Source organism: Oncorhynchus nerka, unplaced genomic scaffold (genome assembly GCF_034236695.1).
Source record: "Oncorhynchus nerka isolate Pitt River unplaced genomic scaffold, Oner_Uvic_2.0 unplaced_scaffold_934, whole genome shotgun sequence".
In the NCBI taxonomy this organism is placed as follows: Eukaryota; Metazoa; Chordata; class Actinopteri; order Salmoniformes; family Salmonidae; genus Oncorhynchus; species Oncorhynchus nerka.
The window spans coordinates 107,069-179,157 of NW_027040372.1; the positions used below are offsets into that span (position 1 = coordinate 107,069).

The following is a 72,089-nucleotide window of genomic DNA, read 5'->3' on the forward strand; positions in this document are numbered from 1 at the left end:
GATGACCTTCTGACACTACTAGTCTGTTCCCTATCAGATGACACTACTAGTCTGTTCCCTATCAGATGACACTACTAGTCTGTTCCCTATCAGATGACCTTTTGACACAGTAGTCTGTTCCCTATCAGATGACCTTCTGACACTACTAGTCTGTTCCCTATCAGATGACACTACTAGTCTGTTCCCTATCAGATGACACTACTAGTCTGTTCCCTATCAGATGACACTACTAGTCTATCAGATGACACTACTAGTCTGTTCCCTATCAGATGACACTACTAGCCTGTTCCCTATCAGATGACACTACTAGTCTGTTCCCTATCAGATGACCTTCTGACACTACTAGTCTGTTCCCTATCAGATGACACTACTAGTCTGTTCCCTATCAGATGACCTTTTGACACTACTAGTCTGTTCCCTATCAGATGACCTTCTGACACTACTAGTCTGTTCCCTATCAGATGACACTACTAGTCTGTTCCCTATCAGATGACCTTTTGACACTACTAGTCTGTTCCCTATCAGATGACCTTCTGACACTACTAGTCTGTTCCCTATCAGATGACACTACTAGTCTGTTCCCTATCAGATGACACTACTAGTCTGTTCCCTATCAGATGACACTACTAGTCTGTTCCCTATCAGATGACCTTCTGACACTACTAGTCTGTTCCCTATCAGATGACACTACTAGTCTGTTCCCTATCAGATGACACTACTAGTCTATCAGATGACACTACTAGTCTGTTCCCTATCAGATGACACTACTAGCCTGTTCCCTATCAGATGACACTACTAGTCTGTTCCCTATCAGATGACCTTCTGACACCACTAGTCTGTTCCCTATCAGATGACACTACTAGTCTGTTCCCTATCAGATGACACCACTAGTCTGTTCCCTATCAGATGACACCACTAGTCTGTTCCCTATCAGATGACACCACTAGTCTGTTCCCTATCAGATGACACTACTAGTCTGTTCCCTATCAGATGACACCACTAGTCTGTTCCCTATCAGATGACACCACTAGTCTGTTCCCTATCAGATGACACTACTAGTCTGTTCCCTATCAGATGACACCACTAGTCTGTTCCCTATCAGATGACACTACTAGTCTGTTCCCTATCAGATGACACCACTAGTCTGTTCCCTATCAGATGACACTACTAGTCTGTTCCCTATCAGATGACACTACTAGTCTGTTCCCTATCAGATGACACTACTAGTCTGTTCCCTATCAGATGACACTACTAGTCTGTTCCCTATCAGATGGCACTACTAGTCTGTTCCCTATCAGATGACACTACTAGTCTGTTCCCTATCAGATGACACTACCAGTCTGTTCCCTATCAGATGACACTACTAGTCTGTTCCCTATCAGATGACCATCCGACACTACTAGTCTGTTCCCTATCAGATGACACCACTAGTCTGTTCCCTATCAGATGACACCACTAGTCTGTTCCCTATCAGATGACACCACTAGTCTGTTCCCTATCAGATGACACTACTAGTCTGTTCCCTATCAGATGACCTTCTGACACTACTAGTCTGTTCCCTATCAGATGACACTACTAGTCTGTTCCCTATCAGATGACACTACTAGTCTGTTCCCTATCAGATGACACCACTAGTCTGTTCCCTATCAGATGACCATCCGACACTACTAGTCTGTTCCCTGTCAGATGACACCACTAGTCTGTTCCCTATCAGATGACACCACTAGTCTGTTCCCTATCAGATGACACCACTAGTCTGTTCCCTATCAGATGACACCACTAGTCTGTTCCCTATCAGATGACACTACTAGTCTGTTCCCTATCAGATGACACCACTAGTCTGTTCCCTATCAGATGACACCACTAGTCTGTTCCCTATCAGATGACACCACTAGTCTGTTCCCTATCAGATGACACTACTAGTCTGTTCCCTATCAGATGACACTACTAGTCTGTTCCCTATCAGATGACACTACTAGTCTGTTCCCTATCAGATGACACTACTAGTCTGTTCCCTATCAGATGGCACTACTAGTCTGTTCCCTATCAGATGACAACAATCTGACCCACCTTCTGACACTACTAGTCTGTTCCCTATCAGATGACACCACTAGTCTGTTCCCTATCAGATGACCTTCTGACACTACTAGTCTGTTCCCTATCAGATGACCATCCGACACTACTAGTCTGTTCCCTATCAGATGACACCACTAGTCTGTTCTCTATCAGATGACACTACTAGTCTGTTCCCTATCAGATGACACTACTAGTCTGTTCCCTATCAGATGACACTACTAGTCTGTTCCCTATCAGATGACAACAATCTGACCCACCTTCTGACACTACTAGTCTGTTCCCTATCAGATGACACCACTAGTCTGTTCCCTATCAGATGACACCACTAGTCTGTTCCCTATCAGATGACACCACTAGTCTGTTCCCTATCAGATGACACCACTAGTCTGTTCCCTATCAGATGACACTACTAGTCTGTTCCCTATCAGATGACACCACTAGTCTGTTCCCTATCAGATGACACCACTAGTCTGTTCCCTATCAGATGACACTACTAGTCTGTTCCCTATCAGATGACACCACTAGTCTGTTCCCTATCAGATGACACTACTAGTCTGTTCCCTATCAGATGACCTTCTGACACTACTAGTCTGTTCCCTATCAGATGACACTACTAGTCTGTTCCCTATCAGATGACACTACTAGTCTGTTCCCTATCAGATGGCACTACTAGTCTGTTCCCTATCAGATGACACTACCAGTCTGTTCCCTATCAGATGACACTACTATAGTCTGTTCCCTATCAGATGACCTTCTGACACTACTAGTCTGTTCCATATCAGATGACCATCCGACACTACTAGTCTGTTCCCTATCAGATGACACTACTAGTCTGTTCCCTATCAGATGACACCACTAGTCTGTTCCCTATCAGATGACACCACTAGTCTGTTACCTATCAGATGACACCACTAGTCTGTTCCCTATCAGATGACACTACTAGTCTGTTCCCTATCAGATGACACCACTAGTCTGTTCCCTGTCAGATGACACCACTAGTCTGTTCCCTATCAGATGACACCACTAGTCTGTTCCCTATCAGATGACACCACTAGTCTGTTCCCTATCAGATGACACCACTAGTCTGTTCCCTATCAGATGACACTACTAGTCTGTTCCCTATCAGATGACACCACTAGTCTGTTCCCTATCAGATGACACCACTAGTCTGTTCCCTATCAGATGACACTACTAGTCTGTTCCCTATCAGATGACACCACTAGTCTGTTCCCTATCAGATGACACTACTAGTCTGTTCCCTATCAGATGACACTACTAGTCTGTTCCCTATCAGATGACACTACTAGTCTGTTCCCTATCAGATGACACTACTAGTCTGTTCCCTATCAGATGACACTACTAGTCTGTTCCCTATCAGATGGCACTACTAGTCTGTTCCCTATCAGATGACACTACTAGTCTGTTCCCTATCAGATGACACTACCAGTCTGTTCCCTATCAGATGACACTACTAGTCTGTTCCCTATCAGATGACCTTCTGACACTACTAGTCTGTTCCCTATCAGATGACCATCCGACACTACTAGTCTGTTCCCTATCAGATGACACCACTAGTCTGTTCTCTATCAGATGACACTACTAGTCTGTTCCCTATCAGATGACACTACTAGTCTGTTCCCTATCAGATGACACTACTAGTCTGTTCCCTATCAGATGACAACAATCTGACCCACCTTCTGACACTACTAGTCTGTTCCCTATCAGATGACACCACTAGTCTGTTCCCTATCAGATGACACCACTAGTCTGTTCCCTATCAGATGACACCACTAGTCTGTTCCCTATCAGATGACACTACTAGTCTGTTCCCTATCAGATGACACCACTAGTCTGTTCCCTATCAGATGACACCACTAGTCTGTTCCCTATCAGATGACACTACTAGTCTGTTCCCTATCAGATGACACCACTAGTCTGTTCCCTATCAGATGACACTACTAGTCTGTTCCCTATCAGATGACCTTCTGACACTACTAGTCTGTTCCCTATCAGATGACACTACTAGTCTGTTCCCTATCAGATGACACTACTAGTCTGTTCCCTATCAGATGGCACTACTAGTCTGTTCCCTATCAGATGACACTACCAGTCTGTTCCCTATCAGATGACACTACTATAGTCTGTTCCCTATCAGATGACCTTCTGACACTACTAGTCTGTTCCCTATCAGATGACCATCCGACACTACTAGTCTGTTCCCTATCAGATGACACTACTAGTCTGTTCCCTATCAGATGACACTACTAGTCTGTTCCCTATCAGATGACACTACTAGTCTGTTCCCTATCAGATGACCATCCGACACTACTAGTCTGTTCCCTATCAGATGACACTACTAGTCTGTTCCCTATCAGATGACACCACTAGTCTGTTCCCTATCAGATGACCTTCTGACACTACTAGTCTGTTCCCTATCAGATGACACCACTAGTCTGTTCCCTATCAGATGACACTACTAGTCTGTTCCCTATCAGATGACACTACTAGTCTGTTCCCTATCAGATGACACTACTAGTCTGTTCCCTATCAGATGACACTACTAGTCTGTTCCCTATCAGATGACACTACTAGTCTGTTCCCTATCAGATGACACTACTAGTCTGTTCCCTATCAGATGACACTACTAGTCTGTTCCCTATCAGATGACACTACTAGTCTGTTCCCTATCAGATGACACTACTAGTCTGTTCCCTATCAGATGACCATCCGACACTACTAGTCTGTTCCCTATCAGATGACACTACTAGTCTGTTCCCTATCAGATGACACCACTAGTCTGTTCCCTATCAGATGACCTTCTGACACTACTAGTCTGTTCCCTATCAGATGACACCACTAGTCTGTTCCCTATCAGATGACACTACTAGTCTGTTCCCTATCAGATGACACTACTAGTCTGTTCCCTATCAGATGACACTACTAGTCTGTTCCCTATCAGATGACACTACTAGTCTGTTCCCTATCAGATGACACTACTAGTCTGTTCCCTATCAGATGACACTACTAGTCTGTTCCCTATCAGATGACACTACTAGTCTGTTCCCTATCAGATGACACTACTAGTCTGTTCCCTATCAGAAGACACTACTAGTCTGTTCCCTATCAGATGACACTACTAGTCTGTTCCCTATCAGATGACACTACTAGTCTGTTCCCTATCAGATGACACTACTAGTCTGTTCCCTATCAGAAGACACTACTAGTCTGTTCCCTATCAGATGACCTTCTGACACTACTAGTCTGTTCCCTATCAGATGACCATCCGACACTACAAGTCTGTTCCCTATCAGATGACACTACTAGTCTGTTCCCTATCAGATGACACTACTAGTCTGTTCCCTATCAGATGACACTACTAGTCTGTTCCCTATCAGATGACACTACTAGTCTGTTCCCTATCAGATGACACTACTAGTCTGTTCCCTATCAGATGACACTACTAGTCTGTTCCCTATCAGATGACACTACTAGTCTGTTCCCTATCAGATGACACTACTAGTCTGTTCCCTATCAGATGACACTACTAGTCTGTTCCCTATCAGATGACACTACCAGTCTGTTCCCTATCAGATGACACTACTAGTCTGTTCCCTATCAGATGACACTACTAGTCTGTTCCTATCAGATGACACTACCAGTCTGTTCCCTATCAGATGACACTACTAGTCTGTTCCCTATCAGATGACACTACTAGCCTGTTCCCTATCAGATGACACTACTAGTCTGTTCCCTATCAGATGACACTACTAGTCTGTTCCCTATCAGATGACCTTCTGACACTACTAGTCTGTTCCCTATCAGATGACACTACTAGTCTGTTCCCTATCAGATGACACTACTAGTCTGTTCCCTATCAGATGACACTACTAGCCTGTTCCCTATCAGATGACACCACTAGTCTGTTCCCTATCAGATGACACTACTAGTCTGTTCCCTATCAGATGACACTACTAGTCTGTTCCCTATCAGATGACCTTCTGACACTACTAGTCTGTTCCCTATCAGATGACACCACTAGTCTGTTCCCTATCAGATGACACTACCAGTCTGTTCCCTATCAGATGACACTACTAGTCTGTTCCCTATCAGATTACCTTCTGACACTACTAGTCTGTTCCCTATCAGATGACCATCCGACACTACTAGTCTGTTCCCTATCAGATGACACCACTAGTCTGTTCTCTATCAGATGACACTACTAGTCTGTTCCCTATCAGATGACACTACTAGTCTGTTCCCTATCAGATGACACTACTAGTCTGTTCCCTATCAGATGACAACAATCTGACCCACCTTCTGACACTACTAGTCTGTTCCCTATCAGATGACACCACTAGTCTGTTCCCTATCAGATGACACCACTAGTCTGTTCCCTATCAGATGACACCACTAGTCTGTTCCCTATCAGATGACACCACTAGTCTGTTCCCTATCAGATGACACTACTAGTCTGTTCCCTATCAGATGACACCACTAGTCTGTTCCCTATCAGATGACACCACTAGTCTGTTCCCTATCAGATGACACTACTAGTCTGTTCCCTATCAGATGACCTTCTGACACTACTAGTCTGTTCCCTATCAGATGACACTACTAGTCTGTTCCCTATCAGATGACACTACTAGTCTGTTCCCTATCAGATGACACTACTAGTCTGTTCCCTATCAGATGACACTACTAGTCTGTTCCCTATCAGATGACACTACTAGTCTGTTCCCTATCAGATGACACTACTAGTCTGTTCCCTATCAGATGACACTACTAGTCTGTTCCCTATCAGATGACACTACTAGTCTGTTCCCTATCAGAAGACACTACTAGTCTGTTCCCTATCAGATGACCTTCTGACACTACTAGTCTGTTCCCTATCAGATGACACTACTAGTCTGTTCCCTATCAGATGACACTACTAGTCTGTTCCCTATCAGATGACACTACTAGTCTGTTCCCTATCAGAAGACACTACTAGTCTGTTCCCTATCAGATGACCTTCTGACACTACTAGTCTGTTCCCTATCAGATGACCATCCGACACTACAAGTCTGTTCCCTATCAGATGACACTACTAGTCTGTTCCCTATCAGATGACACTACTAGTCTGTTCCCTATCAGATGACACTACTAGTCTGTTCCCTATCAGATGACACTACTAGTCTGTTCCCTATCAGATGACACTACTAGTCTGTTCCCTATCAGATGACACTACTAGTCTGTTCCCTATCAGATGACACTACTAGTCTGTTCCCTATCAGATGACACTACCAGTCTGTTCCCTATCAGATGACACTACTAGTCTGTTCCCTATCAGATGACACTACTAGTCTGTTCCCTATCAGATGACACTACCAGTCTGTTCCCTATCAGATGACACTACTAGTCTGTTCCCTATCAGATGACACTACTAGCCTGTTCCCTATCAGATGACACTACTAGTCTGTTCCCTATCAGATGACACTACTAGTCTGTTCCCTATCAGATGACCTTCTGACACTACTAGTCTGTTCCCTATCAGATGACACTACTAGTCTGTTCCCTATCAGATGACACTACTAGTCTGTTCCCTATCAGATGACACTACTAGCCTGTTCCCTATCAGATGACACCACTAGTCTGTTCCCTATCAGATGACACTACTAGTCTGTTCCCTATCAGATGACACTACTAGTCTGTTCCCTATCAGATGACCTTCTGACACTACTAGTCTGTTCCCTATCAGATGACACCACTAGTCTGTTCCCTATCAGATGACACTACCAGTCTGTTCCCTATCAGATGACACTACTAGTCTGTTCCCTATCAGATTACCTTCTGACACTACTAGTCTGTTCCCTATCAGATGACCATCCGACACTACTAGTCTGTTCCCTATCAGATGACACCACTAGTCTGTTCTCTATCAGATGACACTACTAGTCTGTTCCCTATCAGATGACACTACTAGTCTGTTCCCTATCAGATGACACTACTAGTCTGTTCCCTATCAGATGACAACAATCTGACCCACCTTCTGACACTACTAGTCTGTTCCCTATCAGATGACACCACTAGTCTGTTCCCTATCAGATGACACCACTAGTCTGTTCCCTATCAGATGACACCACTAGTCTGTTCCCTATCAGATGACACCACTAGTCTGTTCCCTATCAGATGACACTACTAGTCTGTTCCCTATCAGATGACACCACTAGTCTGTTCCCTATCAGATGACACCACTAGTCTGTTCCCTATCAGATGACACTACTAGTCTGTTCCCTATCAGATGACACCACTAGTCTGTTCCCTATCAGATGACACTACTAGTCTGTTCCCTATCAGATGACCTTCTGACACTACTAGTCTGTTCCCTATCAGATGACACTACTAGTCTGTTCCCTATCAGATGACACTACTAGTCTGTTCCCTATCAGATGACACTACTAGTCTGTTCCCTATCAGATGACACTACTAGTCTGTTCCCTATCAGATGACCATCCGACACTACTAGTCTGTTCCCTATCAGATGACACTACTAGTCTGTTCCCTATCAGATGACACCACTAGTCTGTTCCCTATCAGATGACCTTCTGACACTACTAGTCTGTTCCCTATCAGATGACACCACTAGTCTGTTCCCTATCAGATGACACTACTAGTCTGTTCCCTATCAGATGACACTACTAGTCTGTTCCCTATCAGATGACACTACTAGTCTGTTCCCTATCAGATGACACTACTAGTCTGTTCCCTATCAGATGACACTACTAGTCTGTTCCCTATCAGATGACACTACTAGTCTGTTCCCTATCAGATGACACTACTAGTCTGTTCCCTATCAGATGACACTACTAGTCTGTTCCCTATCAGATGACCTTCTGACACTACTAGTCTGTTCCCTATCAGATGACACTACTAGTCTGTTCCCTATCAGATGACACTACTAGTCTGTTCCCTATCAGATGACACTACTAGTCTGTTCCCTATCAGAAGACACTACTAGTCTGTTCCCTATCAGATGACCTTCTGACACTACTAGTCTGTTGCCTATCAGATGACCTTCTGACACTACTAGTCTGTTCCCTATCAGATGACCTTCTGACACTACTAGTCTGTTCCCTATCAGATGACCATCCGACACTACAAGTCTGTTCCCTATCAGATGACACTACTAGTCTGTTCCCTATCAGATGACACTACTAGTCTGTTCCCTATCAGATGACACTACTAGTCTGTTCCCTATCAGATGACACTACTAGTCTGTTCCCTATCAGATGACACTACTAGTCTGTTCCCTATCAGATGACACTACTAGTCTGTTCCCTATCAGATGACACTACTAGTCTGTTCCCTATCAGATGACACTACTAGTCTGTTCCCTATCAGATGACACTACCAGTCTGTTCCCTATCAGATGACACTACTAGTCTGTTCCCTATCAGATGACACTACTAGTCTGTTCCCTATCAGATGACACTACTAGTCTGTTCCCTATCAGATGACACTACCAGTCTGTTCCCTATCAGATGACACTACTAGTCTGTTCCCTATCAGATGACCTTCTGACACTACTAGTCTGTTCCCTATCAGATGACCATCCGACACTACTAGTCTGTTCCCTATCAGATGACACCACTAGTCTGTTCTCTATCAGATGACACTACTAGTCTGTTCCCTATCAGATGACACTACTAGTCTGTTCCCTATCAGATGGCACTACTAGTCTGTTCCCTATCAGATGACAACAATCTGACCCACCTTCTGACACTACTAGTCTGTTCCCTATCAGATGACACCACTAGTCTGTTCCCTATCAGATGACACCACTAGTCTGTTCCCTATCAGATGACACCACTAGTCTGTTCCCTATCAGATGACACCACTAGTCTGTTCCCTATCAGATGACACTACTAGTCTGTTCCCTATCAGATGACACCACTAGTCTGTTCCCTATCAGATGACACCACTAGTCTGTTCCCTATCAGATGACACTACTAGTCTGTTCCCTATCAGATGACACCACTAGTCTGTTCCCTATCAGATGACACTACTAGTCTGTTCCCTATCAGATGACACTACTAGTCTGTACCCTATCAGATGACACTACTAGTCTGTTCCCTATCAGATGACCAGCGGGAGAAGTATACATCGCTGCTGCTTTGAACGGTGAGTTTTCTCGTCGTTTTGAGTATTTCAAAGTGTTTGTAAAATGACATGCTGTTGGTTTCCTCTCCTTTCACCTTTAATGTGGACCACGCTCCCACTGACCTGCAACTTGAGCTGATCCATCTTCAGTCTGATGCGGTGATTGGAGAACTATTCAGAACAATGCCACTGACGAGGTTCTATGCATCTCTCGATGAACAAAGCTTTCCAAAGATTAGGAGTCCTGCTCAGAAGACGTTTGTACTGTTTGGGTCAACCTATGTATGTGAACAGACCTTTTCAGTGATGAAATATAACAAGTCAAGGCACAGATCATCTCTTACTGACTCTCACCTCTCAGCAATCCTGAGCAGTTTCAGAAACTATACCTGACTTCACTGCTCTAGTCAATGCCCATCAGAGACTTCCCTCCTCTAGTCAACGCCCATCAGAGACTTCCCTCCTCTAGTCAACGCCCATCAGAGACTTCCCTCCTCTAGTCAACGCCCATCAGAGACTTAACACCTCACACTGATTGAGTAGTTTAAATGTAATGTTGAGCTCTCTCTCTCTCTCGTGTATTTGTGCCGTTAACTAGAGTTCTGTCCGTGGTGCTGAATGCACAGTGTACTTTGCCTCCCATGTAGTTCATTGCATGTTTAATAATAAATACCTACCAAAAGGAGAACATGGTTTATTTCTGTGCATGTTAAAAAGTAAAATAAGTAGCATATCTGGACGTGATTTACAGTAGATATATCTGTCACAGTCACACGTATAATCAGTCATACACATGTATAACACGTATAATCCTGTAATATGATTTTTTTTTATGTATTTTTATTTAACGAGGCAAGTTAGTTAACTAGCCTAGGAACAGTGGGTTAACTAGCCTAGGAACAGTGGGTTAACTAGCCTAGGAACAGTGGGTTAACTAGCCTAGGAACAGTGGGTTAACTAGCCTAGGAACAGTGGGTTAACTAGCCTAGGAACAGTGGGTTAACTAGCCTAGGAACAGTGGGTTAACTAGCCTAGGAACAGTGGGTTAACTAGCCTAGGAACAGTGGGTTAACTAGCCTAGGAACAGTGGGTTAACTAGCCTAGGAACAGTGGGTTAACTAGCCTAGGAACAGTGGGTTAACTAGCCTAGGAACAGTGGGTTAACTAGCCTAGGAACAGTGGGTTAACTAGCCTAGGAACAGTGGGTTAACTAGCCTAGGAACAGTGGGTTAACTAGCCTAGGAACAGTGGGTTAACTAGCCTAGGAACAGTGGGTTAACCGGCCTAGGAACAGTGGGTTAACCGGCCTAGGAACAGTGGGTTAACCGGCCTAGGAACAGTGGGTTAACCGGCCTAGGAACAGTGGGTTAACCGGCCTAGGAACAGTGGGTTAACCGGCCTAGGAACAGTGGGTTAACCGGCCTAGGAACAGTGGGTTAACCGGCCTAGGAACAGTGGGTTAACCGGCCTAGGAACAGTGGGTTAACCGGCCTAGGAACAGTGGGTTAACCGCCTAGGAACAGTGGGTTAACCAGCCTAGGAACAGTGGGTTAACCGGCCTAGGAACAGTGGGTTAACCGGCCTAGGAACAGTGGGTTAACCGGTCTAGGAACAGTGGGTTAACCGGTCTAGGAACAGTGGGTTAACCGGCCTAGGAACAGTGGGTTAACCGGCCTAGGAACAGTGGGTTAACTGGCCTAGGAACAGTGGGTTAACTGGCCTAGGAACAGTGGGTTAACTGGCCTAGGAACAGTGGGTTAACTAGCCTAGGAACAGTGGGTTAACTAGCCTAGGAACAGTGGGTTAACTAGCCTAGGAACAGTGGGTTAACTAGCCTAGGAACAGTGGGTTAACTAGCCTAGGAACAGTGGGTTAACTAGCCTAGGAACAGTGGGTTAACTAGCCTAGGAACAGTGGGTTAACTAGCCTAGGAACAGTGGGTTAACTAGCCTAGGAACAGTGGGTTAACTAGCCTAGGAACAGTGGGTTAACTAGCCTAGGAACAGTGGGTTAACAGCCTAGGAACAGTGGGTTAACTAGCCTAGGAACAGTGGGTTAACTAGCCTAGGAACAGTGGGTTAACTAGCCTAGGAACAGTGGGTTAACTAGCCTAGGAACAGTGGGTTAACTAGCCTAGGAACAGTGGGTTAACTAGCCTAGGAACAGTGGGTTAACTAGCCTAGGAACAGTGGGTTAACTAGCCTAGGAACAGTGGGTTAACTAGCCTAGGAACAGTGGGTTAACTAGCCTAGGAACAGTGGGTTAACTAGCCTAGGAACAGTGGGTTAACTAGCCTAGGAACAGTGGGTTAACTAGCCTAGAACAGTGGGTTAACTAGCCTAGGAACAGTGGGTTAACTAGCCTAGGAACAGTGGGTTAACTAGCCTAGGAACAGTGGGTTAACTAGCCTAGGAACAGTGGGTTAACTAGCCTAGGAACAGTGGGTTAACCAGCCTAGGAACAGTGGGTTAACCAGCCTAGGAACAGTGGGTTAACCAGCCTAGGAACAGTGGGTTAACCAGCCTAGGAACAGTGGGTTAACCAGCCTAGGAACAGTGGGTTAACCGGTCTAGGAACAGTGGGTTAACCGCCTAGGAACAGTGGGTTAACTGCCTAGGAACAGTGGGTTAACCGGCCTAGGAACAGTGGGTTAACCGGCCTAGGAACAGTGGGTTAACTGGCCTAGGAACAGTGGGTTAACTGCCTAGGAACAGTGGGTTAACTAGCCTAGGAACAGTGGGTTAACTAGCCTAGGAACAGTGGGTTAACTAGCCTAGGAACAGTGGGTTAACTAGCCTAGGAACAGTGGGTTAACTAGCCTAGGAACAGTGGGTTAACTAGCCTAGGAACAGTGGGTTAACTAGCCTAGGAACAGTGGGTTAACTAGCCTAGGAACAGTGGGTTAACTAGCCTAGGAACAGTGGGTTAACTAGCCTAGGAACAGTGGGTTAACTAGCCTAGGAACAGTGGGTTAACTAGCCTAGGAACAGTGGGTTAACTAGCCTAGGAACAGTGGGTTAACTAGCCTAGGAACAGTGGGTTAACTAGCCTAGGAACAGTGGGTTAACTAGCCTAGGAACAGTGGGTTAACTAGCCTAGGAACAGTGGGTTAACTAGCCTAGGAACAGTGGGTTAACTAGCCTAGGAACAGTGGGTTAACTAGCCTAGGAACAGTGGGTTAACTAGCCTAGGAACAGTGGGTTAACTAGCCTAGGAACAGTGGGTTAACTAGCCTAGGAACAGTGGGTTAACTAGCCTAGGAACAGTGGGTTAACTAGCCTAGGAACAGTGGGTTAACTAGCCTAGGAACAGTGGGTTAACTAGCCTAGGAACAGTGGGTTAACTAGCCTAGGAACAGTGGGTTAACTAGCCTAGGAACAGTGGGTTAACCAGCCTAGGAACAGTGGGTTAACCAGCCTAGGAACAGTGGGTTAACCAGCCTAGGAACAGTGGGTTAACCAGCCTAGGAACAGTGGGTTAACCAGCCTAGGAACAGTGGGTTAACCAGCCTAGGAACAGTGGGTTAACCAGCCTAGGAACAGTGGGTTAACCAGCCTAGGAACAGTGGGTTAACCAGCCTAGGAACAGTGGGTTAACCAGCCTAGGAACAGTGGGTTAACCAGCCTAGGAACAGTGGGTTAACCAGCCTAGGAACAGTGGGTTAACCAGCCTAGGAACAGTGGGTTAACCAGCCTAGGAACAGTGGGTTAACCAGCCTAGGAACAGTGGGTTAACCAGCCTAGGAACAGTGGGTTAACCAGCCTAGTGAACAGTGGGTTAACCAGCCTAGGAACAGTGGGTTAACCAGCCTAGGAACAGTGGGTTAACCAGCCTGGGTTAACCAGCCTAGGAACAGTGGGTTAACCAGCCTAGGAACAGTGGGTTAACCAGCCTAGGAACAGTGGGTTAACCAGCCTAGGAACAGTGGGTTAACCAGCCTAGGAACAGTGGGTTAACCAGCCTAGGAACAGTGGGTTAACCAGCCTAGGAACAGTGGGTTAACCAGCCTAGGAACAGTGGGTTAACTAGCCTAGGAACAGTGGGTTAACCTAGGAACAGTGGGTTAACCCTAGGAACCTAGGAACAGTGGGTTAACCAGCCTAGGAACAGTGGGTTAACCAGCCTAGGAACAGTGGGTTAACCAGCCTAGGAACAGTGGGTTAACCCTAGGAACAGTGGGTTAACTAGCCTAGGAACAGTGGGTTAACCAGCCTAGGAACAGTGGGTTAACCAGCCTAGGAACAGTGGGTTAACCAGCCTAGGAACAGTGGGTTAACTAGCCTAGGAACAGTGGGTTAACCAACAGCCTAGGAACAGTGGGTTAACTAGCCTAGGAACAGTGGGTTAACTAGCCTAGGAACAGTGGGTTAACTAGCCTAGGAACAGTGGGTTAACTAGCCTAGGAACAGTGGGTTAACTAGCCTAGGAACAGTGGGTTAACTAGCCTAGGAACAGTGGGTTAACTAGCCTAGGAACAGTGGGTTAACTAGCCTAGGAACAGTGGGTTAACTAGCCTAGGAACAGTGGGTTAACTAGCCTAGGAACAGTGGGTTAACTAGCCTAGGAACAGTGGGTTAACTAGCCTAGGAACGGTGGGTTAACTAGCCTAGGAACAGTGGGTTAACTAGCCTAGGAACAGTGGGTTAACTAGCCTAGGAACAGTGGGTTAACTAGCCTAGGAACAGTGGGTTAACTAGCCTAGAACAGTGGGTTAACTAGCCTAGGAACAGTGGGTTAACTAGCCTAGGAACAGTGGGTTAACTAGCCTAGGAACAGTGGGTTAACTAGCCTAGGAACAGTGGGTTAACTAGCCTAGGAACAGTGGGTTAACTAGCCTAGGAACAGTGGGTTAACTAGCCTAGGAACAGTGGGTTAACTAGCCAGTGGGTTAACTAGCCTAGGAACAGTGGGTTAACTAGCCTAGGAACAGTGGGTTAACTAGCCTAGGAACAGTGGGTTAACTAGCCTAGGAACAGTGGGTTAACTAGCCTAGGAACAGTGGGTTAACTAGCCTAGGAACAGTGGGTTAACTAGCCTAGGAACAGTGGGTTAACTAGCCTAGGAACAGTGGGTTAACCAGCCTAGGAACAGTGGGTTAACCAGCCTAGGAACAGTGGGTTAACCAGCCTAGGAACAGTGGGTTAACCAGCCTAGGAACAGTGGGTTAACCAGCCTAGGAACAGTGGGTTAACTAGCCTAGGAACAGTGGGTTAACTAGCCTAGGAACAGTGGGTTAACTAGCCTAGGAACAGTGGGTTAACCAGCCTAGGAACAGTGGGTTAACCAGCCTAGGAACAGTGGGTTAACTAGCCTAGGAACAGTGGGTTAACCAGCCTAGGAACAGTGGGTTAACTAGCCTAGGAACAGTGGGTTAACCAGCCTAGGAACAGTGGGTTAACTAGCCTAGGAACAGTGGGTTAACTAGCCTAGGAACAGTGGGTTAACTAGCCTAGGAACAGTGGGTTAACTAGCCTAGGAACAGTGGGTTAACTAGCCTAGGAACAGTGGGTTAACTAGCCTAGGAACAGTGGGTTAACTAGAACAGTGGGTTAACTAGCCTAGGAACAGTGGGTTAACTAGCCTAGGAACAGTGGGTTAACCAGCCTAGGAACAGTGGGTTAACTAGCCTAGGAACAGTGGGTTAACTAGCCTAGGAACAGTGGGTTAACTAGCCTAGGAACAGTGGGTTAACTAGCCTAGGAACAGTGGGTTAACTAGCCTAGGAACAGTGGGTTAACCAGCCTAGGAACAGTGGGTTAACCAGCCTAGGAACGAACAGTGGGGGTTAACCAGCCTAGGAACAGTGGGTTAACCAGCCTAGGAACAGTGGGTTAACCAGCCAGGAACAGTGGGTTAACCAGCCTAGGAACAGTGGGTTAACCAGCCTAGGAACAGTGGGTTAACCAGCCTAGGAACAGTGGGTTAACCAGCCTAGGAACAGTGGGTTAACCCTAGCCTAGGGAACAGTGGGTTAACTAGCCTAGGAACAGTGGGTTAACTAGCCTAGGAACAGTGGGTTAACCAGCCTAGGAACAGTGGGTTAACCAGCCTAGGAACAGTGGGTTAACCAGCCTAGGAACAGTGGGTTAACCAGCCTAGGAACAGTGGGTTAACAGCCTAGGAACAGTGGGTTAACCAGCCTAGGAACAGTGGGTTAACCAGCCTAGGAACAGTGGGTTAACCAGCCTAGGAACAGTGGGTTAACTAGCCTAGGAACAGTGGGTTAACTAGCCTAGGAACAGTGGGTTAACTAGCCTAGGAACAGTGGGTTAACTAGCCTAGGAACAGTGGGTTAACTAGCCTAGAACAGTGGGTTAAACAGTAGCCTAGGAACAGTGGGTTAACTAGCCTAGGAACAGTGGGTTAACTAGCCTAGGAACAGTGGGTTAACTAGCCTAGGAACAGTGGGTTAACTAGCCTAGGAACAGTGGGTTAACTAGAGGAACAGTGGGTTAACTAGCCTAGGAACAGTGGGTTAACTAGCCTAGGAACAGTGGGTTAACTAGCCTAGGAACAGTGGGTTAACTAGCCTAGCCTAGGAACAGTGGGTTAACTAGCCTAGGAACAGTGGGTTAACTAGCCTAGGAACAGTGGGTTAACTAGCCTAGGAACAGTGGGTTAACTAGCCTAGGAACAGTGGGTTAACTAGCCTAGGAACAGTGGGTTAACTAGCCTAGGAACAGTGGGTTAACTAGCCTAGTGGGTTAACAGTGGAACAGTGGGTAACTAGCCTAGGAACAGTGGGTTAACTAGTGGGTTAACCAGCCTAGGAACAGTGGGTTAACTAGCCTAGGAACAGTGGGTTAACTGGGTTAACTGGCCTAGGAACAGCCTAGCCTAGGAACAGTGGGTTAACCAGCCTAGGAACAGTGGGTTAACTAGCCTAGGAACAGTGGGTTAACTAGCCTAGGAACAGTGGGTTAACTAGCCTAGGAACAGTGGGTTAACCTAGGAACAGTGGGTTAACTAGCCTAGGAACAGTGGGTTAACTAGCCTAGGAACAGTGGGTTAACTAGCCTAGGAACAGTGGGTTAACTAGCCTAGGAACAGTGGGTTAACTAGCCTAGGAACAGTGGGTTAACTAGCCTAGGAACAGTGGGTTAACTAGCCTAGGAACAGTGGGTTAACTAGCCTAGGAACAGTGGGTTAACTAGCCTAGGAACAGTGGGTTAACTAGCCTAGGAACAGTGGGTTAACTAGCCTAGGAACAGTGGGTTAACTAGCCTAGGAACAGTGGGTTAACTAGCCTAGGAACAGTGGGTTAACTAGCCTAGGAACAGTGGGTTAACTAGCCTAGGAACAGTGGGTTAACTAGCCTAGGAACAGTGGGTTAACTAGCCTAGGAACAGTGGGTTAACTAGCCTAGGAACAGTGGGTTAACTAGCCTAGGAACAGTGGGTTAACTAGCCTAGGAACAGTGGGTTAACTAGCCTAGGAACAGTGGGTTAACTAGCCTAGGAACAGTGGGTTAACTAGCCTAGGAACAGTGGGTTAACTAGCCTAGGAACAGTGGGTTAACTAGCCTAGGAACAGTGGGTTAACTAGCCTAGCCTAGAACAGTGGGTTAACTAGCCTAGGAACAGTGGGTTAACTAGCCTAGGAACAGTGGGTTAACTAGCCTAGGAACAGTGGGTTAACTGGAACAGTGGGTTAACTAGCCTAGGAACAGTGGGTTAACTAGCCTAGGAACAGTGGGTTAACTAGCCTAGGAACAGTGGGTTAACTAGCCTAGGAACAGTGGGTTAACTAGCCTAGGAACAGTGGGTTAACTAGCCTAGGAACAGTGGGTTAACTAGCCTAGGAACAGTGGGTTAACTAGCCTAGGAACAGTGGGTTAACTAGCCTAGGAACAGTGGGTTAACTAGCCTAGGAACAGTGGGTTAACTAGCCTAGGAACAGTGGGTTAACTAGCCTAGGAACAGTGGGTTAACTAGCCTAGGAACAGTGGGTTAACTAGCCTAGGAACAGTGGGTTAACTAGCCTAGGAACAGTGGGTTAACTGGCCTAGCTAGCCTAGGAACAGTGGGTTAACTAGCCTAGGAACAGTGGGTTAACTAGCCTAGGAACAGTGGGTTAACTAGCCTAGGGAACAGTGGGTTAACTAGCCTAGGAACAGTGGGTTAACTAGCCTAGGAACAGTGGGTTAACTAGCCTAGGAACAGTGGGTTAACTAGCCTAGGAACAGTGGGTTAACTAGCCTAGGAACAGTGGGTTAACTAGCCTAGAACAGTGGGTTAACTAGCCTAGGAACAGTGGGTTAACTAGCCTAGGAACAGTGGGTTAACTAGCCTAGGAACAGTGGGTTAACTAGCCTAGGAACAGTGGGTTAACTAGCCTAGGAACAGTGGGTTAACTAGCCTAGGAACAGTGGGTTAACTAGCCTAGGAACAGGGGTTAACTAGCCTAGGAACAGTGGGTTAACTAGCCTAGGAACAGTGGGTTAACTAGCCTAGGAACAGTGGGTTAACTAGCCTAGGAACAGTGGGTTAACTAGCCTAGGAACAGTGGGTTAACTAGCCTAGGAACAGTGGGTTAACTGCCTAGGAACAGTGGGTTAACTAGCCTAGGAACAGTGGGTTAACTAGCCTAGGAACAGTGGGTTAACTAGCCTAGGAACAGTGGGTTAACTAGCCTAGGAACAGTGGGTTAACTAGCCTAGGAACAGTGGGTTAACTAGCCTAGGAACAGTGGGTTAACTAGCCTAGGAACAGTGGGTTAACTAGCCTAGGAACAGTGGGTTAACTAGCCTAGGAACAGTGGGTTAACTAGCCTAGGGAACAGTGGGTTAACTAGCCTAGGAACAGTGGGTTAACTAGCCTAGGGCAGTGGGTTAACTAGCCTAGGAACAGTGGGTTAACTAGCCTAGAACAGTGGGTTAACTAGCCTAGGAACAGTGGGTTAACTAGCCTAGGAACAGTGGGTTAACTAGCCTAGGAACAGTGGGTTAACTAGCCTAGGAACAATGGGTTAACTAGCAGTGGGTTAACTAGGAACAATGGGTTAACTAGCCTAGGAACAATGGGTTAACTAGCCTAGGAACAATGGGTTAACTAGCCTAGGAACAATGGGTTAACTAGCCTAGGAACAATGGGTTAACTAGCCTAGGAACAATGGGTTAACTAGCCTAGGAACAATGGGTTAACTGCCTAGGAACAGTGGGTTAACTAGCCTAGGAACAGTGGGTTAACTAGCCTAGGAACAGTTGGTTAACTAGCCTAGGAACAATGGGTTAACTAGCCTAGGAACAGTGGGTTAACTAGCCTAGGAACAGTGGGTTAACTAGCCTAGGAACAGTGGGTTAACTAGCCTAGGAACAGTGGGTTAACTAGCCTAGGAACAGTGGGTTAACTAGCCTAGGAACAGTGGGTTAACTAGCCTAGGAACAGTGGGTTAACTAGCCTAGGAACAGTGGGTTAACTAGCCTAGGAACAGTGGGTTAACTAGCCTAGGAACAGTGGGTTAACTAGCCTAGGAACAATGGGTTAACTAGCCTAGGAACAATGTGTTAACTAGCCTAGGAACAGTGTGTTAACTAGCCTAGGAACAGTGGGTTAACTAGCCTAGGAACAGTGGGTTAACTAGCCTAGGAACAGTGGGTTAACTAGCCTAGGAACAGTGGGTTAACTAGCCTAGGAACAGTGGGTTAACTAGCCTAGGAACAATGGGTTAACTAGCCTAGGAACAATGGGTTAACTAGCCTAGGAACAGTGGGTTAACTGCCTTGTTCAGGGGCAGAACAACAGATTTTTACCTTGTCAGCTCGGGGACCCGATCTTTCGGTTACTAGTCCATTGCTCTAACCACTAGGCTACCTGCCGCGCGATTCTGGGCAAAAATATATTCTAATGTGGCCCTCCATGGAAAAGAATTACCAGGCGTGCTATAGAAGAACGCTGCATATTTCAATACTATAGAACGTTTAACTTTATACTAGAACAAGTCTAAGATTTTCAAGACTAATTTCAAGTCAAAGAACTGACAGGAAAACATATTTTCTTCAATGTTTTATTAAAAATGTCAGAAAGACAAACAAAAAAAGGGGAAAAAAGTGGAAAACCACAAACTCAACTACGGAGTTGTTTTATCAAAAGATTAAAGAAACGTATTAATGAGCATGTTGCTCACGGTCTTCAAAATATCTAGAAGATTAGTTAATGATTACTATTCCCAACAACGCTGTTCATGTAATCAGCCAGCCAATCAGCTGTGTTCTCTACCAACATGGCTACCCACCATGGTGAAACCAGGCCCAGATAGAAACTCACTGGTCAAACACGGCCGCCTGGATGTCATACCTGGGTACTACAGTCATGACAAGCCATTACAGAGTCATCAGAAAGACCCCACTAGCGCCACTGAAATCCAGTCCAAGATGGAGGCAGGGTAGTCAACTCAGACACGGTTTGTTGTAACGTCTGAGGCTGCAGGACCCTGATGCTGTCCAGTGTCAGGTAAGGAGCTGTTTGGCTGTGGAGTCGTCGTCAATGGGGGTTTCCTCAGTGGTGAGGGATTTTGTTTGGGCTCTGTGGTAGTGTGTTGGTACAGAGGGGTCAGAGGTACAACAGAGGGTCTCAGTCGGTGGTAGTACGTCTGTACCAGAAGCGGGCCCTGAAGTCATCACTACAGGTCATGAACCCTGGGTTGGTGGGGGAGTGGACGATACAGCGGACGATGTTGTTGTGACCCAGGGACAGAAGGTTCTTCCTCTCTGCAGATCGGGAGTCCCAGCAGCATAGAGAGATGGTTCTCTCATCAGGCAGCAGAACATAGTCCTCTGTGTGGTTGAACACACCCTGGGTACGATGCATCTGACGACCACTCAGACCAGCACCTGACGGGAGGAAGACGCACACGGATAAGTTAGGGGCAAGAATGATTCCACATCAGAGTAACATTGTCCTGACTCAACCCATCCCAGACCTCCTCTCTCTTTGTCCTGACTCAACCCATCCCAGACCTCCTCTCTCTTTGTCCTGACTCAACCCACCCCAGACCTTCTCTCACTTTGTCCTGACTCAACCCACCCCAGACCTCCTCTCTCGTTGTCCTGACTCAACCCATCCCAGACCTCTCGTTGTCCTGACTCAACCCATCCCAGACATCCTCTCTCTTTGTCCTGACTCAACCCATCCCAGACCTCTCTTTGTCCTGACTCAACCATCACCACCCCAGACCTCCTCTCTCTTTGTCCTGACTCAACCCACCCCCAGACCTCTCTTTGTCCTGACTCAACCCATCCCAGACCTCCTCTCTCTTTGTCCTGACTCAACCCATCCCAGACCTCTTTCTTTGTCCTGACTCAACCCTTCCCAGACCTCCTCTCTCTTTGTCCTGACTCAACCCATCCCAGACCTCCTCTCTCTCTTTGTCCTGACTCAACCCACCCCAGACCTCCTCTCTCTTTGTCCTGACTCAACCCATCCCAGACCTCCTCTCTCTTTGTCCTGACTCAACCCATCACAGACCTCCTCTCTCTTTGTCCTGACTCAACCCACCCCAGACCTTCTCTCACTTTGTCCTGACTCAACCCACCCCCAGACCTCCTCTCTTTGTCCTGACTCAACCCATCCCAGACCTCCTCTCTCTTTGTCCTGACTCAACCCACCCCAGACCTCCTCTCTCTTTGTCCTGACTCAACCCATCCCAGACCTCCTCTCTCTTTGTCCTGACTCAACCCATCCCAGACCTCTCTCTTTGTCCTGACTCAACCATCACCACCCCAGACCTCCTCTCTCTTTGTCCTGACTCAACCCACCCCCAGACCTCTCTTTGTCCTGACTCAACCCATCCCAGACCTCCTCTCTCTTTGTCCTGACTCAACCCACCCCAGACCTCCTCTCTCTTTGTCCTGACTCAACCCATCCCAGACCTCCTCTCTCTTTGTCCTGACTCAACCCATCCCAGACCTCTTTCTTTGTCCTGACTCAACCCTTCCCAGACCTCCTCTCTCTTTGTCCTGACTCAACCCATCCCAGACCTCCTCTCTCTTTGTCCTGACTCAACCCATCCCAGACCTCCTCTCTCTTTGTCCTGACTCAACCCATCACAGACCTCCTCTCTCTTTGTCCTGACTCAACCCACCCCAGACCTTCTCTCACTTTGTCCTGACTCAACCCACCCCAGACCTCCTCTCTCGTTGTCCTGACTCAACCCATCCCAGACCTCTCGTTGTCCTGACTCAACCCATCCCAGACCTCCTCTCTCTTTGTCCTGACTCAACCCATCCCAGACCCCCTCTCCCTTTGTCCTGACTCAACCCACCCCAGACCTCTCTCTTTGTCCTGACTCAACCCACCCCCAGACCTCCTCTCTTTGTCCTGACTCAACCCATCCCAGACCTCCTCTCTCTTTGTCCTGACTCAACCCACCCCAGACCTCCTCTCTCTTTGTCCTGACTCAACCCACCCCCAGACCTCCTCTCTTTGTCCTGACTCAACCCATCCCAGACCTCCTCTCTCTTTGTCCTGACTCAACCCACCCCAGACCTCCTCTCTCTTTGTCCTGACTCAACCCATCCCAGACCTCTCACTTTGTCCTGACTCAACCCATCCCAGACCTCTCTCTTTGTCCTGACTCAACCATCACCACCCCAGACCTCCTCTCTCTTTGTCCTGACTCAACCCACCCCCAGACCTCTCTTTGTCCTGACTCAACCCATCCCAGACCTCCTCTCTCTTTGTCCTGACTCAACCCACCCCAGACCTCCTCTCTCTTTGTCCTGACTCAACCCATCCCAGACCTCTCACTTTGTCCTGACTCAACCCATCCCAGACCTCCTCTCTCTTTGTCCTGACTCAACCCATCCCAGACCTCTTTCTTTGTCCTGACTCAACCCTTCCCAGACCTCCTCTCTCTTTGTCCTGACTCAACCCATCCCAGACCTCCTCTCTCTTTGTCCTGACTCAACCCATCCCAGACCTCCTCTCTCTTTGTCCTGACTCAACCCATCCCAGACCTCTCACTTTGTCCTGACTCAACCCATCCCAGACCTCTCTCTTTGTCCTGACTCAACCATCACCACCCCAGACCTCCTCTCTCTTTGTCCTGACTCAACCCACCCCAGACCTCCTCTCTCTTTGTCCTGACTCAACCCATCCCAGACCTCCTCTTTGTCCTGACTCAACCCATCCCAGACCTCTCTCTTTGTCCTGACTCAACCCATCCCAGACCTCCTCTCTCTTTGTCCTGACTCAACCCATCCCAGACCTCTCTCTTTGTCCTGACTCAACCCACCCCAGACCTCTTTGTCCTGACTCAACCCACCCCAGACCTCCTCTCTCTTTGTCCTGACTCAACTGAACCCACCCCAGACCTCCTCTCTCTTTGTCCTGACTCAACCCATCCCAGACCTCTCTCTTTGTCCTGACTCAACCCACCCCAGACCTCTTTGTCCTGACTCAACCCACCCCAGACCTCCTCTCTCTTTTGTCCTGACTCAACTGAACCCATCCCAGACCTCCTCTCTCTTTGTCCTGACTCAACCCACCCTAGACTTCTCTCTTAGTCCTGACTCAACCCACCCCAGACCTCTCTCTTAGTCCTGACTCAACCCACGCCAGACCTCTCTTTGTCCTGACTCAACCCACCCCAGACCTCCTCTCTTTGTCCGGACTCAACTGAACCCATCCCAGACCTCTCTCTTTGTCCTGACTCAACCCATTCCAGACCTCTCTTTTGTCCTGACTCAACCCACCCCAGACCTCTCTTTGTCCTGACTCAACCCACCCCAGACCCCTCTATTTGTCCTGACTCAACCCATCCCAGACCTCCTCTCTTTTGTCCTGACTCAACCCATCCCAGACCTCCTCTCTCTTTGTCCTGACTCAACCCACCCCAGACCTCTCTTTTGTCCTGACTCAACCCATCCCAGACCTCCTCTCTCTTTGTCCTGACTCAACCCATCCCAGACCTCCTCTCTTTGTTCTAACTCAACCCACCCCAGACCTCTCTTTGTCCTGACTCAACCCACCCCAGACCTCCCTTTGTCCTGACTCAACCCATCCCAGACCTCTCTTTGTCCTGACTCAACCCACCCCAGACCTCTCTTAGTCCTGACTCAACTCACCCCAGACCTCCTCTCTTTTGCCCTGACTCAACCCACCCCAGACCTCCTCTCTCTTTGTCCTGACTCAACCCACCCCAGACCTCCTCTCTCTTTGTCCTGACTCAGCCCATCCCAGACCTCCTCTCTCTTTGTTCTAACTCAACCCACCCCAGACCTCTCTTTGTCCTGACTCAACCCACCCCAGACCTCTCTTTGTCCTGACTCAACCCATCCCAGACCTCCCTTTGTCCTGACTCAACCCATCCCAGACCTCCTCTCCCTTTGTCCTGACTCAACCCATCCCAGACCTCCTCTCTCTTTGTCCTGACTCAACCCACCCCAGACCTCTCTTTGTCCTGACTCAACCCATCCCAGACCTCCCTTTGTCCTGACTCAACCCACCCCAGACCTCTCTCTTTGTCCTGACTCAACTCACCCCAGACCTCCTCTCTCTTTGTCCTGACTCAACCCACCCCAGATCTCCTCTCTCTTTGTCCTGACTCAACCCACCCCAGACCTCCTCTCCCTTTGTCCTGACTCAACCCACCCCCAGACCTCCTCTCTCTTTTTCCTGACTCAACCCATCCCAGACCTCCTCTCTCTTTGTCCTGACTCAACCCACCCCAGACCTCCTCTCTCTTTGTCCTGACTCAACCCACCCCAGACCTCCTCTCTCTTTGTCCTGACTCAAAGAAGCTAAGGCCAGCTTCTTCAGGCAGAAGTTTGCATCCTCTAGCTCCAACTCCAAAAAGTTCTGGGACACTGTGAAGTCCATGGAGAATAAGAGCACCTCCTCCCAGCTGCCCACTGCACTGAGGCTAGGTAACACGGTCTCCACCGATAAATCCACGATTATCGAAAGCTTCAATAAGCACTTCTCAACGGCTGGCCATGCCTTCCGCCTGGCTACTCCAACCTCGGCCAACAGCTCCGCCCCCCCCGCAGCTCCTCGCCCAAGCCTCTCCAGGTTCTCCTTTACCCAAATCCAGATAGCAGATGTTCTGAAAGAGCTGCAAAACCTAGACCCGTACAAATCAGCTGGGCTTGACAATCTGGACCCTCTATTTCTGAAACTATCTGCCGCCATTGTCGCAACCCCTATTACCAGCCTGTTCAACCTCTCTTTCATATCGTCTGAGATCCCCAAGGATTGGAAAGCTGCCGCAGTCATCCCCCTCTTCAAAGGGGGAGACACCTTGGACCCAAACTGCTATAGACCTATATCCATCCTGCCCTGCCTATCTAAGGTCTTCGAAAGCCAAGTCAACAAACAGGTCACTGACCATCTCGAATCCCACCGTACCTTCTCCGCTGTGCAATCTGGTTTCCGAGCCGGTCACGGGTGCACCTCAGCCACGCTCAAGGTACTAAACGATATCATTACCGCCATCGATAAAAGACAGTACTGTGCAGCCGTCTTCATCGACCTCGCCAAGGCTTTCGACTCTGTCAATCACCATATTCTTATCGGCAGACTCAATAGCCTCGGTTTCTCGGATGACTGCCTTGCCTGGTTCACCAATTACTTTGCAGACAGAGTTCAGTGTGTCAAATCGGAGGGCATGCTGTCCGGTCCTCTGGCAGTCTATGGGGGTGCCACAGGGTTCAATTCTCGGGCAGACTCTTTTCTCTGTATATATCAATGATGTTGCTCTTGCTGCGGGCAATTCCCTGATCCACCTCTACGCAGACGACACCATTCTATATACTTTCGGCCCGTCATTGGACACTGTGCTATCTAACCTCCAAACGAGCTTCAATGCCATACAGCACTCCTTCCGTGGCCTCCAACTGCTCTTAAACGCGAGTAAAACCAAATGCATGCTTTTCAACCGATCGCTGCCTGCACCCGCATGCCCGACTAGCATCACCACCCTGGATGGTTCCGACCTTGAATATGTGGACATCTATAAGTACCTAGGTGTCTGGCTAGACTGCAAACTCTCCTTCCAGACTCACATCAAACATCTCCAATCGAAAATCAAATCAAGAGTCGGCTTTCTATTCCGCAACAAAGCCTCCTTCACTCACGCCGCCAAGCTTACCCTAGTAAAACTGACTATCCTACCGATCCTCGATTTCGGCGATGTCATCTACAAAATGGCCTCCAACACTCTACTCAGCAAACTGGATGCAGTCTATCATAGTGCCATCCGTTTTGTCACCAAAGCACCTTATACCACCCACCACTGCGACTTGTATGCTCTAGTCGGCTGGCCCTCGCTACATATTCGTCGCCAGACCCACTGGCTCCAGGTCATCTACAAGTCCATGCTAGGTAAAGCTCCGCCTTATCTCAGTTCACTGGTCACGATGGCAACACCCATCCGTAGCACACGCTCCAGCAGGTGTATCTCACTGATCATCCCTAAAGCCAACACCTCATTTGGCCGCCTTTCGTTCCAGTACTCTGCTGCCTGTGACTGGAACGAACTGCAAAAATCGCTGAAGTTGGAGACTTTTATCTCCCTCACCAACTTCAAACATCAGCTATCCGAGCAGCTAACCGATCGCTGCAGCTGTACATAGTCTATTGGTAAATAGCCCACCCATTTTCACCTACCTCATTCCCATACTGTTTTTATACTGTTTTTTTATTTATTTATTTACTTTTCTGCTCTTTTGCACACCAATATCTCTACCTGTACATGACCATCTGATCATTTATCACCCCAGTGTTAATCTGCAAAATTGTATTATTCGCCTACCTCCTCATGCCTTTTGCACACATTGTATATAGACTGCCCATTTTTTTTTTTTCTACTGTGTTATTGACTTGTTAATTGTTTATTCCATGTGTAACTCTGTGTTGTCTGTTCACACTGCTATGCTTTATCTTGGCCAGGTCGCAGTTGCAAATGAGAACTTGTTCTCAACTAGCCTACCTGGTTAAATAAAGGTTAAATAAAAAAATAAAATAAAAAAGACCTCCTCTCTCTCTTTGTCCTGACTCAACTCAACCCACCCCAGACCTCCTCTCTCTTTGTCCTGACTCAACCCATCCCAGACCTCCTCTCTCTTTGTCCTGACTCAACCCATCCCAGACCTCCTCTCTCTTTGTCCTGACTCAACCCATCCCAGACCCCCTCTCCCTTTGTCCTGACTCAACCCACCCCAGACCTCCTCTCTTTGTCCTGACTCAACCCACCCCCAGACCTCCTCTCTTTGTCCTGACTCAACCCATCCCAGACCTCCTCTCTCTTTGTCCTGACTCAACCCACCCCAGACCTCCTCTCTCTTTGTCCTGACTCAACCCACCCCCAGACCTCCTCTCTTTGTCCTGACTCAACCCATCCCAGACCTCCTCTCTCTTTGTCCTGACTCAACCCATCCCAGACCTCTCACTTTGTCCTGACTCAACCCATCCCAGACCTCTCTCTTTGTCCTGACTCAACCATCACCACCCCAGACCTCCTCTCTCTTTGTCCTGACTCAACCCACCCCCAGACCTCTCTTTGTCCTGACTCAACCCATCCCAGACCTCCTCTCTCTTTGTCCTGACTCAACCCACCCCAGACCTCCTCTCTCTTTGTCCTGACTCAACCCATCCCAGACCTCCTCTCTCTTTGTCCTGACTCAACCCATCCCAGACCTCTTTCTTTGTCCTGACTCAACCCTTCCCAGACCTCCTCTCTCTTTGTCCTGACTCAACCCACCCCAGACCTCCTCTCTCTTTGTCCTGACTCAACCCATCCCAGACCTCCTCTCTCTTTGTCCTGACTCAACCCATCCCAGACCTCTTTCTTTGTCCTGACTCAACCCTTCCCAGACCTCCTCTCTCTTTGTCCTGACTCAACCCATCCCAGACCTCCTCTCTCTTTGTCCTGACTCAACCCATCCCAGACCTCCTCTCTCTTTGTCCTGACTCAACCCACCCCAGACCTTCTCTCACTTTGTCCTGACTCAACCCACCCCAGACCTCCTCTCTCGTTGTCCTGACTCAACCCATCCCAGACCTCTCGTTGTCCTGACTCAACCCATCCCAGACCTCCTCTCTCTTTGTCCTGACTCAACCCATCCCAGACCCCCTCTCCCTTTGTCCTGACTCAACCCACCCCAGACCTCCTCTCTCTTTGTCCTGACTCAACCCACCCCCAGACCTCCTCTCTTTGTCCTGACTCAACCCATCCCAGACCTCCTCTCTCTTTGTCCTGACTCAACCCACCCCAGACCTCCTCTCTCTTTGTCCTGACTCAACCCACCCCAGACCTCCTCTCTCGTTGTCCTGACTCAACCCATCCCAGACCTCTCGTTGTCCTGACTCAACCCATCCCAGACCTCCTCTCTCTTTGTCCTGACTCAACCCATCCCAGACCCCCTCTCCTTTGTCCTGACTCAACCCACCCCAGACCTCCTCTCTCTTTGTCCTGACTCAACCCACCCCCAGACCTCCTCTCTTTGTCCTGACTCAACCCATCCCAGACCTCCTCTCTCTTTGTCCTGACTCAACCCACCCCAGACCTCCTCTCTCTTTGTCCTGACTCAACCCACCCCCAGACCTCTCTTTGTCCTGACTCAACCCATCCCAGACCTCCTCTCTCTTTGTCCTGACTCAACCCACCCCAGACCTCCTCTCTCTTTGTCCTGACTCAACCCATCCCAGACCTCTCACTTTGTCCTGACTCAACCCATCCCAGACCTCCTCTCTCTTTGTCCTGACTCAACCATCACCACCCCAGACCTCCTCTCTCTTTGTCCTGACTCAACCCACCCCCAGACCTCCTCTCTTTGTCCTGACTCAACCCATCCCAGACCTCTTTCTTTGTCCTGACTCAACCCACCCCAGACCTCCTCTCTCTTTGTCCTGACTCAACCCATCCCAGACCTCCTCTCTCTCTTTGTCCTGACTCAACCCACCCCAGACCTCCTCTCTCTTTGTCCTGACTCAACCCATCCCAGACCTCCTCTTTGTCCTGACTCAACCCATCCCAGACCTCCTCTCTCTTTGTCCTGACTCAACCCATCCCAGACCTCTCTCTTTGTCCTGACTCAACCCATCCCAGACCTCTCTCTTTGTCCTGACTCAACCCATCCCAGACCTCTTTGTCCTGACTCAACCCACCCCAGACCTCCTCTCTCTTTGTCCTGACTCAACTGAACCCATCCCAGACCTCCTCTCTCTTTGTCCTGACTCAACCCATCCCAGACCTCTCTTTGTCCTGACTCAACCCACCCCAGACCTCTCTCTTTGTCCTGACTCAACCCATCCCAGACCTCCTCTCTCTTTGTCCTGACTCAACCCATCCCAGACCTCCTCTCTCTTTGTCCTGACTCAACCCACCCCAGACCTCTCTCTTTGTCCTGACTCAACCCATCCCAGACCTCCTCTCTCTTTGTCCTGACTCAACCCATCCCAGACCTCCTCTCTCTTTGTTCTAACTCAACCCACCCCAGACCTCTCTTTGTCCTGACTCAACCCACCCCAGACCTCCCTTTGTCCTGACTCAACCCATCCCAGACCTCCTCTCTTTGTCCTGACTCAACCCACCCCAGACCTCTCTCTTAGTCCTGACTCAACTCACCCCAGACCTCCTCTCTCTTTGCCCTGACTCAACCCACCCCAGACCTCCTCTCTCTTTGTCCTGACTCAGCCCATCCCAGACCTCCTCTCTCTTTGTTCTAACTCAACCCACCCCAGACCTCTCTTTGTCCTGACTCAACCCACCCCAGACCTCTTTGTCCTGACTCAACCCATCCCAGACCTCCCTTTGTCCTGACTCAACCCATCCCAGACCTCTCCCTTTGTCCTGACTCAACCCACCCCAGACCTCTCTTTGTCCTGACTCAACCCATCCCAGACCTCCCTTTGTCCTGACTCAACCCACCCCAGACCTCTCTCTTTGTCCTGACTCAACTCACCCCAGACCTCCTCTCTCTTTGTCCTGACTCAACCCACCCCAGATCTCCTCTCTCTTTGTCCTGACTCAACCCACCCCAGACCTCTCGTTGTCCTGACTCAACCCACCCCAGACCTCTCGTTGTCCTGACTCAACCCACCCCAGACCTCCTCTCCCTTTGTCCTGACTCAACCCACCCCCAGACCTCCTCTCTCTTTTTCCTGACTCAACCCATCCCAGACCTCCTCTCTCTTTGTCCTGACTCAACCCACCCCAGACCTCCTCTCTCTTTGTCCTGACTCAACCCACCCCAGACCTCCTCTCTCTTTGTCCTGACTCAAAGAAGCTAAGGCCAGCTTCTTCAGGCAGAAGTTTGCATCCTCTAGCTCCAAAAAGTTCTGGGACACTGAAGTCCATGGAGAATAAGAGCACCTCCTCCCAGCTGCCCACTGCACTGAGGCTAGGTAACACGGTCTCCACCGATAAATCCACGATTATCGAAAGCTTCAATAAGCACTTCTCAACGGCTGGCCATGCCTTCCGCCTGGCTACTCCAACCTCGGCCAACAGCTCCGCCCCCCCGCAGCTCCTCGCCCAAGCCTCTCCAGGTTCTCCTTTACCCAAATCCAGATAGCAGATGTTCTGAAAGAGCTGCAAAACCTAGACCCGTACAAATCAGCTGGGCTTGACAATCTGGACCCTCTATTTCTGAAACTATCTGCCGCCATTGTCGCAACCCCTATTACCAGCCTGTTCAACCTCTCTTTCATATCGTCTGAGATCCCCAAGGATTGAAAGCTGCCGCAGTCATCCCCTCTTCAAAGGGGGAGACACCTTGGACCCAAACTGCTATAGACCTATATCCATCCTGCCCTGCCTATCTAAGGTCTTCGAAAGCCAAGTCAACAAACAGGTCACTGACCATCTCGAATCCCACCGTACCTTCTCCCCTGTGCAATCTGGTTTCCGAGCCGGTCACGGGTGCACCTCAGCCACGCTCAAGGTACTAAACGATATCATTACCGCCATCGATAAAAGACAGTACTGTGCAGCCGTCTTCATCGACCTCGCCAAGGCTTTCGACTCTGTCAATCACCATATTCTTATCGGCAGACTCAATAGCCTCGGTTTCTCGGATGACTGCCTTGCCTGGTTCACCAATTACTTTGCAGACAGAGTTCAGTGTGTCAAATCGGAGGGCATGCTGTCCGGTCCTCTGGCAGTCTATGGGGGTGCCACAGGGTTCAATTCTCGGGCCGACTCTTTTCTCTGTATATATCAATGATGTTGCTCTTGCTGCGGGCAATTCCCTGATCCACCTCTACGCAGACGACACCATTCTATATACTTTCGCCCGTCATTGGACACTGTGCTATCTAACCTCCAAACGAGCTTCAATGCCATACAGCACTCCTTCCGTGGCCTCCAACTGCTCTTAAACGCGAGTAAAACCAAATGCATGCTTTTCAACCGATCGCTGCCTGCACCCGCATGCCCGACTAGCATCACCACCCTGGATGGTTCCGACCTTGAATATGTGGACATCTATAAGTACCTAGGTGTCTGGCTAGACTGCAAACTCTCCTTCCAGACTCACATCAAACATCTCCAATCGAAAATCAAATCAAGAGTCGGCTTTCTATTCCGCAACAAAGCCTCCTTCACTCACGCCGCCAAGCTTACCCTAGTAAAACTGACTATCCTACCGATCCTCGATTTCGGCGATGTCATCTACAAAATGGCCTCCAACACTCTACTCAGCAAACTGGATGCAGTCTATCATAGTGCCATCCGTTTTGTCACCAAAGCACCTTATACCACCCACCACTGCGACTTGTATGCTCTAGTCGGCTGGCCCTCGCTACATATTCGTCGCCAGACCCACTGGCTCCAGGTCATCTACAAGTCCATGCTAGGTAAAGCTCCGCCTTATCTCAGTTCACTGGTCACGATGGCAACACCCATCCGTAGCACACGCTCCAGCAGGTGTATCTCACTGATCATCCCTAAAGCCAACACCTCATTTGGCCGCCTTTCGTTCCAGTACTCTGCTGCCTGTGACTGGAACGAACTGCAAAAATCGCTGAAGTTGGAGACTTTTATCTCCCTCACCAACTTCAAACATCAGCTATCCGAGCAGCTAACCGATCGCTGCAGCTGTACATAGTCTATTGGTAAATAGCCCACCCATTTTCACCTACCTCATTCCCATACTGTTTTTATACTGTTTTTTTTATTTATTTATTTACTTTTCTGCTCTTTTGCACACCAATATCTCTACCTGTACATGACCATCTGATCATTTATCACCCCAGTGTTAATCTGCAAAATTGTATTATTCGCCTACCTCCTCATGCCTTTTGCACACATTGTATATAGACTGCCCATTTTTTTTTCTACTGTGTTATTGACTTGTTAATTGTTTATTCCATGTGTAACTCTGTGTTGTCTGTTCACACTGCTATGCTTTATCTTGGCCAGGTCGCAGTTGCAAATGAGAACTTGTTCTCAACTAGCCTACCTGGTTAAATAAAGGTTAAATAAAAAATAAAATAAAAAGACCTCCTCTCTCTCTTTGTCCTGACTCAACTCAACCCACCCCAGACCTCCTCTCTCTTTGTCCTGACTCAACCCATCCCAGACCTCCTCTCTCTTTGTCCTGACTCAACCCATCCCAGACCTCCTCTCTCTTTGTCCTGACTCAACCCATCCCAGACCCCCTCTCCCTTTGTCCTGACTCAACCCACCCCAGACCTCCTCTCTTTGTCCTGACTCAACCCACCCCCAGACCTCCTCTCTTTGTCCTGACTCAACCCATCCCAGACCTCCTCTCTCTTTGTCCTGACTCAACCCACCCCAGACCTCCTCTCTCTTTGTCCTGACTCAACCCATCCCAGACCTCCTCTCTCTTTGTCCTGACTCAACCCATCCCAGACCTCCTCTCTCTTTGTCCTGACTCAACCCACCCCAGACCTCCTCTCTCTTTGTCCTGACTCAACCCACCCCAGACCTCCTCTCTCTTTGTCCTAACTCAACCAACACCACCCCAGATAAATAAATAATGAAATATGTTCAATTTGGTTTAAATAAAACAAACAGTGTTGGAGAAGAAAGTAATATGTGCCTGGTAAAAAAAAGCTAACGTTTAAGTTCCTTGCTCAGAACATGAGAACATGTGAAAGTTGGTGGTTCCTTTTAACATGAGACTTCAATATTCCAAGGTAAGAGGTTTTAGGTTGAAGTTAATATAGTATTTACAGGACTATTTCCCTCTATACTATTTGTATTTCATTAACCTTTGACTATTGGATGTTCTTATAGGCACTATAGTATTGCCAGTGTAACAGTATAGCTTCCGTCCCCCTCCTCGCTCCTACCTGGGCTCGAACCAGGAACACATCGACAACAGCCACACTCGAAGCATCGTTACCCATCGCTTCACAAAAGCCGCGGCCCTTGCAGCGCAAGGGGAATAACTACTCCAAATCTAAAAGTGAGTGACGTTTGAAACAGTATTAGCGCACACCCAGCTAACTAGCTAGCCATTTCACATTGGTTACACCAGCCATTAGGCTGATAGACTTGAAGTCATAAACAGCGCTGTGCTTGTGAAGAGCTGCTGGCAAAACGCACGAAAGTGCTGTTTGAATGAATGATTACGGGCCTGCTGCTGCTCAGTCAGACTGCTCTATCAAATCAGACTTAATAACACACAGAAATACGAGCCTTTGGTCATTAATATGATTGAATCTGGAAACTATCATTTCGAAAACAAAACGTTTATTATTTCAGTGAAATACGGAACCGTTCGGTATTTTATCTAACGGATGGCATCCATAAGTCTAAATATTCCCGTGACATTGCACAACCAATGTACATCATATTTACGTGAAATTCTGGCAAATTAGTTTGCAATAAGCCAGGCAGCCCAAACTGTTGCATATACACTGACTCTGCGTGCAATGAACACAAGAGAAATGACAATTTCACCTGGTTGATATTGCCTGCTAAACTGGATTGGTAGTAACTAGTGATTATGATTGATTGTCTTTTATAAGATAAGTTTAATGCTAGCTAGCAATTTACCTTAGCTTCTACTACATTCGCGTAACAGGCAGGCTACTCGTGGAGTGCAATGGTTAGAGCGTTGGACTAGTTAACTGTGCGGTTGCAAGACTGGAACCCCTGAGCTGACAAGGTAAAAATCTGTCGTTCTGCCCCTGAACAAGGCAGTTAACCCACCGTTTCTAGGCAGTCATTGAAAATAAGAATTTGTTCTTAACTGATTTAACTTGCCTCGTTAAATAACAGATACAAATAAATATATATATATTTTTTTTAAACAGAAATCGGTGCCCAAAAATACCGATTGTTATGAAAACTTGAAATCGGCCATACCGATTAATCAGTCGACACCACCCCAGAACACCTCAGCCCCTCTCCCTGTCTATTCCCCAATAACACACTCATCTTAGGGGGAGATAGGAAAGGGTTTAAGGGGGGTTAAGGCTAGTGTCTGGGGGGTTAAGGCTAGTGTCTGGGGGGGGTTAAGGCTAGTGTCTGGGGGGGGGGTTAAGGCTAATGTCTGGGGGTTAAGGCTAGTGTCTGGGGGGGTTAAGGCTAGTGTCTGGGGGGGTTAAGGCTAGTGTCTGGGGGGATTAAGGCTAGTGTCTGGGGGTGGGAGGTTAAGGCTAGTGTCTGGGGGGGGGATTAAGGCTAGTGTCTGGGGGGGTTAAGGCTAGTGTCTGGGGGGGATTAAGGCTAGTGTCTGGGGTGGGAGGTTAAGGCTAGTGTCTGGGGGGGGGTTAAGGCTAGTGTCTGGGGGGGGGGGGTTAAGGCAAGTGTCTGTGGTAAGGGGTTCGGGTAAGAGGTTACCTGTGTATTTGACCAGGGGGCGCCCGGTGGAGATCTCCCACAGTTTGGCGACAGAGTCTTTCCCGGTGGAGAGGACGTACTTGGAGTTCTTCGAGAAGACAGCGGAGCAGACCTCCGCCCCATCATGGGCCTTATCAAACGTCATCACACAGCGGTTAGACACGCCGTCCCACAGCTTGATACTGCCGTCCTTACTGCACGTCACATAGCTGGAGACACAGAATGAGCAGAGGGTTAAGGTCATGGGTCAGGGACTGAGCCAGTCTAGTGAACCCACCTGTTGACACTGTCAGGGTTAAGGTCATGGGTCAGGGACTGAGCCAGTCTAGTGAACCCACCTGTTGACACTGTCAGGGTTAAGGTCATGTGTTGGGGACCTAAGGGCTGTGGCAGTTATATTCTGTCAGGGTTAAGGTCATGTGTTGGGGACCTAAGGGCTGTGGCAGATATATTCTGTCAGGGTTAAGGTCATGTGTTGGGGACCTAAGGGCTGTGGCAGATATATTCTGTCAGGGTTAAGGTCATGTGTTGGGGACCTAAGGGCTGTGGCAGATATATTCTGTCAGGGTTAAGGTCATGTGTTGGGGACCTAAGGGCTGTGACAGATATATTCTGTCAGGGTTAAGGTCATGTGTTAGGGACCTAAGGGCTGTGGCAGATATATTCTGTTAGGGTTAAGGTCATGTGTTGGGGACCTAAGGGCTGTGGCAGATATATTCTGTCAGGGTTAAGGTCATGTGTTGGGGACCTAAGGGCTGTGGCAGATATATTCTGTCAGGGTTAAGGTCATGTGTTGGGGACCTAAGGGCTGTGGCAGATATATTCTGTCAGCTGGTTATTGTCAAGCAGAAGACTGCCAGACCTAAGGGCTGTGGCAGATATATTCTGTCAGGGTTAAGGTCATGTGTTGGGGACCTAAGGGCTGTGGCAGATATATTCTGTCAGGGTTAAGGTCATGTGTTGGGGACCTAAGGGCTGTGGCAGATATATTCTGTCAGCTGGTTATTGTCAAGCAGAAGACTGCCAGACCTAAGGGCTGTGGCAGATATATTCTGTCAGGGTTAAGGTCATGTGTTGGGGACCTAAGGGCTGTGGCAGATATATTCTGTCAGGGTTAAGGTCATGTGTTGGGGACCTAAGGGCTGTGGCAGATATATTCTGTCAGCTGGTTATTGTCAAGCAGAAGACTGCCAGAAGAAGAACAGAATATGAGTTGGCCTGCTATGTTATCTGGCTATAGACTGTAGACTTGTTCATTTATCAGACTAGATACTGTATGTTATCTGGCTATAGACTGTAGGCTTGTTCCTTTATCAGACTAGATACTGTATGTTATCTGGCTATAGACTGTAGACTTGTTCCTTTATCAGACTAGATACTGTATGTTATCTGGCTATAGACTGTAGACTTGTTCCTTTATCAGACTAGATACTGTATGTTATCTGGCTATAGACTGTAGGATTGTTCATTTATCAGACTAGATACTGTATGTTATCTGGCTATAGACTGTAGGCTTGTTCATTTATCAGACTAGATACTGTATGTTATCAGACTAGATACTGTATGTTATCTGGCTGTAGACTTGTTCATTTATTAGACTAGATACTGTATGTTATCTGGCTATAGACTGTAGACTTGTTCATTTATCAGACTAGATACTGTATGTTATCTGGCTATAGACTGTAGGCTTGTTCATTTATCAGACTAGATACTGTATGTTATCTGGCTATAGACTGTAGACTTGTTCATTTATCAGACTAGATACTGTATGTTATCTGACTATAGACTGTATGTTATCTGACTATAGACTGTAGGCTTGTTCATTTATCAGACTAGATACTGTATGTTATCAGACTAGATACTGTATGTTATCAGACTAGATACTGTATGTTATCTGGCTGTAGACCTGTTCATTTATCAGACTAGATACTGTATGTTATCTGGCTATAGACTGTAGACTAGTTCATTTATCAGACTAGATACTGTATGTTATCTGGCTGTAGACCTGTTCATTTATCAGACTAGATACTGTATGTTATCTGACTATAGACTGTAGACTAGTTCATTTATCAGACTAGATACTGTATGTTATCTGGCTATAGACTGTAAACTTGTTCATTTATCAGACTAGATACTGTATGTTATCTGACTATAGACCTGTTCATTTATCAGACTAGATACTGTATGTTATCTGGCTGTAGACTTGTTCATTTAGCAGACAAGATATTGACATAATTTTATAGAATGAGAAAATTAAACTTAGCTGAATAAAAGAGGATATTTTTCCCCATTCCCGGGGCGAGTACTTATATGAAGTGGCTACGTTGAGCATAAAAGTGATGATTTGAAACTGGTCCTAAATGCTAGATTTAGACTTACATGGTAACTTTAGTTGTGAATAATACAAACCTTAGAAATCAAAAGATACACTACATGACCACAAGTATGTAGACTAGAGGTCGACTGATTATGATTTTTCAACGCCGATACCGATTTAAATCGGCCGATTTTATTTATTTATTTGTAATAATGACAATTACAACAATACTGAAAGAACACTTATTTTAACTTAATATAATACATCAATAAAATCTATTTAGCCTCAAATAAATAATGAAACATGTTCAATTTGGTTTAAATAATGCAAAAACAAAGTGTTGGAGAAGAAAGTAAAAGTGCAATATGTGCCATGTAAGAAAGCTAACGTTTCAGTTCCTTGCTCAGAACATGAGAACATATGAAAGCTGGTTGTTCCTTTTAACATGAGTCTTCAATATTCCCAGTTAAGAAGTTTTAAGTTGTAGTTATTATAGGAATTATAGGACTCTTTCCCTCTATACCATTTGTATTTCATTAACCTTTGACTATTGGATGTTCATATAGGCACTTTAGTATTGCCAGTGTAACAGTATAGTTTCCGTCCCTCTCCTCGCTCCTCCCTGGGCTCGAACCAGCAACAACGACAATTAGCGCGCGCTAACATGTTAGCCATTTCACTTCGGTCACACGAGCCTCATCTCGGGAGTTGATAGGTTTGAAGTCTTCTAATTAAATTACATTTTCACAGAACCGCTTGTTGCAATTTGGATGAGGCTCTGTTGTTCAGATATCGGTAAGTAAACTGGAGGCAGGGCATGAAAGGGATAACAAATCCAGTTGTTTGTATCATCCGTTGTGGGGAAGTACCTGCGTAATTGCGCACCCAATTCACTCAGGTGCTTCACTATATCACATGACATTGTCCGTAAATTGAGTTAATTTGCACACAAAAAAATCATACAATGATGGAAAGACCTGTGTGTTGTCCTTGTTAATGCAGACAGAAGGGCGCCAACTTCTTAATCATAGCCTCAATTTTGTTCCGCACATTGAATATAGTTGCAGAGAGTCCCTGTAATCCTAGATTCAGATCATTCAGGGGAGAACAAACATCACCCAGATAGGCCAGTTGTGTGAAACTTGTCATCATGCAAGAGGTCAGACAAGTGAAAATTATGGTCAGTTAAGAAAACTTTAAGCTCGTCTCTCAATTCAAAAAGACGTGCCAATACTTTTCCCCTTGATAACCAGCGCACTTCTGTATGTTGTAAAAGCGTTACATGGTCGCTGCCCTTATCATTGCATAACGCAGAAAATACACGAGAGTTCAGGGGCCTTGCTTTAACAAAGTTAACCATTTTCACTGTAGTGTCCAAAACATCTTTCAAGCTGTCAGGCATTTCCTTGGCAGCAAGAGCCTCTCGGTGGATGCTGCAGTGTACCCAAGAGCCTCTAGGTGGATGCTGTAGTGTACCCAAGAGCCTCTCGGTGGATGCTGCAGTGTACCCAAGAACCTCTAGGTGGATGCTGCAGTGTACCCAAGAACCTCTAGGTGGATGCTGTAGTGTACCCAAGAGCCTCTAGGGGGATGCTGCAGTGTACCCAAGAGCCTCTAGGGGATGCTGCAGTGTACCCAAGAGCCTCTAGGGGGATGCTGCAGTGTACCCAAGAGCCTCTAGGGGAATGCTGCAGTGTACCCAAGAGCCTCTAGGGGGATGCTGCAGTGTACCCAAGAGCCTCTAGGTGGATACTGCAGTGTACCCAAGAGCCTCTAGGTGGATACTGCAGTGTACCCAAGAGCCTCTAGGTGGATGCTGCAGTGTACCCAAGAGCCTCTTGGTGGATGCTGCAGTGACCCAAGAGCCTCTCGGTGGATGCTGCAGTGTACCCAAGAGCCTCTAGGTGGATGCTGCAGTGTACCCAAGAGCCTCTCGGTGGATGCCGCAGTGACCCAAGTGGAATCGGGAGCAACTGCTTGCACGCACGTTACCACTCCACTAGGTCTTCCTGTCATGGCTTTTGCGCCAGATACCAACACATCTTGACCACCAAAGTCCATTTGATGTCAAAGCTGTCCAATACTTCATTATTATTATTTTTTTTATATCCTTGCTTGTTGTCCTGGTGTCCAGAAGAGGATGTCTTCCTTAATTGACTCCCCATAAACGTAACAGACATATACCAGGAGCTGTACCAGGCCCGCCAGGTCTGTTGACTCATCCAGCTGTAATGCATATAATTCACTGGCTTGTATGCGAAGCAGTAATTGTTTCAAACATCTCCTGCCATGTCATGAAAGTGTTGTTTGATGAAGACATAGTCTGTATAGTTTATTTGGGCCTTTTCCCCCAGCATTGTCCCAGCATTATCCTCAGCAGCAGGAAGAATGAAGTCCTCCACAATAGTATGGGTCTTGCCTGTCCTAGCCACTCGGTAGCTCACCATATAAGATGCTTCTCACCCCTTCTTATTAATGGTATCTGTTGCTTTTATACATGTCTTACTACTCGAAAATCATACTTATTCACATTCGAAAAACTCCAGTGGCTTGTTTTTCAAGTTGTCATGTTTCGTTTCTAAATGTCTGTGCAAGAGTAACGGTTAATGTGATTGGATGAGTAACGGTTAATGTGATTGGATGAGTAACGGTTAATGTGATTGGATGAGTAACGGTTAATGTGATTGGATGAGTAACGGTTAATGTGATTGGATGAGTAACGGTTAATGTGATTGGATGAGTAACGGTTAATGTGATTGGATGAGTAACGGTTAATGTGATTGGATGTTAATTATTTAACTAGGTTACCTGTTTTTGACATTGTGTTGTTGAACACTAGATGGTTTAACTGTATTTTTGGCAGTGAAACGAAGTTACTCAGGCGAGAAAAAAACCTCACCCAGATGTATAGCCCCGTTGGGAAATATCAATGGACTTTTTGAACACGAAGAAAAATAAATAAAAAAATAAAAAAGTGAATCACATTTTTATTTGGCGTACCCAACAGCATTGCACCCAGTTTGGGAATACCTGATCTAGAGGGTTAGAGGTCAGGGGTTACCTGTTAGCATTAGGGTTGTAGTTGACTCCACTGATGGTGTCAGTATGCTGGTCTAGAGGGTTGCAGGAGACGAAGCATTGGAAGGTGTTAACGTCGTAGAGGCGGAGGGTCGGGTGCTGTGTCCCCACCAACAGGAAGTCACCTGACGGGTGGAAGGAGATGGCACGCAGCATCTCTGCTTCCTGTGGGGAGCAGACACAGAGACACACTACTGTTAGTATATCTAATCCAGGGTTGCTAACTGCTGGGCTCAAAAGGTGACAATTACATTATTTTCAGAGCAGTTGTCACAATACCAACATTTTACTAACTATGTGATAAAAAAGCCAATTCTCACCAAGTAGTAATATGATACAACAGGTTTGCCCCGCCAGGCCAGCACGCATGTTCCCGTTTTCTATAGGTTCTGTCCAAACCCCTGATATCTCTACTCAACACAACTTCCTGTTTTCTAATGGTTCTGCACCCCCCCCCCCCAATCGACATCTACACCCCCCCAGCTCCCATCACTGTCTACACAAACAGACAATCCGAGAGGAGAACGTTGTTACCTGTACCCGTCTAAAGGCCCCGCCTCTGTTGCTACCCGTCTAAAGGCCCCGCCTCTGTTGCTACCCGTCTAAAGGCCCCGCCTCTGTTGCTACCCGTCTAAAGGCCCCGCCTCTGTTGCTACCCGTCTAAAGGCCCCGCCTCGTTACCTGTACATGTTTGAAGGCTCTCTTGGCAGAGGGCTTGGAGTAGTCAAACAGTTTGAGGGTGTAGTCACGTGACCCAGACGCCAGGATCTGTTCCGTGGGGTGGAATGCCAGACACGTGACCTCATCCACGTGGTCGTACAGTGTTCTGATCACAGGGTGGTTCTCCATGTTCTGCTGGGCTGTCTCATTCATCATCACCTAGAACACACAGGAACATTAATGTTCTGATCACCTAGGTCTTATTACAGCACACCGTTCTTATTAGACAAATACGGGTAGGTCTCTATCATAGTGTTGCATGGTATACCAAAACTTCTATACCCTCCTGCGATACAAAAAACAAAGTTTCGGTGCTAGAATTTGTTACATTCAGTCTGTCAAATGTCTCGAGAGGCTCAAGTCTGTCTATCAGAGCAGCCCCTTTATAAAAGGAAGCGCAGAGCCTGCTCCACTTCCTCATTCATCATCATCTGTCTGGCTGCATTATCTCCCCACTCATGTTTCACACAAGTTAACCTACTTGAATAATGCAACATGGCAGGTAAATATGTTCAAACTGTTTGCAAAACAATGTCCATACAGGCTACAACACTTTACAATTCAAGACCATACCACTATGTCAGCCCCCTGTCTCACCTCTATGGGCATGGCACTCTTGGCCAGCATACGTTCTGTGTCCAAGACTTTGATGGAGGCGTCTGCGGAGCCCGTAGCAATGAGCTGCCCGTCCCGGCTGTAGGTGGCCACGCGACAGGGACCCTTATGAGACGTCACGTAACAAGTCTCGTACTCAGACGCCTCGGGGGACATGGACTGGACATCAGCGTCAAACTCCAGGTCGATGCCAACGCCTGGTGCCACTGTGTCAGACCGCCCGATGGCATACTGCACCGCACTGTCATCATTCTCCATGCCTGGAGAGAGGAGGTTGGATGGAGAGATACAGTTTTACAATCTTGTGCACCACAGTCATCATTCTCCTTGCCTGGGGGTGAATGGAGCAATACAGTTGATTAAAACAGTGACACAACACTACAGCCATTTAGCTAGCAAACTACACTGTCACCATTCGCTATGTCTTGGGAGGACGGGATGGATGAATCAGTGGAGCAGTATAGTTCCAAAACAACCACACTGCAGACATGTAGTTAGTATTCTCCTACGAGCTAGTCCACTACCCACTTACCTATCTTGGCCAGCTGCATGAGGTTCTCAGAGGGCGACACGACGCTCTGTGGCTTCACCTCCGTGATGAGGTTGTTGGCGATGTTGGTGTAACCGTCATACAGCAACTGGCTGATGATCAGCCGGTACAGGTGCTGTCGGTCCCGCAGCGTCGGTTTGGGACGGTACATCTCCGCTCAGGCTTCTTCAACGAACTTGGCTGAAATCGATCAAAACATGGTCATCATTATTTGCTACAAATCAAAAACGTTTTTATTATGGACTTTTAACTTCTATAACTTCAAATAGCTAGCAAAGAAAGCTTAACTATCATGCGAATACTATGGAAGCCCACTGGCTGGTTAAGTAACTAACGTTAGCATACCAACGGGACATACAATGCAAGATAGCTGCTGTAGCTAGCTACGACAAAAGCCATTCGTAACATTCACATTACAAACATAAATCGTAGACCGTACAAACTGTTAACAAGCACCTTATGTTTGCAATAATAACCAACCGAGTTTAGGGAAGTAAAATCAAATAACGTTAAATGAAAATGCATTGATTGAACTTATCTACTGCTAGCTAGCTAGCCCAACATTGTGCAAGCAACGACTGCACCAAACGGGTTAAAAACTTGGTTTAATTGGTTGCGATCATGTATAACACAACAATAATATCAAGAAAATGTATCAAACTTAAAGAAACGTTAGCTACATACATAAAACCTTTCAAATGTTGCAAAAATACCTTTGCCTTGGTTCAAGGGACGCTTGGGGTTACAAAAGCATGCGCTGCGTAACTGCGTCACTTGCATCACGTATCACATCTTTGCGTCGGTACGTAACGGGGCGTGGGTTTTGACCATAGAAATTACAATGAATAGAACGTATTAGAAGCTCTTACCCTGGCTGGTAAACAAACGGGTACACTCAAAATGGCTGCCTGGTAATGTGTTGTAATCATTTCCATGGTATGGTTTGGAATGTTCTATCAACTGATATTGGATTTACCTGGTAATGTAGAATGTTCATTCAAAGGATGCTAACTGATGGCTCATGCAATGACATTTTTGTTTTATTTAATATAAATTGTGTTAACTCAACAAATCACACAGCACAGGTTGAAGGGTGCATTTCCTGCTTTTACTTTCTGGCATGGGTACACTCAAAATGGCTGCCAGTCCACCCATTATGCCATCACTGACTTGAATGGAGATGGCCTTTCTATTCATTCTTATTTCTGTTTTTGCTGTGCTCCAAACAACTGGCAAATAAAACAGACAAACATCAGCCATTCATCAGCCATCTCCAACTGGGAAAAATAGTTTTGAACTGTCATCCAACTTGGAGTTCCAAGTCAGAAACTCTGGCATCTTTCTAGCGCTCCGACTTTCCGACCTGAAGATCACTGACGTCATGATTTGACCTCAGGATTCTTTCAGAGTTCCCAGTTGTCTTGAAAGCACCATTTGTTCCCGAGCTTCCCCAGGTAACACGAATGTCTGGCCCACATTTGGCCTGATTCCGGCATGCCAGATCTAAATCTGCTGGCCTGGGTCTGGCTGCCGGATCCGGCCCGAGTCCGAAATGAATGACGGTACAGACTAGGCCCGATCTGGCAGTCTGAACGGAGACAGAATTGGCCCAGCAATGGCCTAAATTCACTCGATTCTACCCCCAACCACTAAAAAGATTTATATTAAATGTAAGTAGTAATATTTATATTAAATGTAAATAGTAATATTTATATTACATGTAAGTAGTAATATTTGTATTAAATGTAAATAGTAATATTTGTATTAAATGTAAGTAGTAATATTTTATTAAATGTAAATAGTAATATTTATATTACATGTAAGTAGTAATATTTGTATTAAATGTAAATAGTAATATTTTGAAATATAAGTAGTAATATTTGTATTAAATGTGGTAGTAATATTGCAGCTATCAACTGAACTATGAATGAACATAAACATAAAAATACATTCTAATTTTAAAACTTTTACTTAAATAGATGGAATTGACTTTGTGTGGGTGTCATCCCTCCACAGGCAACATCTGTGTACAGTAGCATGGATGTATCCAAATAAATGTCACTAGAAAACAGCTCAGTCAAATGCAAATGCAGCTACTTAGAATAAAATCAATATGCAGAGTTGACACTACTATGTTAGCCATCGTTGACTAGCTAACTAGCAAGGGATCAGAACATTGCCAGCCTGCCTAGCAATCAAATAAATAGAATGAACAACAAGTCCACTTCTCTAGCAACCTAACCGATACAACTAACAACAAGGTATAGTGGAATGATGAAATAGTATACACATTTACTGGTAAAAATGTGTGATTGTTTTCTTTGGAAACGGTGGTATAAGTGGGATAAACCCCTCTGTTCTGTACATTATCTTGAACTAATAAACACGGTACCAAGTACAAAGTCGTCCATTATTTCCAGATAATGTACAAAGCGTCAGTGTTTATCTCTTACATGCATGTGTGTATGTAAATGCATCTACAGTTGAAGTCAGAAGTTTACATACACTTAGGTTGGAGTCATTAAATCTCGTTTTTCAACCAGTCCACAAATTTCTTGTTAATAACAAACTATAGTTTTGGCAAGTCGGTTAGGACATCTACTTTGTGCATGACACAAGTAATTTTTCCCAAAAATGTTTACAGACAGATTATTTAACTTATAATTCACTGTATCACAATTCCAGTGGGTCAGAAGTTTACGTACACTAAGTTGACTGTGCCTTCAAACAGCTTGGAAAATTCCAGAAAATTATGTCATGGCTTTAGAAGCATCTGATAGGCTAATTGACATAATTTGAGTCAATTGGAGGTGTACCTGTGAATGTTTTTCAAGGCCTACCTTCAAACTCAGGGAAAATCAAAAGACCCCAGAAAAATTTGTGGACCTCCACAAGTCTGGTTCATCCTTGGGAGCATTTTCCAAACGCCTGAAGGAACCATGTTCATCTGTACAAACAATAGTATGCAAGTATAAACACCATGGGACCACGCAGCCATCATACCGCTCAGGAAGGAGACGCGTTCTGTCTCCTAGAGATGAACGTACTTTGGTGCGGAAAGTGCAAATCAATCACAGAACAGCAGCAAAGCACCTTGTGAAGATGCTGAATGAAACCAGTACAAAGTATCTAAATCCACAGTAAAACGAGTCCTATATCGACATAACCTGAAAGGCTGCTCAGCAAGGAAGAAGCCACTGCTCCAAAACTACCATATAAAAGCCAGACTACGGTTTGCAACTGCACATGGGGACAAAGATAGTACTTTTTGGAGAAATGTCCTCTGGTCTGATGAAACAAAAATAGAACTGTTTGGCCATATTGACCATTGTTATGTTTGGAGGAAAAAGGGGGAGGCTTGCAAGCCAAAGAACACCATCCCAACCATGAAGCACGGGGGTGGCAGCATCATGTTGCGGGGGTGCTTTTTTAACCGATGTGAAATGGCTAGCTAGTTAGCGGTGGTGCGCGCTAATAGCTTTTCAATCGGTGACGTCACTTGCTCTGAGACCTTGAAGTAGTTGTTCCCCCTGTGCTCTGCAAGGGCTGCGGCTTTTGTGGAGTGATGGGTAGCAATACTTCGTGGGTGTCAGTTGTTGATGTGTGCAGAGGGTCTCTGGTTCGTGCCCAGGTAGGGGCGAGGAAAGGGACAGAAGTTATACTGTTACATTGATGCTGTTGACACGGATCACTGGTTGCTGCGGAAAAGGAGGAGGTCAAACCGAGTGTAACCGATGTGAAATGGCTAGCTAGTTAGCGGTGGTGCACGCTAATAGCGTTTCAATCGGTGACGTCACAATGCTTCCAGGGTGGCTGTTGTTTAACAACTACTTCAAGGTCTCAGAGCAAGTGACATCACCGATTGAAACACTATTAGCGCACACCACCGCTAAGTAGCTAGCCATTTCACATCGTTTACAAAAGCCCCCCCAACAGAAGCACCCCTGGTTCGAGCCCGGGTCGGTGCGAGGGAACAGAAGGTATACTGTTACACTTTTCTGCAGGAGGGACTGGTGCACTTCACAAAACAGTGGCATCATGAGGCAGGAAATTTATGTGGATATATTGAAGCAACATCTCAAGACATCAGTCAGGAAGTTAAAGCTTGGTCGCAAATGGGTCTTCCAAATGGACAATGACACCAAGCATACTTCCAAAGTTGTGGCAAAATGGCTTAAAGACAACAAAGTCAAGGTATTGGAGTGGCCATCACAAAGCCCTGACCTCAATCCTATAGAACATTTGTGGGCAGAACTAAAAAAGCGTGTGCGAGCAAGGAGGCCTACAAACCTGACTCAGTTACACCAGCTCTGTCAGGAGGAATGGGCCAAAATTCACCCAATTTATTGTGGGAAGCTTGTGGAAGCCTACCCAAAACATTTGACCCAAGTTAAACAATTTAAAGGCAATGCTACTAAATACTAATTGAGTGTATGTAAACCTCTGACCCACTGGGAATGTGATGAAAGAAATGAAAGCTGAAATAAATCATTCTCTCTACTATTATGACATTTCACATTCTTAAAATAAAGTGGTGATCCTAACTGGCCTAAAACAGGGAATTTATACTAGGATTAAATGTCAGGAATTGTGAAAAACTGAGTTTAAATGTATTTGGCTAAGGTATGTAAACTTCAGACTTCAACTGTATGTAAATAAGGTATTTCTGTTTTTAACTTGTATTTGATTTGCAAAAATGTCTAAAAACATGTTTTTGCTTTGTTATTATTGTGAATTGTGTGTAGATTGATGAGGACATTTTATTTATTTATTCCATTTTAGAATAAGGCTGTAACGTAACAAAATGTGCAAAAAGTGAAGGGGTCTGAACACTTTCGAAATGAACTGTAAATATGTGCCTGTTGTAGTGCCACCATGTGGTCAATCTGAATGTGTTTGAATATGTTGAGTCTTGACAGGGTTTGGAACACGTGTACCAAGTCTGGTTACAATACAAATACCAGTGTCTGGTTTATATGCATTTATGTACCACACCCACATGAATGTTTATTGGTCAGTTGTTTGCCATACTAATCTGGGTAAATATTGCATAGACCTTGATCCAAAGATGCCGTAGATGCCATAAATAAAGTTTAATCCGAATAGGGCAAATAGAAATAATGTGGTGACCCTAACTGACCTAACACAGGGACTTTTTGTGAAGATTAAATGTCAGGAATTGTGAAAACGGAGTTTAAATGTATTTGGCTAAGGTATGTAAACTTCCGACTTCAACTGTATACTGTACATATGAAAGTGGCCAATGATATCAAATCTGTAGGTAGGCAGCCGCCTCTCTGTGCTAGTGATGGCTGTTTAACAATCTGATGGCCTTGAGATTGAAAAACAGCTTCTATCTCTCTGTCCCAGCTTTGATGCACCTGTACAGTCTTTACCTTATGGATGGTAGCGGGGTGAACAGACAGTGGCTCGGGTGGTTATTGTCCTTGATGATCTTTATGGCCTTTGTGACATCGGGAGCTGTAGGTTTCCTGGAGGGCAGGTAGTTTGCCCCCTGGTTGTGCAGACCGCACCACCCTCTGGAGAGCCCTGCGGTGGTGAGTGGTGCAGTTGCCGCACCAGGTGATGATACTGTAAAAGTTAGTGGGGATTTTAGGAGCCAAGCAAAATGTATTCAGCCTCCTGAGGTTAAACGCTCTTGCGCTTCCTTAACCACACTGTCTGTGTGAGTGGACCATTTCAGTTTGTCTGTGATATGTACGCAGAGGAACTTGTGGGCCCCCAGTGTTGAGGATCAGCGGAGTGGAGATGTTGTTTCCTACCTACACCAGCAATTCCAAGATCCAGTTGCACAAGGTGGGGTCGAGACCCAGGGACTCAAGCTTAATGATGAGTTTGGAGGGTACTATGGTGTTGAATGCTGAGCTGTAGTCAATGAACAGCATTCTTTCATAGGTATTCCTCTTGTCCAGATGGGTTAGGGCAGTGTGATTGCGATTGCATTGTCTGTGGACCTATTGGGGTGTACAGTTTGTATTTTGACACCTGAAACCCCACCTCTTTAAGGAATACCTAGGATAGGATAAAGTAATCCCCCCCCCCTAAAAGATTTAGATGCACTACTGTTCCACTGGATGTCATAAGGTGAATGCACCAATTTGTAAGTCGCTCTGGATAAGAGCGTCTGCTAAATGACTTAAATGTAAATGTAAATGCAAATTGGAGTGGGTCTAGGGTATCAGGTAGGGTGGACATGATATGATCCTTGACTAGTCTCTCAAAGTACTTAATGATGACAGAAGTCAGTGCTACGGGTGATAGTCATTTAGTTCAGTTACCTTGGCTTTCTTGGGTACAGGAACAATGGTGGACATGTTGAAGCATATGGGGACAACAGACTGGGATAGGGATTGATTGAATATGTCCGTAAACACACCAGCCAGCTGGTCTGTGCATGCTCTGAGGACGTGGCTAGGGATGCTGTCTCAGCCAGCAGCCTTGAGAGGGTTAACAAGTTTACATTTTTACTCACATCCGCCACGAAGAAGGAGAGCCCACAGTCTTTGTTAGCGGGCCGTGTCAGTGGCAATGTATTGTCCTCAAAACGCAGAAAGAGGTTGTTACATTTGTATTGGAGCAAGATGACGATGTCCGCGACGGGGCTGGTTTTCTTTTTGTAATCCGTGATTGTCTGTAGACCCTGCCACATACAGTGCCTTGCGAAAGTATTCGGCCCCCTTGAACTTTGCGACCTTTTGCCACATTTCAGGCTTCAAACATAAAGATATAAAACTGTATTTTTTGTGAAGAATCAACAACAAGTGGGACACAATCATGAAGTGGAACGACATTTATTGGATATTTCAAACTTTTTTAACAAATCAAAAACTGAAAAATTGGGCGTGCAAAATTATTCAGCCCCCTTAAGTTAATACTTTGTAGCGCCACCTTTTGCTGCGATTACAGCTGTAAGTCGCTTGGGGTATGTCTCTATCAGTTTTGCACATCGAGAGACTGATTTTTTTCCCCATTCCTCCTTGCAAAACAGCTCGAGCTCAGTGAGGTTGGATGGAGAGCATTTGTGAACAGCAGTTTTCAGTTCTTTCCACAGATTCTCGATTGGATTTAGGTCTGGACTTTGACTTGGCCATTCTAACACCTGGATATGTTTATTTTTGAACCATTCCATTGTAGATTTTGCTTTATGTTTTGGATCATTGTCTTGTTGGAAGACAAATCTCCGTCCCAGTCTCAGGTCTTTTGCAGAATCCATCAGGTTTTCTTCCAGAATGGTCCTGTATTTGGCTCCATCCATCTTCCCATCAATTTTAACCATCTTCCCTGTCCCTGCTGAAGAAAAGCAGGCCCAAACCATGATGCTGCCACCACCATGTTTGACAGTGGGGATGGTGTGTTCAGGGTGATGTGCTGTGTTGCTTTTACGCCAAACATAACGTTTTGCATTGTTGCCAAAAAGTTCAATTTTGGTTTCATCTGACCAGAGCACCTTCTTCCACATGTTTGGTATGTCTCCCAGGTGGCCCATGGCAAACTTTAAACAACACATTTTATGGATATCTTTAAGAAATGGCTTTCTTCTTGCCACTCTTCCATAAAGGCCAGATTTGTGCAATATACGACTGATTGTTGTCCTATGGACAGAGTCTCCCACCTCAGCTGTAGATCTCTGCAGTTCATCCAGAGTGATCATGGGCCTCTTGGCTGCATCTCTGATCAGTCTTCTCCTTGTATGAGCTGAAAGTTTAGAGGGACGGCCAGGTCTTGGTAGATTTGCAGTGGTCTGATACTCCTTCCATTTCAATATTATCGCTTGCACAGTGCTCCTTGGGATGTTTAAAGCTTGGGAAATCTTTTTGTATCCAAATCCGGCTTTAAACTTCTTCACAACAGTATCTCGGACCTCTGAGACTATCACAGTGCAGGTGCATTTATACGGAGACTTGATTACACACAGGTGGATTGTATTTATCATCATTAGTCATTTAGGTCAACATTGGATCATTCAGAGATCCTCACTGAACTTCTGGAGAGAGTTTGCTGCACTGAAAGTAAAGGGGCTGAATAATTTTGCACACCCAATTTTTCAGTTTTTGATTTGTTAAAAAAGTTTGAAATATCCAATAAATGTCGTTCCACTTCATGATTGTGTTCCACTTGTTGTTGATTCTTCACAAAAAAATACAGTTTTATATCTTTATGTTTGAAGCCTGAAATGTGGCAAAAGGTCGCAAAGTTCAAGGGAGCCGAATACTTTCGCAAGGCACTGTATGTCTCATGTCTGAGCTGTTGAATTGCGACTCCACTTTGTTTCTATACGGATGTTTTGCCTGCTTGATGGCCTTACAGAGAGAATAACTGTTTGTATTCGGTCATGTTTCCAGTTGCTTTGCCATGATTAAATGTGGTGGTACGTGCTTTCAGTTTCACTGTTTGTATTCGGTCATGTTTCCAGTTGCTTTGCCATGATTAAATGTGGTGGTACGTGCTTTCAGTTTCACTGTTTGTATTCGGTCATGTTTCCAGTTGCTTTGACATGATTAAATGTGGTGGTACGTGCTTTCAGTTTCACTGTTTGTATTCGGTCATGTTTCCAGTTGCTTTGCCATGATTAAATGTGGTGGTACGTGCTTTCAGTTTCACTGTTTGTATTCGGTCATGTTTCCAGTTGCCTTGCCATGATTAAATGTGGTGGTACGTGCTTTCAGTTTCACTGTTTGTATTCGGTCATGTTTCCAGTTGCTTTGCCATGATTAAATGTGGTGGTACGTGCTTTCAGTTTCAATCCATGGTTTCTGGTTAGGGAAGGTTTTAATAGTCACAGTGGGTATAACATCTCCTATACACTTCCTTATAAACTTGCTCACCGAGTCAGCGTATACGTCAATGTAATTCTCTGAGGCTACCCGGAACATATCTCAGTCCACGTGATCAATACAATCTTGAAGCGTGGAATCCGATTGGTCAGACCAGCGTTGGCTATACCTAAGCACGGGCACTTCCTGTTTTAGTTTTTGCCTGTAGGAGGGGAGCAACAAGATGGAGTCATGGTTGGTTTAGCCAAAAGGAAGGCGGGGGACTGCCTTGTATGTATCGCAGAAGTTAGAGTAGCAATGGTCGAGTGTGTTACTCGCTCGCGTACTGCAATCAGTATGCTGATAGAATTTAGGTAGCCTTATTCTCAAATTAGCTTAGTTAAAATCCCCAGCTACAATAAATGTAGCCTCAGGATATGTGGTTTCCAGTTTGCATAAAGTCCAGTGAAGTTCCTTGATGGCCGTCTTGGTATCCGCTTGCAGGGGGACATACACAGCTGTGACGATAACCGAGGAGAGGTCTCTTGGGAGATAATACGGTCGGCATTTGATTGTGAGGAATTCTAGGTCTGAGTTCTTGAGTTCTTATATGTTTTTACAATTACACCATGAGTCATTAATCATGAAACATACACCCCTATCCTTCATCTTACCAGAGAGATGTTTATTCCTGTCGGCACGATGCACTGAAAATCTCGTTGTCTGTACTGACTCCGACAGCATGTCCCCAGCTAGCCATGTTTCCGTGAAACAGAGTATGTTACAATCCTGGATATCTCTTTGGAAAGAGACAGGAAATAGTAGCCTATTGTTGACTTGGTGATGTGAGTTCTCAATCTTCAATTAAACTTTGTCTATGTTCGGGTTCGGCAAAAATGTGGCATGCAAACTTTGGTTATGACACAGAAAAAACTTTGGCAAGTTACAGCTTCGGCGATATAATTCATAACCTACCTGTGTTACGTCTGCTTCCAACACACTCTCAAACACATAGATCCCCTGAACGCAGCTCACTCTCCAGCCCACTTTCCAGCTCACACTCTCAAACACATAGATCCCCTGAACGCAGCTCACTCTCCAGCCCACTTTCCAGCTCACACTCTCAAACACATAGATCCCCTGAACGCAGCTCACTCTCCAGCCCACTTTCCAGCTCACACTCTCAAGCACATAGATCCCAATCACCTGAATTCTAATCACCTGTTCACACACCTGCATGTCATTATCACACACTATTTAGTTCAGTTCTTTGCATTCCATCACTGTGAGGTATTGTTTGTTTTGTGACACACGTCTATTCAGAGCGCTGGTTTGCATGTAATTTGATCTTCCCGTGTATGATAGTTTTTGCCTAACTAAAGATGCCTATTCCCTATTCCCTGCCTCTATTTTAGCCTATCGGTGTTATTACAGTGTTTAGTAGTCACATGTACAGGGTTACAGGTGTTATTACAGGGTACAGTGTTTAATAGTCACATGTACAGGGTTGCAGGTGTTATTACAGGGTACAGTGTTTAATAGTCACATGTACAGGGTTGCAGGTGTTATTACAGGGTACAGTGTTTAATAGTCACGTGTACAGGGTTACAGGTGTTATTACAGGGTACAGTGTTTAATAGTCACATGTACAGGGTTACAGGTGTTATTACAGGGTACAGTGTTTAATAGTCACATGTACAGGGTTACAGGTGTTATTACAGGGTACAGTGTTTAATAGTCACATGTACAGGGTTACAGGTGTTATTACAGGGTACAGTGTTTAATAGTCACATGTACAGGGTTACAGGTGTTATTACAGGGTACAGTGTTTAATAGTCACATGTACAGGGTTACAGGTGTTATTACAGGGTACAGTGTTTAATAGTCACATGTACAGGGTTACAGGTGTTATTACAGGGTACAGTGTGTAATAGTCACATGTACAGGGTTACAGGTGTTATTACAGGGTACAGTGTTTAATAGTCACATGTACAGGGTTACAGGTGTTATTACAGGGTACAGTGTTTAATAGTCACATGTACAGGGTTACAGGTGTTATTACAGTGTTTATTAGTCACATGTACAGGGTTACAGGTGTTATTACAGTGTTTATTAGTCACATGTACAGGGTTACAGGTGTTATTACAGGGTACAGTGTTTAACAGTCACATGTACAGGGTTGCAGGTGTTATTACAGGGTACAGTGTTTAACAGTCACATGTACAGGGTTGCAGGTGTTATTACAGTGTTTAACAGTCACATGTACAGGGTTGCAGGTGTTATTACAGTGTTTCCGGGTTGGAGCGATCTGGTCGCATCCGCGCTTCGGTCTGCAGGTTGTATAACTTTTTCATTACATTTCATTATATTACAACGGTCTGATTTGTCTAATCTTAGCAATTTCTTCTTAGCTAGCTACATAGTCGTCGTTGTATCAAAGATAATTGCGTAATTATCGTCTTTCGTCGTCTCCTATCTGTCCAACACGTTCACCGTCTACCGTAGCACTGTAGTAACTATCACACTCAACTGAACGACTTGATTAGTGTAGTGTTAGCTAGCTACATAGCTAGCTACATAGTTGTCTTTGCTGTCTTCGTATCCAAGATAATTGTGTAGCTTAGAGTGTGGAGTCTTAGAGTGATAATTGCGTTATTATCGTATTTCGTCGCCCTCCTATCTGCCTAGCAGCTAGCCAGCTAGCATACGTTCACCGGCTACCGTAGCACTGTAGTAACTATCACACTCAACTGAACGACTTGATTAGTGTAGTATTAGATAGCTACATAGTTGTCTTTGCTGTCTTCGTATCCAAGATAATTGTGTAGTTTAGAGTGTGTAGTCTTAGAGTGATTATCTTAATTCACCGAGGTTAGCTAGCCAGCTATTTTGTCGTCCTTAACGTAGGAGACACTCCTAGCTAGCCAATAGCCAGCCAACGTCTACTGAATAGAACTTTCGCATTCCGGTCGCATTCCGCCGCTCCACAGGTAGTATCACTTTTTCATTTCATTTCATTACAGTCCCAACGGTGTGATTTGTTTGATCGTAGCTAGCTACATAGCTAGCTACATAGCCGTCTTTGTTTCAAAGATAATTGTGTAGTCTAGAGCGATTTTCTAGGTTAGCTAGCCAGCTATTGTCGTTCTCCTAACGCAACGTAACGTAACCAACACTGCTAGCTAGCCAGCTAGCTCCCGAAAAGCAGCATTGTAGAAACTTCACACTCAACGGTACGACTTGATTAGGGTAGTGTCAACAACGCAGCTAGCCTACCCCAGCAGTACTCTATCATTTTAATCATTTTAGTCAATTAGATTCTTGCTACGTAAGCTTAACTTTCTGAACATTCGAGACGTGTAGTCCACTTGTCATTCCAATCTCCTCTGCATTAGCGTAGCCTCTTCTCTAGCCTGTCAACTATGTGTCTGTCTATCCCTGTTCTCTCCTCTCTGCACAGACCATACAAACGCTCCACACCGCATGGCCGCAGCCACCCTAATCTGGTGGTCCCAGCGCGCACGACCCACGTGGAGTTCCAGGTCTCCGGTAGCCTCTGGAACTGCCGATCTGCGGCCAACAAGGCAGAGTTAATCTCAGCCTATGCCTCCCTCCAGTCCCTCGACTTCTTGGCCCTGACGGAAACATGGATCACCACAGACAACACCGCTACTCCTACTGCTCTCTCTTCGTCCGCCCACGTGCTCTCGCACACCCCGAGAGCTTCTGGTCAGTGGGGTGGTGGCACCGGGATCCTCATCTCTCCCAAGTGGTCATTCTCTCTTTCTCCCCTTACCCATCTGTCTATCGCCTCCTTTGAATTCCATGCTGTCACAGTTACCAGCCCTTTCAAGCTTAACATCCTTATCATTTATCGCCCTCCAGGTTCCCTCGGAGAGTTCATCAATGAGCTTGATGCCTTGATAAGCTCCTTTCCTGAGGACGGCTCACCTCTCACAGTTCTGGGCGACTTTAACCTCCCCACGTCTACCTTTGACTCATTCCTCTCTGCCTCCTTCTTTCCACTCCTCTCCTCTTTTGACCTCACCCTCTCACCTTCCCCCTACTCACAAGGCAGGCAATACGCTCGACCTCATCTTTACTAGATGCTGTTCCTCCACTAACCTCATTGCAACTCCCCTCCAAGTCTCCGACCACTACCTTGTATCCTTTTCCCTCTCGCTCTCATCCAACACTTCCCACACTGCCCCTACTCGGATGGTATCGCGCCGTCCCAACCTTCGCTCTCTCTCCCCCGCTACTCTCTCCTCTTCCATCCTATCATCTCTTCCCTCTGCTCAAACCTTCTCCAACCTATCTCCTGATTCTGCCTCCTCAACCCTCCTCTCCTCCCTTTCTGCATCCTTTGACTCTCTATGTCCCCTATCCTCCAGGCCGGCTCGGTCCTCCCCTCCCGCTCCGTGGCTCGACGACTCATTGCGAGCTCACAGAACAGGGCTCCGGGCAGCCGAGCGGAAATGGAGGAAAACTCGCCTCCCTGCGGACCTGGCATCCTTTCACTCCCTCCTCTCTACATTTTCCTCCTCTGTCTCTGCTGCTAAAGCCACTTTCTACCACTCTAAATTCCAAGCATCTGCCTCTAACCCTAGGAAGCTCTTTGCCACCTTCTCCTCCCTCTTGAATCCTCCCCCCCCCCCCTCCTCCCTCTCTGCAGATGACTTCGTCAACCATTTTGAAAAGAATGTCGACGACATCCGATCCTCGTTTGCTAAGTCAAACGACACCGCTGGTTCTGCTCACACTGCCCTACCCTGTGCTCTGACCTCTTTCTCCCCTCTCTCTCCAGATGACATCTCGCGTCTTGTGACGGCCGGCCGCCCAACAACCTGCCCGCTTGACCCTATCCCCTCCTCTCTTCTCCAGACCATCTCCGGTGACCTTCTCCCTTACCTCACCTCGCTCATCAACTCATCCCTGACCGCTGGCTACGTCCCTCCCGTCTTCAAGAGAGCGAGAGTTGCACCCCTTCTGAAAAAACCTACACTCGATCCCTCCGATGTCAACAACTACAGACCAGTATCCCTTCTTTCTTTTCTCTCCAAAACTCTTGAACGTGCCGTCCTTGGCCAGCTCTCCCGCTATCTCTCTCAGAATGACCTTCTTGATCCAAATCAGTCAGGTTTCAAGACTAGTCATTCAACTGAGACTGCTCTTCTCTGTATCACGGAGGCGCTCCGCACTGCTAAAGCTAACTCTCTCTCCTCTGCTCTCATCCTTCTAGACCTATCGGCTGCCTTCGATACTGTGAACCATCAGATCCTCCTCTCCACCCTCTCCGAGTTGGGCATCTCCGGCGCGGCCCATGCTTGGATTGCGTCCTACCTGACAGGTCGCTCCTACCAGGTGGCGTGGCGAGAATCCGTCTCCTCACCACGTGCTCTCACCACTGGCGTCCCCCAGGGCTCTGTTCTAGGCCCTCTCCTATTCTCGCTATACACCAAGTCACTTGGCTCTGTCATAACCTCACATGGTCTCTCCTATCATTGCTATGCAGACGACACACAATTAATCTTCTCCTTTCCCCCTTCTGACGACCAGGTGGCGAATCGCATCTCTGCATGTCTGGCAGACATATCAGTGTGGATGACGGATCATCACCTCAAGCTGAACCTCGGCAAGACGGAGCTGCTCTTCCTCCCGGGGAAGGACTGCCCGTTCCATGATCTCGCCATCACGGTTGACAACTCCATTGTGTCCTCGTCCCAGAGCGCTAAGAACCTTGGCGTGATCCTGGACAACACCCTGTCGTTCTCAAATAACATCAAGGCGGTGGCCCGTTCCTGTAGGTTCATACTCTACAACATCCGCAGAGTACGACCCTGCCTCACACAGGAAGCGGCGCAGGTCCTAATCCAGGCACTTGTCATCTCCCGTCTGGATTACTGCAACTCGCTGTTGGCTGGGCTCCCTGCCTGTGCCATTAAACCCTACAACTCATCCAGAACGCCGCAGCCCGTCTGGTGTTCAACCTTCCCAAGTTCTCTCACGTCACCCCGCTCCTCCGCTCTCTCCACTGGCTTCCAGTTGAAGCTCGCATCCGCTACAAGACCATGGTGCTTGCCTACGGAGCTGTGAGGGGAACGGCACCTCAGTACCTCCAGGCTCTGATCAGGCCCTACACCCAAACAAGGGCACTGCGTTCATCCACCTCTGGCCTGCTCGCCTCCCTACCACTGAGGAAGTACAGTTCCCGCTCAGCCCAGTCAAAACTGTTCGCTGCTCTGGCCCCCCAATGGTGGAACAAACTCCCTCACGACGCCAGGACAGCGGAGTCAATCACCACCTTCCGGACACACCTGAAACCCCACCTCTTTAAGGAATACCTAGGATAGGATAAAGTAATCCTTCTCCCCCTCCCTCCCCCCCTTAAAAGACCTAGATGCACTATTGTAAAGTGGCTGTTCCACTGGATGTCATAAGGTGAAAGCACCAATTTGGAAGTCGCTCTGGATAAGAGCGTCTGCTAAATGACTTAAATGTAAAATGTAAATGTCACATGTATTATTACAGGGTACAGTGTTTAATAGTCACATGTACAGGGTTACAGGTGTTATTACAGGGTACAGTGTTTAATAGTCACATGTACAGGGTTACAGGTGGTATTACAGTGTTTAATAGTCACATGTACAGGGTTACAGGTGTTATTACAGGGTACAGTGTTTAATAGTCACATGTACAGGGTTACAGGTGGTATTACAGGGTACAGTGTTTAATAGTCACATGTACAGGGTAGCAGGTGTTATTACAGGGTACAGTGTTTAATAGTCACATGTACAGGGTTGCAGGTGTTATTACAGGGTACAGTGTTTAATAGTCACATGTACAGGGTAGCAGGTGTTATTACAGGGTACAGTGTTTAATAGTCACATGTACAGGGTTGCAGGTGTTATTACAGGGTACAGTGTTTAATAGTCACATGTACAGGGTAGCAGGTGTTATTACAGGGTACAGTGTTTAATAGTCACATGTACAGGGTTGCAGGTGTTATTACAGTGTTTATTAGTCACATGTACAGGGTTGCAGGTGTTATTACAGGGTACAGTGTTTAATAGTCACATGTACAGGGTAGCAGGTGTTATTACAGGGTACAGTGTTTAATAGTCACATGTACAGGGTTGCAGGTGTTATTACAGGGTACAGTGTTTAATAGTCACATGTACAGGGTAGCAGGTGTTATTACAGGGTACAGTGTTTAATAGTCACATGTACAGGGTTGCAGGTGTTATTACAGTGTTTATTAGTCACATGTACAGGGTTGCAGGTGTTATTACAGGGTACAGTGTTTAATAGTCACATGTACAGGGTTGCAGGTGTTATTACAGTGTTTATTAGTCACATGTACAGGGTTACAGGTGTTATTACAGGGTACAGTGTTTAATAGTCACATGTACAGGGTTACAGGTGTTATTACAGGGTACAGTGTTTAATAGTCACATGTACAGGGTTGCAGGTGTTATTACAGTGTTTAAGGATTGGCCCCCTTTTTTTAACATTGTCACCTTTAATGACATTCCCAAATCTAACTGCCTCAAGCAATAATATGCATATTTTTGGTACCATTGGAAAGGAAACACTCTTAAGTTTGTGGAAATGTGAATGGAATGTAGGAGAATATAACACAATAGATCTGGGAGAAGATAATACAAACAATTAAAACTATCATCTTTGAAATGGCCATAATATATTTGTCCAGCCCAGGTGCAATTTAGATTTTGGTCACTAGATGGCAGCAGTGTATGTGCAAAGTTTTAGACCGCTCCAATGAATCATTGCATTTCTGTTCAAAATGTTGTATCAAGACTGCCAAAATGTGCCTTATTTTTTATTAATAACTTTTCATGTTCCAAACTGCACCCTCCTCAAACAATAGCATGGTATTATTTCACTGTAATAGCTACTTTAAATTGGACAGTGCATTTAGATTAACAAGAATTTAAGCTTTCTGCCAATATCAGATATGTCTATGTCCTGGGAAATGTTCGTGTTACTGACAACCTCATGCTAATTGCATTAGCCTACGTTAGCTCAAACGTCCTGCAGGGGGACACACCTATATTTTAGATGTGTGGAGTCTGATTACTACATTATTGACTAATGATCTATACCGTATAGAATCACTACGGCTATATTATATGCTAATCGCATGCCTCGCCTACACTCTAGTCTAGTGGTTAGAGTGTAGAGGCGGCATGTAGCCTAGCGGTTAGAGTGTAGGGACGGCAGGTAGCCTTGTGGTTAGAGTGTAGGGACGGCAGGTAGCGTAGTGGTTAGAGTGTAGGGGCGGCATGTAGCCTAGTGGTTAGAGTGTAGGGGCGGCAGGTAGCCTAGTGGTTGGAGTGTAGAGGAGGCAGGGTAGCCTAGTGGTTAGAGGGGAGAGGCGGCAGGTAGCCTACTGGTTAGAGGGGAGAGGCGGCAGGTAGCCTAGTGGTTCGAGTGTTGGGGCGGCAGGTAGCCTAGTGGTTAGAGTGTAGAGTCGGCAGGTAGCCTAGTGGTTAGAGTGTAGGGGCGGCAGGTAGCCTAGTGGTTAGAGTGTAGAGTCGGCAGGTAGCCTAGTGGTTAGAGGGGAGAGGCGGCAGGTAGCCTAGTGGTTAGAGGGGAGAGGCGGCAGGTAGCCTAGTGGTTAGAGGGGAGAGGCGGCAGGTAGCCTAGTGGTTAGAGTGTTGGGGCGGCAGGTAGCCTAGTGGTTAGAGTGTAGAGTCGGCAGGTAGCCTAGTAGTTAGAGCAGGCCTTGCAGTCGAATGCCGAGCAGTTGCCATACCAGGCGGTGATGCATCCGGTCAGGATGCTCTCGATGTTGCAGCTGTAGAACCTTTTCAGGATCTCAGGACCCATGCCAAATCTTTTCAATCTCCTGAGGGGGAATAGATTTTTGTCAGAGTGCACATCCAGGTAATCAGTCTGGCCCCGTGGCCTTGTGAATGTTGACCTGTTTAAAGGTCTTACTCACATTGTCTACAGAGAGCGTCTTCACACAGTTGTCCGGAACTTCTAACCAGCATCTACCCCCATAAGACTGCTGAACAGTTAATGAAACCGGACTATTTACATTGACCTCCCAGATGTTTGTACACTGCTGCTACTCGCTGTTAATTATCTATGCATAGTCACTTCACCCCTACCTATATGTACAGATTACCTTAACTAACCTGTTAATTATCTATGCATAGTCACTTCACCCCTACCTATATGTACAGATTACCTTAACTAACCTGTTAATTATCTATGCATAGTCACTTCACCCCTACCTATATGTACAGATTACCTTAACTAACCTGTTAATTATCTATGCATAGTCACTTCACCCCTACCTATATGTACAGATTACCTTAACTAACCTGTTAATTATCTATGCATAGTCACTTCACCCCTACCTATATGTACAGATTACCTTAACTAACCTGTTAATTATCTATGCATAGTCACTTCACCCCTACCTATATGTACAGATTACCTTAACTAACCTGTTAATTATCTATGCATAGTCACTTCACCCCTACCTATATGTACAGATTACCTTAACTAACCTGTTAATTATCTATGCATAGTCACTTCACCCCTACCTATATGTACAGATTACCTTAACTAACCTGTTAATTATCTATGCATAGTCACTTCACCCCTACCTATATGTACAGATTACCTTAACTAACCTGTTAATTATCTATGCATAGTCACTTCACCCCTACCTATATGTACAGATTACCTTAACTAACCTGTTAATTATCTATGCATAGTCACTTCACCCCTACCTATATGTACAGATTACCTTAACTAACCTGTTAATTATCTATGCATAGTCACTTCACCCTACCTATATGTACAGATTACCTTAACTAACCTGTTAATTATCTATGCATAGTCACTTCACCCCTACCTATATGTACAGATTACCTTAACTAACCTGTTAATTATCTATGCATAGTCACTTCACCCCTACCTATATGTACAGATTACCTTAACTAACCTGTTAATTATCTATGCATAGTCACTTCACCCCTACCTATATGTACAGATTACCTTAACTAACCTGTTAATTATCTATGCATAGTCACTTCACCCCTACCTATATGTACAGATTACCTTAACTAACCTGTTAATTATCTATGCATAGTCACTTCACCCCTACCTATATGTACAGATTACCTTAACTAACCTGTTAATTATCTATGCATAGTCACTTCACCCCTACCTATATGTACAGATTACCTTAACTAACCTGTTAATTATCTATGCATAGTCACTTCACCCCTACCTATATGTACAGATTACCTTAACTAACCTGTTAATTATCTATGCATAGTCACTTCACCCCTACCTATATGTACAGATTACCTTAACTAACCTGTTAATTATCTATGCATAGTCACTTCACCCCTACCTATATGTACAGATTACCTTAACTAACCTGTTAATTATCTATGCATAGTCACTTCACCCCTACCTATATGTACAGATTACCTTAACTAACCTGTTAATTATCTATGCATAGTCACTTCACCCTACCTATATGTACAGATTACCTTAACTAACCTGTTAATTATCTATGCATAGTCACTTCACCCCTACCTATATGTACAGATTACCTTAACTAACCTGTTAATTATCTATGCATAGTCACTTCACCCCTACCTATATGTACAGATTACCTTAACTAACCTGTATCCTCTCACGTTGACTCGGTATCGGTACACCCTGTATACAGCCTTGTTATTTTATTGTGCTACTTTTTATTACATTTTTTACTTTAGTTTATTTAGTAAATATTTAATATAAAAACTCTATTTCTTGAACTGCATTGTTGGTTGAGGGCTTGTAAGTAAGCATATCACTGTAAGGTCTACATCTGTTGTATTCGGGGCGCATCTGACAAATAAACTTAATTTGATTATGCCTGGCGAAAACCAAACTGCGCAATGTCCACAATGTCATAACGCAGGAGGTGTGTTGGAAAGATTTTGATGTCAATTTTAATATGATAGTTGGGACTTGAATTCACACCGGATTCAAATATTATTTAGAGTTTTTTTTAAAGAGTTAATTCAAACAGGATTTAAAGACCCTTTTAAGTGTTGCTTTTAAAGTTAGATCTTTCTGATAGCTTGTTGTTGCACCATGTGCAGCTTGCAACACCCACACATCTGAGCTCTCACTTCCTGCATGTGGCTTCCCACACGATTTACAGCAGAATCTCTGCCAACTGCCATTGCATAGAACACAGTCTAATACACAGCACATCGAGGCAGTTTGACGTAATTTACCTATCTATCACTGTAGCCACTGAAAGAAAGCGTTTCCAACTAACGGCTCTGCTTGTAAGAGATACAGGATAATCTTTGGAAAAGTAAGAAAATAAATACTATTTAATATATGAAGTGTGCCAAAATAGGTTGTATATTTGTTCATATAATTTGATGTGCCACTTGACTAGAAAGTGTTGTTCCTAACTACAGTACTGCATTATAATTGCAGTGGTTGTAAAGAAAATACAGTATAATCTTTGAAAAAATGCGAATAAATGCTGTGTAATATATGAAGTTCGCTTGAAATCCATGTGTTCATGATTCCATCTTCTGCCCAAACTCCAGAGCGGACGGAGATTGTTGGTTACCATGCCAACACTAACCGTGGTTCCTCGGAGCAGCAGGCTGTTGTCGTGGAGACCAGAATCTAACAAGAGGGAGAATAATATGAAAAGTAACTGTCCTGTATGTCTCTCTCTGTCTTTCTCCATCTCTCTGTCTTTCTCCATCTCTCTCTCTCTCCTCATCTCTCTCTGTCTTTCTCCATCTCTCTCTGTCTTTCTCCATCTCTCTGTGTCTCTCTGTGTCTCTTTCTCTCCATCTCTCTCTGTCTTTCTCCATCTCTCTGTGTCTCTCTGTGTCTCTCTCTCTCTCCATCTCTCTCTGTCTTTCTCCATCTATCTCTGTCTTTCTCCATCACTCTGTGTCTCTCCTCATCTCTGTCTTTCTCCATCTCTCTGTGTCTCTCTGTGTCTCTCTATGTCTCTCCCCATCTCTCTGTGTCTCTCCCCATCTCTCTGTGTCTCAATTCAATTCAATTCAAGGGGCTTTATTGGCATGGGAAACATGTGTTAACATTGCCAAAGCAAGTGAGGTAGATAATATACAAAAAATAAATAAACAATCAAAATGAACAGTAAACATTACACATACAGAAGTTTCAAAACAATAAAGACATTACACATGTCATATTATATATATATATACAGTGTTTTAACAATGTATAAATGGTTAAAGGACACAAGATAAACTAAATAAGCATAAATATGGGTTGTATTTACAATGGTGTTTGTTCTTCACTGGTTGCCCTTTTCTCGTGGCAACAGGTCACAAATCTTGCTGCTGTGATGGCACACTGTGGAATTTCACCCAGTAGATATGGGAGTTTATCAAAATTTGATTTTTTTTCGAATTCCTTGTGGAACTGTGTAATCTGAGGGAAATATGTCTCTCTAATATGGTCATACATTGGGCAGGAGGTTAGGAAGTGCAGCTCAGTTTCCACCTCATTTTGTGGGCAGTGAGCACATAGCCTGTCTTCTCTTGAGAGTCATGTTTGCCTACGGCAGCCTTTCTCAATAGCAAGGCTATGCTCACTGCGTCTGTACATAGTCAAAGCTTTCCTTAAGTTTGGGTCAGTCACAGTGGTCAGGTATTCTGCCGCTGTGTACTCTCTGTTTAGGGCCAAAAAGCATTCTAGGTTGCTCTGTTTTTTTGTTCATTCTTTCCAATGTGTCAAGTAATTATCTTTTTGTTTTCTCATGATTTGGTTGGGTCTAATTGTGCTGCTGTCCTGGGGTTCTGTGGGGTGTGTTTGTGTTTGTGAACAGAGCCCCAGGACCAGCTTGCTTAGGGGACTCTTCTCCAGGTTCATCTCTCTGTAGGTGATGGCTTTGTTATGGAAGGTTTGTAATGTAAATGTAATGTAAATGTTTGGGAATCGCTTGCTTTTAGGTGGTTGTAGAATTTAACGGGTCTTTTCTGGATTTTGATAATTAGTGGGTATCGGCCTAATTCTGCTCTGCATGCATTATTTGGTTTCTACGTTGTACACTGAGGATATTTTTGCAGAATTCTGCATGCAGTCTCAATTTGGTGTTTGTCCCATTTTGTGAAGTCTTGGTTGGTGAGCGGACCCCAGACCTCACAACCATAAAGGGCAATGGGCTCTATGACTGATTCAAGTATTTTTAGCCAAATCCTAATTGGTATGTTGAAATTTATGTTACTTTTGATGGCATAGAATGCCCTTCTTGCCTTGTCTCTCAGATCGTTCACAGCTTTGTGGAAGTTACCTGTGGCGCTGATGTTTAGGCCAAGGTATGTATCATTTTTTGTGTGCTCTAGGGCAACAGTGTCTAGATGGAATTTGTATTTGTGGTCCTGGTTATTGGACCTTTTTTGGAACACCATTATTTTGGTCTTACTGAGATTTACTATCAGGGCCCAGGTCTGGCAGAATCTGTGCAGAAGATCTAGGTGCTGCTGTAGGCCCTCCTTGGTTGGTGACAGAAGCACCAGATCATCAGCAAACAGTGGACATTTGACTTCGGATTCTAGTAGGGTGAGGCCGGATGCTGCAGACTTTTCTAGTGCCCGAGCCAATTCGTTGATCTATATATGTTGAAGAGGGTGGGGCTTAAGCTGCATCCCTGTCTCACCCCACAACCCTGTGTGAAGAAATGTGTGTGTTTTTTGCCAATTTTAACCACACACTTGTTGTGTGTGTACATGTATTTTATAATGTCGTATGTTTTACCCCCAACACTACTTTCCATCAATTTGTATAGCAGACCCTCATGCCAAATTGAGTCGAAGGCTTTTTTGAAATCAACAAAGCATGAGAAGACGTTGCCTTTGTTTTGGTTTGTTTGGTTGTCAATTAGGGTGTGCAGGGTGAATACATGGTCTGTTGTACGGTAATTTGGTAAAAAGCCAATTTGACATTTGCTCAGTACATTGTTTTCATTGAGGAAATGTACGAGTCTGCTGTTAATGATAATGCAGAAGATTTTCCCAAGCTTACTGTTGATGCATATTCCACGGTAGGTATTGGGGTCAAATTTGTCTACACTTTTGTGGATTGGGGCGATCAGTCCTTGGTTCCAAATATTGGGGAAGATGCCAGAGCTAAGGTTGACGTTAAAAAGTTTTAGTATAGCCAATTGGAATTTGTTGTCTGTATATTTGATAATTTTATTGAGGATACCATCAACACCACAGGCCTTTTTGGGTTGGAGGGTTTTTTATTTTGTCCTGTAACTCATTCAAGGTAATTGGAGAATCCAGTGGGTTCTGGTAGTCTTTAATAGTTGATTCTAAGATCTGTGTTTGACCATGTATATGTTTTTGCTCTTTATTATTTGTTATAGAGCCAAAAATATTGGAGAAGTGGTTTACCCATACATCTCCATTTTGGATGTCTGGATGTCTGGATGTCTCGCTCCATCTCTCTGTCTCTCTCTCCATCTCTGTGTCTCTCCCCATCTCTCTGTGTCTCTCCCCATCTCTCTGTGTCTCTCTCCATCTCTCTGTCTCTCTCTCCATCTCTGTGTCTCTCCCCATCTCTCTGTCTCTCTCTCCATCTCTGTGTCTCTCCCCATCTCTCTGTCTCTCCCCATCTCTGTCTCTCCCCATCTCTCTGTGTCTCTCTCCATCTCTCTGTGTCACTCTCCATCTATCTGTGTCTCTCTCTATCTCTCTCTCTTCTAAAAAGATAACAATGAGTCATCCAATGGTCAATTTGTTTATATATTTTTTTATTTCACCTTTATTTAACCAGGTAGGCTAGTTGAGAACAAGTTCTCATTTGCAACTGTGACCTGGCCAAGATAAAGCATAGCAGTGTGAACAGACAACACAGAGTTACACATGGAGTAAACAATTAACAAGTCAATAACACAGTAGAAAAAAAGGGAGTCTATATACATTGTGTGCAAAAGGCATGAGGAGGTAGGCGAATAATTACAATTTTGCAGATTAACACTGGAGTGATAAATGATCAGATGGTCATGTACAGGTAGAGATATTGGTGTGCAAAAGAGCAGAAAAGTAAATAAATAAAAACAGTATGGGGATGAGGTAGGTAAAAATGGGTGGGCTATTTACCGATAGACTATGGACAGCTGTATCGATCGGTTAGCTGCTCAGATAGCAGATGTTTGAAGTTGGTGAGGGAGATAAAAGTCTCCAACTTCAGCGATTTTTGCAATTCGTTCCAGTCACAGGCAGCAGAGAACTGGAACGAAAGGCCAAATGAGGTGTTGGCTTTAGGGATGATCAGTGAGATACACCTGCTGGAGCGCGTGCTACGGGTGGGTGTTGCCATCGTGACCAGTGAACTGAGATAAGGCGGAGCTTTACCTAGCATGGACTTGTAGATGACCTGGAGCCAGTGGGTCTGGCGACGAATATGTAGCGAGGGCCAGCCGACTAGAGCATACAGGTTGCAGTGGTGGGTGGTATAAGGTGCTTTAGTGACAAAACGGATGGCACTGTGATAAACTGCATCCAGTTTGCTGAGTAGAGTGTTGGAAGCTATTTTGTAGATGACATCGCCGAAGTTGAGGATCGGTAGGATAGTCAGTTTTACTAGGGTAAGTTTGGCTCAAGGTACTAAACGAGTGAAGGAGGCTTTGTTGCAGAATAGAAAGCCGACTCTAGATTTTATTTTGGATTGGAGATGTTGATATGAGTATGGAAGGAGAGTTTACAGTCTAGCCAGACACCTAGGTACTTATAGATGTCCACATATTCAAGGTCGGAACCATCCAGGGTGGTGATGCTAGTCGGGCGTGCAGGCAGCGAACGGTTGAAAAGCATGCATTGGGTTTTACTAGCGTTTAAGAGCAGTTGGAGGCTACGGAAGCTCGTTTGGAGGTTAGATAGCACAGTGTCCAAGGACGGGCCGGAAGTATACAGAATGGTGTCGTCTGCGTGGTGGTGGATCAGGGAATCGCCCGCAGCAAGAGCAACATCATTGCAGAGAAAAGAGTCGGCCCGAGAATTTAACCCTGTGGCACCCCCATAGAGACTGCCAGAGGACCGGACAGCATGCCCTCCGATTTGACACACTGAACTCTGTCTGCAAAGTAGTTGGTGAACCAGGCAAGTCAGTCATCAGAAAAACCGAGGCTACTGAGTCTGCCGATAAGAATATGGTGATTGACAGAGTCGAAAGCCTTGGCAAGATCGATGAAGACGGCTGCACAGTACTGTCTTTTATCGATGGCGGTTATGATATCGTTTAGTACCTTGAGCGTGGCTGAGGTGCACCCGTGACCGGCTCGGAAACCAGATTGCACAGCGGAGAAGGTACGGTGGGATTCGAGATGGTCAGTGACCTGTTTGTTGACTTGGCTTTCGAAGACCTTAGATAGGCAGGGTAGGATGGATATATGTCTGTAACAGTTTGGGTCCAGGGTGTCTCCCCCTTTGAAGAGGGGGATGACTGCGTCAGCTTTCCAATCCTTGGGGATCTCAGACGATATGAAAGAGAGGTTGAACAGACTGGTAATAGGGGTTGCAACAATGGCGGCGGATAGTTTCAGAAATAGAGGATCTAGATTGTCAAGCCCAGCTGATTTGTACGGGTCCAGGTTTTGCAGCTCTTTCAGAACATCTGCTATCTGGATTTGGGTAAAGGAGAGCCTGGAGTGGCTTGGGCGAGTAGCTGCGGGGGGGAGCTGTTGGCCGAGGTTGGAGTAGCCAGGCGGAAGGCATGGCCAGCCGTTGAGAAATGTAATGTAGTAGTCTAGGATGGGTCATAAAATAACATGGGAATGACATGGATCACCATTAGACAGTTGGTTCCTGTGGACAGACAAGGACACAGAGAGAGAGAGCGAGTTAACATGTACGATCATTAGACAGTTTGTTCCTATGGACAGACAAGGACAGAGAGAGAGAGAAAGGGAGAGAGAAAAAGTTAGAGACAGTTAACATGTAGGCTCATTCGGGCGGCAGGTAGTCTCATGGTTAGAGCTTTGGGCCAGTAACCGCAAAGTTGCTAGATTGAATCACCAAGCTGACAAGGTAAAACAATGTCGTTCTGCCCCAAACAAGGCAGTTAACCCACTGTTCCTAGGCTGTCATTGAAAATAAGAATTTGTTTTTAACTGACTTACATAATGGTTAAATAAAATTATACAGTTGGGGTGGAGGGGGGGAAGAATTTTGTGCACAAATTTGTTTACGTCCCTGTTAGTGAGCATTTCTCCTTTGCCAAGATCATCCATCCACCTGACAGGTACGGCATATCAAGAAGCTGATTAAACAGCGTGGTCATTACACAGGTGCACCTTGTGCTGGGGACAACATGTGCTGGGGACAACATCTAACATGTGGAGTTTTGTCACACAACCCAATGCCACAGATGTCTCAAGTTGAGGGAGCGTGCAACTGGCACTTTGACTGCAGGAATGTCCACCAGAGCTGTTGCCAGAGAATTTAATGTTCATTTCTCTGCCATAAGCCGCCTCCAAATTCCTTTTTGAGAATTTGGCAATACGTCCAACCGGCCTCACAACCCCAGACCACGTGAAAACAGGACCTCTACATCCGGCTTATTCACCTGCGGGATCATCTGAGACCAGCCACTCGGACAGCTGATGAAACTGTGGGTTTGAACAACCGAGGAATTTCTGCACAAACTGAGTCTTTGACAATTTTTAGGGTCTTTCTCTGACACCGCCTGGTATAGAGGTCCTGGATGGCAGGAAGCTTGGCCCCAGTGATGTACTGGGCCGTACGCACTACCCTCTGTAGAGCCTTGCGGTCGGAGACCGAGCAGCTGCCATACCAGGCAGTGATGCAACCCGTCAGGATGCTCTTGATGGTGCAGCTGTAAAACTTTTTGAGGATCTGAGGACCCATGCCAAATATTTTCAGTCTCCTGAGGGGGAATAGATTTTGTCATGCCCTCTTCACGACTGTCTTGGTGTTCTTGGACCATGTTAGTTTGTTGTTGATGTGGACGCCAAGGAACTTGAAGCTCTCAACCTGCTCCACTACAGCACCTTCTGGCACGTTCGTCGTAACGAGGAGACCAAGGCGCAGCGTGATTGGAATACATTCTTCTTTTCTTAACCTCTCTGAACCACCCATCCCGGATCCAGTATAATTGTCATTAGCAAAGCTGAATAGCGCCACAGTCAAATAATATTACTAGAAAATATTCATATTCATGAAATCACAAGTGCAATATTGCAAAACACAGCTTAGCCTTTTGTTAAAACGAAGAACACAAAAAAACTAACAAAACAACAAAAGGAATGTGAAGCTATAAACAACTAGTGCTGACATGCAACTACAGATAGGCAATAACCCACAAAACCAAAATGGAAAATGGCAACCTAAATAGGATCCCCAATCAGAGACAACGATAAACAGCTGTCTCTGATTGGGAACCAATTCAGGCCACATTAGACCTACATTTACCTAGACGATACCAAAACCCCATACATATACAAAAAAACCATAGACAAGCCAAACACACACATACTCGTCACACCCTGACCTAACCAAAATAATAAAGATAACACAGATAACTAAGGTCAGGGCGTGACAGTACCCCCCCCCCCCCCCCCAAAGGTGCGGACCTAAACCTATAGGTGGGCATCTAACATCGGTGGCAGCTCTGCTTCTGGACGCAGTTCCCCTTCTTTACACTGAGTCCGCTCTTTTAGCACTGACCCGTGGATCATCGTCGGAGGCTCTGGACTGCGGATCCTCGCCGTAGGCCCCGGGTTGGAGACCCTCGCTGCGTGGATCATTGCCGGATGTTCTGGACTGGGGACCTTCGCTGGAGACCCCGGACTGGGGACCGTCGCTGGAGACCCCGGACTGGAGACTGTCACTGCAGACCCCGGACTGGAGACTGTCGCTGGAGACCCCGGACTGGAGACTGTCCTGGAGACCCCAGACTGGGGACCGTCGCTGCAGACCCCGGACTGGAGACTGTCGCTGGAGACCCCGGACTGGAGACTGTCCTGGAGACCCCAGACTGGGGACCGTCGCTGGAGACCCCGGACTGGGGACCGTCGCTGGAGACACCGAGCTGGGGACCGCCATTGGAGGCCCTGTGCCGGGGACCGTCGTTGGAGGTTCTGGACTGTGGCCCGTCGTTGGAGGTTCCGGACTGTGGCCCATCATTGGAGCTTCCGGTCTGTGGCCCGTCGTTGGAGGTTCCGGACTGTGGCCCGTCGTTAAAGGTTCTGGTGTGTGAACTGTCGCCGGACGCTCTGGACTGGGTACTGTCGCCAGACGCTCTGGACTGGGTACTGTTGCCGGACGTTCTGGACTGCCGAGGCGCACTGTAGGCCTGGTGTGTGGTGCCGGCACTGGTGGTACCGGGCTGGGGACACGTACCTCAGGGCGAGTGCAGGGAGGAGGAACAGGATGCACTGGACCGTGGAGACGCATTGGAGATCCAGAACATAGAGCTGGCTCAATACGTCCTGGCTGGATGCCCATTCTAGCCCGGCAAATGCGAGGAGCTGGAATAGAGCGCACCGGGCTAGAATAGCGCACTCTCAGGTCCCCTACCTGACTCAGCCAATCTCCTCGTGTGCCACCCCCAAACTTTTTCTTCTTGGGGCTGCCTCTCGGGCTTCCGTGCTAGTCGTGTACCCTCATATCGTCGCCGTTCCTCTATTCTCCGGTATTTCTCCTCCTTAGAATGGCGATACTCCCCAGGCTGCGTCCAGGGTCCTGCTCCATCTAGTATTTCCTCCCATGTCCAGGATTCTTTTCCGTCCAAAATCTCTTCCCAAGTCCATAACGTCTGCTCCTCCTTTACACGCTGCTTGGTCCGGTTAAGGTGGGTTATTCTGTCACGTTTCGTCATATTGATGAGACGCAGCGTGATAAGCATACATGCTTCTTTTAATGAAGGAAAAAACACTAAACAAACTAACAAAGAAACAAAACGAACGTGAAGCTATATAACAACGAGTGCTGACATGCAACTACACATAGACAATAACCCACAAAACCAAAATGGAAAATGGCAACCTAAATAGGATCCCCAATCAGAGATAATGATAGACAATAACCCACAAAACTACTGTTTATGTGTAGTTGCATGTCAGCACTCGTTGTTATATAGCTTCACGTTCGTTTTGTTTCTTTCAATGTGGATAGGGGGGTGTTCCCTCTGCTGTTTCCTGAAGTCCACAATCATCTCCTTTGTTTTGTTGACGTTGAGTGAGAGGTTGTTTTCCTGACACCACTCTCCCAGTGCCCTCACCTCCTTTCTGTAGGCTGTCTTGTCGTTGTTGGTGATCAGGCCCACTACTGTTGTGTCGTCTGCAAACTTGATGATTGAGTTGGAGGCGTGCATGGCCACACAGTCGTGGATGAACAGGGAGTACAGGAGAGGGCTGAACACACACGCTTGTGGGGCCCCAGTGTTGAGGGTCAGCGAAGTGGAGATGTTGTTTCCTACCTTCACCACCTGGGGGTGGCCCGTCAGGAAGTCCAGGATCCAGTTGCACAGGGCGGGGTTGAGGCACAGGGCCTCCAGCTTGATGACGAGCTTGGAGGGTACTATGGTGTTGAATGCTGAGTTGTAGTCAATGAACAGCATTCTTACATAGGTATTCTTTTTGTCTAGATGGGATAGGGCAGTGCAATGGCGATTGCGTCATCTGTAGACCTGTTGTGGCAGTAAGCAAACTGAAGTGGGAATAGGGTGGCTGGTAAAGTGGCGGTGATATGATCCTTGATTAGCCTCTCAAAGTACTTCATGATGACAGAAGAGTTCTACGGGGCGGTAGTCATTTAGTTCAGTTATCTTTGCCTTCTTGGGTACAGGAACAATGGTAGCCATCTTGAAGCATATGGGGACAAGATACTGGGATAGGGAGAGATTAAATATGTCTGTTAACATACCAGCTGGTCTACGCATGCTCTGAGGATGCGGCTAGGGATGCAGCCCGGACTGAGGGTTAACACGTTTAAATGTTTTACTCACATCAGCTACTGAGAAGGAGATGGGGAGGGGCCGCAGACTTTGTTAGCGA

General features: G+C 46.2%; 2 protein-coding genes across 3 annotated transcripts in view; one reads left to right on the plus strand and one right to left on the minus strand.

Annotated features, from left to right (window-relative positions):
* Positions 1-20,206: 20,206 nt before the first annotated feature.
* On the minus strand, positions 20,207-43,072 carry LOC115124677 (cleavage stimulation factor, 3' pre-RNA, subunit 1). 2 transcript variants are annotated; one of them, XM_029654110.2, is made up of 7 exons: positions 42,965-43,072; positions 42,234-42,431; positions 41,684-41,961; positions 41,048-41,245; positions 40,350-40,531; positions 34,972-35,180; positions 20,207-21,046 (listed from the first exon to the last, which is right to left on the minus strand). In XM_029654110.2, exons 2-7 carry the CDS (start codon positions 42,400-42,402, stop codon positions 20,787-20,789), a joined length of 1,296 nt encoding a protein of 431 aa, XP_029509970.1. In that variant the 5' UTR covers positions 42,403-42,431; positions 42,965-43,072; the 3' UTR covers positions 20,207-20,786. The 2 variants fall into 2 exon arrangements, with proteins under 2 accessions (XP_029509970.1, XP_064872715.1); XM_065016643.1 differs by having other exon boundaries at positions 42,936-43,011.
* Positions 43,073-61,625: 18,553 nt separating this feature from the next.
* The window catches only part of znf831 (zinc finger protein 831), a 79,405-nt gene continuing 68,941 nt past the window's right edge, over positions 61,626-72,089 (plus strand). Inside the window, exons 1-2 of the mRNA XM_065016641.1 lie at positions 61,626-62,387; positions 62,632-62,740. The gene's annotated coding sequence lies outside the window, so the exon portion shown is untranslated. The remainder of the gene's footprint in view (positions 62,388-62,631; positions 62,741-72,089) is intronic.

Excerpts from the sequence above, each read along its gene's own strand:
- LOC115124677 (XM_029654110.2), bottom strand. The coding sequence starts at position 42,402 with ATGTACCGTCCCAAACCGACGCTGCGGGACCGACAGCACCTGTACCGG. Across the intron at positions 40,532-41,047 it reads GAGCCTTCAAACATGTACAG|GAAGCAGAGATGCTGCGTGC; the intron begins GTAACGAGGCGG and ends TGCTCCCCACAG. Across the intron at positions 21,047-34,971 it reads CCCCCTGGTCAAATACACAG|GTGCTGGTCTGAGTGGTCGT; the intron begins GTAACCTCTTAC and ends TCCTCCCGTCAG.